At 40.5% G+C, this 60,948-nt stretch overlaps 3 protein-coding genes across 18 annotated transcripts in view; 1 reads left to right on the forward strand and 2 right to left on the reverse strand.

Moving 5' to 3' along the window:
- Vti1a (vesicle transport through interaction with t-SNAREs 1A) overlaps positions 1–1,577 on the reverse strand; it is a 461,587-nt gene extending 460,010 nt beyond the window's left edge. For all 9 annotated transcript variants that reach the window (XM_040272255.2, XM_040272253.2, XM_040272252.2 and 6 more), the window contains exon 1: positions 1,080–1,577. In XM_040272255.2, coding sequence (XP_040128189.2) covers positions 1,080–1,439 — 360 coding nt within the window. In that variant the 5' untranslated portion in view covers positions 1,440–1,577. The remainder of the gene's footprint in view (positions 1–1,079) is intronic.
- Positions 1,578–1,587: 10 nt separating this feature from the next.
- On the forward strand, positions 1,588–18,138 carry Zdhhc6 (zDHHC palmitoyltransferase 6). 4 transcript variants are annotated; one of them, XM_005320676.4, is made up of 11 exons: positions 1,588–1,813; positions 2,795–3,275; positions 4,889–4,980; positions 6,014–6,173; positions 7,691–7,852; positions 9,902–9,955; positions 14,182–14,349; positions 15,337–15,378; positions 16,064–16,209; positions 16,301–16,347; positions 17,527–18,138. In XM_005320676.4, the coding sequence occupies exons 2-11, from the start codon at positions 3,009–3,011 to the stop codon at positions 17,628–17,630; spliced, it is 1,242 nt and encodes a 413-aa protein (XP_005320733.1). In that variant the 5' UTR covers positions 1,588–1,813; positions 2,795–3,008; the 3' UTR covers positions 17,631–18,138. The 4 variants fall into 4 exon arrangements, with proteins under 4 accessions (XP_005320733.1, XP_021578974.1, XP_013212014.1 ...); XM_013356560.4 differs by having other exon boundaries at positions 1,589–1,751; XM_021723299.3 differs by lacking the exon at positions 7,691–7,852.
- A 1,369-nt stretch (positions 18,139–19,507) lies between these two features.
- Acsl5 (acyl-CoA synthetase long chain family member 5) lies at positions 19,508–60,608 on the reverse strand. 5 transcript variants are annotated; one of them, XM_040272550.2, is made up of 24 exons: positions 45,810–45,898; positions 45,284–45,379; positions 44,296–44,351; positions 43,939–44,123; positions 41,503–41,611; positions 37,471–37,535; positions 37,254–37,355; positions 35,288–35,387; positions 34,322–34,500; positions 33,483–33,515; positions 33,343–33,394; positions 32,508–32,581; positions 32,101–32,178; positions 30,845–30,979; positions 28,340–28,474; positions 27,774–27,869; positions 25,706–25,778; positions 25,346–25,434; positions 24,943–25,059; positions 22,660–22,803; positions 21,718–21,819; positions 21,013–21,084; positions 20,494–20,640; positions 19,508–19,783 (listed from the first exon to the last, which is right to left on the reverse strand). In XM_040272550.2, exons 4-23 carry the CDS (start codon positions 44,092–44,094, stop codon positions 20,500–20,502), a joined length of 2,052 nt encoding a protein of 683 aa, XP_040128484.1. In that variant the 5' UTR covers positions 44,095–44,123; positions 44,296–44,351; positions 45,284–45,379; positions 45,810–45,898; the 3' UTR covers positions 19,508–19,783; positions 20,494–20,499. The 5 variants fall into 5 exon arrangements, with proteins under 5 accessions (XP_040128484.1, XP_040128487.1, XP_013212037.1 ...); XM_040272553.2 differs by lacking the exons at positions 45,284–45,379; positions 45,810–45,898 and adding an exon at positions 60,445–60,595; XM_013356583.4 differs by lacking the exons at positions 45,284–45,379; positions 45,810–45,898 and adding an exon at positions 58,290–59,007.
- Between the last annotated feature and the right edge of the window lie 340 nt (positions 60,609–60,948).

Consider the following 60,948-nt stretch of genomic DNA (forward strand, 5'->3'; position numbering starts at 1 on the left):
GACAACTTAGGTCCAGGAGAAATTATCACTGTCATTAAGGATTTGACTGACAAGGTCTAAAAGTGAAGTTGCCCCCCACTCTTCAGATTAGTGAGTATCCTCTTTTCTATACTGTATATCACAGAAGGGGTCAAGTCCCGCAGCCCAGTGACAAAACTAAGCCAAAAAGTAAAAATCTTATCTGTAACTACTCAAATTAAATCTGTACTTAGAGAAAGAGATATCCTAAAACAGTATCTCACACCATAAGTCACAAAATATATTATAGTCATCTACTCATTCACATAAACATTTGCTAAGCCCTTAGTAAACCCATGCGAAGGAAATCAGACACAGCTCCCATCTTCACATAGTTGACAATCTAGCAACCAAACAAAGTCAAAAACAATTCCAGATGGGAGATGTAGAATTTTAAAAGTGAGAGAAATTATCCTCACTTTTACAAGAAATGAGGATAGAGGTATGAAAATGCTAACAATAATAGCAGCTAACACACCAAGAAGTGGCTTTACATGTATTATATCATTTAATCTCTGCAACAACCCTATGAAAGAGACAATTCTCGGCATTTTACCAAGAAGGAAAGTTGTGAGAAGTTAAGAAACTTGCCCAAGAGACAAGTGGCCGAGTTGGGATATGAACTCAGGCATACTGGCTCTGAACTCTACTCTGCCACATATTATAATAACGTTAGTATTCCTAATACCACAACGCTGCTGTATATTACAGAACTATGATCTTGGTACTTTCGGTAATTTTCTTTGAATACTCACATCTTCATATTACAAAAAAAAAAAAAAAAAAGACTCAGAGAAACATTTCCAAGGGTACACAAGTTACAAGGCGTTGGAGTAGGAATTTGAATTCAGATGGTTCAGATTCTTAAGGTTTTTTTCAGCCACCCTTCAACTCAGTTTGGAGTCTACCCTCAACCAAGTCAAGCCCCGTGCCCCGCTGGGGCCGCCAGCACTGCCCACTCCAGGCTCGTGCCTGCGGGACACTCGCCCAGGCGGCGTTCCACCGCCCCCAGCCTCCCAGCTCTCCAGGCCGCCCCCGCCCGACTGGGGCAGGGTTCTCACCAGGCGGGAGTCGGGGGACCCTCGAAATCTTGCTGGTGATCTCTGCAGTGAGCACCGCGAAGTCCTGCTCATAGCCTTCGAAATCGGATGACATGGCAGCTCCGGAGTGATGGACCCGGGCCGGAGCCTAGGACCAGTCGGGGGGCCGCGGCTTGGGGACCCCTGGAGGCACCCACGAAAGCAAAGCGGAGAACCGGGGACAGCTCCCAACCCAGCTGCTTCCTGGTTGTTCTTCGCAATCTCTGTCCTCCGGAAATTGGGCTGCGTGCGCGTTTTATAGTCCGGTCGGGCTTCCAGATTAAGAAATTCGCCAAGAACATACGTCCCAAATAATGTACCCACAAAAGCACACAAAAACATGCGTGTTCTAGAGAATCACTGAAAGCATTTCCCCTCCCTGTACGTTCTGGGAAACGGTTCGGGCTCCCAAGCTGCTGGTCAAGAGGCCTGCTTCCCGGGGGAAATTTGATGCGGCGAATCCCCCGGAAGTGGCTGTAGCGGAGACTGCGCAGGAGGCCTGCGCGGGAGAGTCGCTACGAGGGCGCTGGTGGAGAGACGCGCGGGTCAGAGAGGGTCCCGCTCCAGCCTCTGGCCATCAGGACTTGCTTTCTGCTTGTTCTGGACAGAGGTGCCCATGATGGAGTTATTCAAGGAGGAGAAAGTCTGTTCAGGGTGAGCCCAGGTCACCCCGGAAATGCGATGGCCGAGGAGCGGGCACCAAGGACTTGACGGAGGTGGGAGTCAAGGCAGGGAGCGCCACGATGGTTTGGGCGGTCTTCGCTCCACCCGAGTGAGGCCAGAGTCTCCAGAAGGTTGAGACCCACCTCGCTTACTAGGATGTTTCTCCCCAGAGTGAGGATTGCTAGACGCTGTGCTCCATGACATGGGCGGGAAACAGGCTCGGGGCAGCAGCATCCGCCGTGAAGGAATCTGTCGCCCCTATACCCCAGAATCTCTGCTACCCGTAAATCTCAGCTCCTTTCTCCCCGCTCACTCCAGTCAGTCATAAATACCGTCCTACGAACCTTTCCCGCCCCAGCAGGAAGTTCTTTTCGTCTCAACTCTTCCCATTTATATTCGTTCTCGTGTTACTATGTAGTGATTGTTCTCTCTCTCCTTTCCTCCCTCTCCCTGCGCACTCCCTTTGCTTTCACTCCTAATCCTTAACCTTTGGCCGCAATAGACTGTTAATGTTGGTGTTTGGGGACAGTTGCCAGCAAATGTGAGCCAAGTTTGGTTCACGCTTAATTCCGAACTCCGAAAGAGGCATCTTAGAAATCCCTAAAACGTTCGCTGACTTGGCTTCTATTCTGCGCTCAGTTGTTAAATACTTGTTACTTTGTTTAATCACTTTATCTCTCTAAGCCAATTTCTGTTCTGTGGGACAGAAGAAAGGAAACTGGATTAGAGCAGCTCTAAGGCCCAGCCTTCCCAGCTCTAAAATTATTTGCCCTGGCACGAAACAGTGGACAGTCACAGTGCCCTGACGAATTGAGAACAGATAATTAAAACTGTTTTGGAAACATATCCATTGTACCTGCCATTCAAACTTGAATTGTATTTTGGATAAGTCAAAAGTAATTATTTTTGACATTTGATAAAATACTCATTCTGCTGTAGAGAGAGATTGTTATTTGGGTGATTTATGGAGTTTACAAATATGGTATTATAATAAAATTTTTTTCTGAACTTTCCCATTTTGTTTTTTTTTTTAGGTTGCGTTTCAGACCGACATACTGGATTCTCCTAGTTAAAATAAAGAGCTCTGAGCGCTTAACACTGAAAATGGCATAATCTGCATTAACGTCTCATAACTTGATGGCATGACAGTTAAGGAACACACAGAGACTTGTGGCATATGGAAATGTGTGCACAGAAAAAGAAAATCTGTAACCCTTTAGAAGTAGGAAGGCATTCTTCTTCACCAAAATGGGTGCATTCTGCTCAGTTATCAAGTTTGAGAATCTCCAAGAATTAAAGAGACTCTGTCACTGGGGTCCCATAATAGCCCTTGGTGTTATAGCAATATGTTCTACAATGGCCATGATTGACTCTGTGTTGTGGTATTGGCCCTTACATACAACTGGAGGAAGTGTGAACTTCATCATGTTAATAAATTGGACTGTCATGATTCTTTATAATTACTTCAATGCCATGTTTGTTGGTCCTGGTTTTGTCCCTCTGGGGTGGAAACCGGTAAGAAAGATTTCATTTTACAATGATAATTTTGTTTTTATTTTTTGCCTAATCTGCCAACCAGTAATATCAAACATAGCCTGTTGTTTATCCTCGTACTACTCCAATTGCTCACTGATCATTTATTCTCAGAGAATTTATTTCATATCTGCTTGAAAGTAGTGATCTAAATTAGCTTTTCTCAAAGCAATTTTATTGAATACTCATCTACATTTGAAAAGAAAAAAACATTGGGGTGGTGGTTGAGTTCATGGTGATAAGGAAGCACAGCGTATCTTATAAGTTCACCATGCAATTTGGCTGTAGATTTTTTTTTCCCCTGTGTAATACATTAACATCCCTCAGAACTAAGAACAACACTTAGGAGTTACTAGTTTAAAATCATTGTAGTGAAATTATAAACATTGGAAAATATGGTAAGAATCAATTTATAGCTTCTTTAAAATTGTTAGATTGTGCTTATGAATATCCATGTTTCTTGCTGAGGGATGTTACTTAGTAGCTTCTAAGAAGTACAGAATCCTGTGCTCTATTGAAGACCTACTGAATCAGAATCCTCATTTTTAACAGAAGTCTCAAATGATTCTTAGGTATGTCTAAAGTTTAAGAAACAGTGTATTCTGTGTGCAGTGTGTTATTTGAGAAGGGTGAGACAGTTCATATTCTGAAAAAATTTATAACCTAGGAGGCAAACCAATGCATTGTGCAAATTACTAAACTATAAAGACAATGTGATGAGTGCTTTTGAAATTAGAAGAACTGAACACTTTCAGCTGGGGATCTATGAAAGAAGTGAGAGTTTGCAGAGCAGACAAAGAAGAGGGCATTTCAGGTTGGGGGAACAATGGGGGCACATATTCAGGAACAGTAGACAGCCTTGTAACTGGAAAAAAAGATTATGAAGGTTGCAGATAATGATGAAACCAAGGTAGCTCATGGGAGGTCTTGAATATATGAGATATTCTTAGACCATAGAAAGTTTCTAGAGATTTTTCAAGCAGCTCTGACACAGTTATGTATCTAGGAATATTATTTTGACTGTATTTTGAATTAGAAATTACAGTCAAGGAAACTACAAAATTATTAAAATGGAGGGAGATGACTCGTAATATCAAGAAGCGAGTAATTTCAGAAAAACTACCAACTCATGCTCAGATCTCCCTCTAAAATACCTGCTAAATTGTCAGCTACCTTTTTCTAAAGTCTTCCCATTTTGCTAAGATTTGGGATAAGTAGAACTCACTAATGACATTGGATTTAGGTAGAACATGGGGAAGAAAAATTAAAAATGACCTCTGGGTAATTGGGAGAGTGAAGCAGCTCTTACCACAGATTTGTTATTTAAAAAATATTTTAGCTCAGATAAAAAGACTACAAATATGTTGAAATTCTCTTTCTCCTTTATGCTGGGGATGTAGCTCAGAAGTAGGACTTGCCTGGTACGCAAGGCCCAGGTTCCATCTCTAGCACCACAAAGAAAAAAGATTCCATCCACTTCCTATATCCCATGAAAGAAATTAATACTCTAAGGAAAGCATTTATTCACAAAGCTTGACTTGTCATTACTTGAGATCAAGTATATAATATATTTTTGTTTACATTTTGCTTCCAAGGAAAATTCTCAAGATAGCATGTATCTCCAGTATTGTAAAGTCTGCCAAGCATACAAGGCACCACGTTCACATCACTGCAGAAAGTGTAACAGGTGAGTTTGTCATTGGGAGCTGATAAATTTGATTGTTGGTCTTTTTGTTGCTGTTGTAGTTTCTACCACAACTATAGAAACTAGTTTTATTCTCTGCAAGCTGACCACTATATCAAAAATTTCATAAAAATGCTTAAATATATATAATCTCCATTTAATATTTGTCAATCCAGATAATGTTTTATTCTTTTTTATTACAAGTAAAAAAACACTTTTCTAGAAAAATATATTTTCTTTCCCTCTTGCCCTGCAAATGTGGAATGAAGAGCTATACCTTTAGCTTATTTCCATACCAGGGTTGTGCTTGTTGACTGTCATCTTGACTGACTTTAGAACATTCTGAGTCTTAATTATAGCCTTCTCCTTTTTCCATTACTTATTGATAAAATTTTACTCTTTATATAGATCTTTTAATATCAAAAGCTTAATGGAAAGAAAACTAAATCACTTGTTATAGTAAACAGCTAAATCCACTGATCATTGAGAAATTTAGGGAGCTACTAGAGACAACTAAAGTTTGATTTGAAGCCAGGAAATTTTCCTTTAGCAAAATTATAGAACAGAAGCACATTAAGACTTTGCTTATCTGAAGTATACTGAGAGAACAGGAAGGAAGGAATTTATAAGTGTCTATCTGGGCTCATGAACCCTAGTGGAGCTTTATAAGTGATTTTGTTTAGTCACTATTGTACTCTGCGTCAATCACTGCATTTCCGTACTAGAGAAAAACCAGAAACCATGCTCATTTATAATGAGCCTCTTGGTGGGCCTCCTAGCTCCTTTAAAGAAAGACATTTGTAACAGACATCTTTTCCTCAGCAGCTGTTATAAATCTTGCCCTTTCTTGGGCTGTTAAGTATTTAACTGTCCATATTGTATAACACCTATAAATATTTCTCTTTTCCATGAAATATAATTCCCTTGTGACTTATGGACATACTAGATTCCTAGTTACTTGATTGTTTGAAGACCAAAGTAATTTAAAGTAGAAGGGATTTTCTGCTTCATGTTTCATGTAAATTTTTCTTGTTAGATGTGTGATGAAGATGGACCATCACTGTCCTTGGATCAACAACTGTTGTGGTTACCAAAATCATGCTTCCTTCACGCTATTTCTCCTTTTAGCACCACTGGGTTGTATCCATGCTGCTTTCATTTTTGTTATGACTATGTACACACAACTGTATAATCGGGTAAGTGACAATGTTTGTTATAATATCAGTCATGTCAGATTAAGTGGTAGTTATAAGATTGTTTAAGAAGTTCCTTTCAGAAATATACTGTCGGTGATTTGGGAAGGAAACCAACTTTGCTTTATCTCTCAATCAGTTACTGTTTAAAAAAAATTTTAAACTTAATCTTTAAGATGAAAGATTATTTTGTTTTGGAAACTTACCTTATATACTCTACTTGAAGTTGATAATTACTTTAGTACAATATACATTATTTATTAATTTTAAAAATTAGTACAATGTACATTATGTATTAGTTTTAAAATTAATAGTGATAGTAGGAAAAATGAAAGGAAGAAAAAAGAACAAGAAGAAAAAGACACACTAGTACTTTCTGTTTCCTGTTTGTGTGGCAGGTTGTAGTTCTTTTGTTATTTTTAAGGGGGAGGGTACTGGGGAATTGAACCAGGGATGCTTAACCCCTGAGCTACATCTCCAGCTCTTTATGTTTTTTATTTTGAGATAGGATCTCACTGAGTTGCGAAGGCCTACCTTGAACTTGTGATCCTCCTGTCTCAGCCTCCTGAGCTACTGGGATTAGTTTTGTCCATTTTTAATTCCATTGCCCTGAAAGGAGCAGGCACACACCCTAATATATGAATAGATTAAACCAGTAACAGTTTGAGTTGATTTATGGGAAAGTTGTCATGAAGTAAAGTTCATAGGTCACAAATATAAATCTCTAAAGAGATCTGGAAGAAAACAAGAGACACAGGTCTGAAGGGACTGTGGCAAATGGGAGGATACATGTCATTGACAGAGGGGACAACCTGTATTTGATTGTAGCCAGATTATGGTTTTTGAGAGTCCTAGCCCAGTAATGCTAGATCTTCTAATTTTTCAAGAAAAATCTAAGAGTTTGAATTTTTATGTGAAATCTCCTAATTTTAAATGTTGGCACCTAACTTCTGATAATTTAAAATATTGTACAGACCAGATGTACTCACACTCTGCAGGCCTGCATTTTACCAGCTCTTGACCACTGATTGTGAAACATGACAAAAGAAATAGATGAACGCTGGGCTATCTTTGCTGCTGTGGAAAACACTGGAAAGACAGAATAGTAAGCAGAAGGCAGGAGACAGTTATAGCTTACATGGGTGTCTAATGTTTTCTGTGTATATTCATGTTTATGGGGTTGACCTCTTTCTAAAGAAACAACAAAAATGGTAACATTGACGAATAAGGAAGGGGCTAGGGATGTAATTCATTATTACCTAGTATGCCCCAGGCCCTGGTTTCAATCTCCAATACTGCAAAAAAAAAAAAAAAAAAAAAAAGAATACTAAGAATGATATACACATTGGTATGAGCCCAAGTCACAGAACTCATTAGAAACAGTTATGTTTGTTGTATTTGCTTTGGTCACAGGGTCGATTATCATCTTTTTGATCATGTTGTTTTAAATGTTACAGCAGAGTATGAGCAGTTACCACAACCAAGCATTTCGAGTGTGTTGTCGTTGTTGTTATATATAGCTCTCCTTTGGGTGGAACACAGTAAAGATTGATATGAGTGCAGCCCGGAGAGATCCTCTTCCAATTGTTCCATTTGGATTAGCTGCATTTGCTGCCACCTTGTTTGCCTTGGGATTAGCTTTAGGAACAACCATTGCTGTTGGGATGTTGTTTTTTATTCAGGTAAGTTTCTTAGTTATCTCTGGCTAAAAGTTGTCATGTTATTGTAATGAGAAAGAAAAGTCTACATTTGAAAAGTATGCTGTATGAGGTGGACATTACTTTTGCTTATTCCATATGGGTAAATAATTTAATCATCTCTATACATGTGATGATAATAATAAAAATTTTGAAGTAATTTTTGCCAGAATTTCTAGATAATGGATTTAATTTGTGAAATGCTAACCTAGAGTGCCATAGCTCTTTGTAGTTGAGAAAGCTCTTCTCACTTTACAGTCTTACTTGATCTTCACATCACCCCTAAAAGAAGTTGATAGAAGAATATTACTGTCTTCTCTTTTACAGATTGAATCTCAAAAAGGTTAAATGACTTACTGAAGATTACCCATTCATGTATTCAGTAAACATAATTATTAGTATTATTTCATAGTAGTATATATCTAATAATAATAGTAGTCATCATGTAGCTAACACTTTTGTTGAGTGCTTACATGCAAAGTGCTTTGTGTGTGTCAGCTCCTTCATAACAACCCCATGAAATAGTTGCTCTTTAATGCCTACTCTGTGATGAATTACACTGCTAATTTCTGAGGCTGCAATAATAAAAATTAAGAGGTTCCTTAGGGAACCCTTAGTGAATTTATAATCAATAGTAAACAGCTAATACAGAGTCATATGTACATCATAGATTTATGCACAAAGTGCTTTGAGAAAACAGGAGGAGGACCTGGCTATGAAGAGACCAAAAAACAGTTATTATAAGTTTTATTTGCTTAATTTATTTATTCATTGAAAGCCTACTGTAGGCCAAGTGTTTTGGTAGACCTTTGGAATATGAGACGGACTCCTGTTTCAGAGTTGTTTTTTGATGTGCCTTTCAGACATTGTGAAGGCACAAGCAGACTTCAAGGAAATGCAAAATACAGATTAGAACTACTGGGCCTTAGAGCTTTGATGCATCATTCAACCTGTTTTTGAACTCCTGGTTTTAAAATAAGCTGATTTTGATTTTACTTCTTATTTTCTATTAGCCTGGAATCAAATTCTTTGAAAATTTTTTTCTTAATGCCTGTAATTTAAAATCATATTAGAAAGCTGAGCACAGTGTCATACACCTGTCATCCCACCTATTTGGGAGGCTGAGGCAGGAAGATCACAAGTTCAAGGTCAGCTGGGGCAACTTAATGAGACCCTGTCTCAAAACAAAATTTTAAAAAGGCTAGGGTTGTAGCTCAGTTATCATCTAGTATGTATTAGGCCCTGGTTTTGATCCTCAGTGCCAAAAACGAAACAAAACTATGACAAGAAATATACTAAGATTCTGAAGTATAAAAACAACCTGAGTGGAAGAAGTCATATGTAAGAAAATGAGATAATAGAATAAAGACTGTATACATTTAGGTAAGCAGAATATCTGGAATTATTTTTAATTGTTATAAATACATTAATCACAAATATAAAATTCAAATCATAGCAAAATTTAAGGACTGATTGAATTGATTATACTCATGTTTTTTAATACTGTGAAAAACTTGGTCTGAAAATAGTACTTAAGCATGAATTTTAATTAAAATACGAGATTCAGATTTGATGATGGATTGGTATGATCATTTTTGTGGCAAGGTATTGTTGTGCAGTGGTTAAGAACAAGTACTTTAGAAGACACACGCCTGTAATCCCAGCAGTTCCCGATGCTGAGACTGGAAGATCTCAAGTTCAAAGTCAGCCTCAACAAAAGTGACTCAGCAACTCAGGGAGACCCTGTCTCTAGATAAGATACAAAATAGAGCAAGGGATGTGGCTCAGTGGTTGAGTGCCCCTGAGTTTAATCCCTGGTTAGCCTCCCTGCCCCCCCCCACACACAAAAAAAAAAGAACAAAATTTTTAAAGTCAGATGGGCTATGTGCTGTTACTTAACCTCTGTCATCCTCAGTGCCTTTATATTTGGAATGGAGCAATAAAAGCTATCTCAGAGAATTGTTATGGAGATAATAATCTTAAATAAACCAAAGTCACATTAGTAAATTTTACTGTCTATCATTTAATTTCCAGATGAAAATAATTCTCAGAAACAAAACCTCTATTGAATCATGGATTGAAGAGAAGGTAAATTTTGATGATTTTTCCTCAATATAAATAAAGTACTGTTAACAGACCAGATTAAGTGCCTAAAAGTCAAAACTTGGCAGCCAAATGATTTCTTTAAATTATTTGCCTGCCTCATAAAAGATGAATATAGGAAACATTTCCATTTATTTCCATCTTAATATAACTCCCACAAAAGTATGTTTCACGTACACTTGAGTTGCTAAAGAGGTATATAAGCCACATATTAAACCACCTGGTCATTATCTCACACTAGAGGATAAGGCTCCCTATTTGGAAAGGTGCCAGAAGTGTTTTAGACTTTAGATGAGGCTTTGTCACAGACCTCAATACACTCTGTCCCTTGTGAGTCTAACAGAAGGCAAAACCCCAAATACCTGCAGGGGACATGTAGACAACCTAAAGAAGGAGGTCCACCTTGTGTATTAGAAAGCTACCTGACAGACAAAGCTGAGTGTTGCCATAAGGGAATATTTGTCAATATTGAAATATGTTCTAATTTTTTTCCCAAGAAGTTAGAGATCTTGATTTTGTGAGAAGTCCTCTAAGCTTTCAAATGCTAACAAGCAATTCCAATTTAAAAAACCCTTTGTGAGCCAAATAAAAACTCAAATTTATCTGTAGGATATATTTAGTCCCCAATAACCAGTTTGTGAACTTCAGTTTACAGCAGCAATTCTCAAACTTTTTGGTTTCAACACCTTTTTACATTTGTCATAATTGTTAAGGACACTGAAGAGCTTTTGTTTATGATGTGTATTAAATTTATTGATATTGCCATATTTTCTAAGAAAACTTTTAAATATTATTTCATTTAAAAATAATAAACCCATTATATTTTAATAAAAAATAATGTTTTGTATTTCCAAATGAAAAATGGGAAAGAGTGACCTTGTTTTATATTTTTACAAATCTCTTTAATATCTGACTTATCAGAAGGCAGTTGGATTCGCACATCTACTTCTGCATTCAGTCTATTGAGATATGTTACTTTGAAGTTTATGAAGAAAACCCACCCTCATACAGATGAATAGGTAGAAAAGGATAGAATATTTTAATAGACCTTTTAGATGATATTAGATATTATTTGACCCCACATTAAAAGAAAGTGACATTTCTTGTTAGTAAATTTTTTGTACTTTTACATTAAAATTCATTAGCCTTATCTTGCTCTGCAAATGGTCCTTTTACAAGTTTGTGGCTTTGTATAATATCATGCATTGATATTTGGAAAAACACTGGTTTACTGGACTATACAGGTCTTCCAAATGTTCACACCTTTCAAATATCACATTCATTCATATCACTATCAATTTCATGGGAAAAAAATTTTAAATTTTGGAAAGCTGTCAGATTCATAGTGATAGGTACGAGTTTTCTAAAATTCTAATTTTCACTTGAAAAACTTAAGTTTTTCAATAGTAATCAACTACTGTCAGCTATTTCCTGTGAAGTGACAGCCTGACTTTGTTCATTTTTGAGAAAGTATTTATAAAATACCAGAATCTGAGTAAGCTTAGTTTGTCTATTGATTACTGATTCTTTTAAGTAAAAGTAGTGTTATGTGAAAAAAGCTGGGTACATAGCTTTTTATAGCTCACAATTAAACAAGTGTTTCTCTATGGATAACTATACTACTTTGGTGGGCTTTATGTATGCTTCCCATTTTGGTATATAGAATATTAAAGGAGACATCTACTTGAGAATTCAGATTTAATAAAAATAATAATTTTTACTGCTTCCTCAAGAACATTCTTACATAATTTTTTTAACTGTAAATATGTTTAGTCATCCCTTGATATCTGCCAGGAATTGGTTTCAGGATTCTCTCCAAAACCAAAATGTGTGGGTGCTGCAGCACCTCACATAAATGACAAAGTGACATATAACCTATACATATCTTCTTGTATACTTTGAATCATCTCTTGTTTACTTAGAATACCTAGTACAATGTAAATGCTATGTAAATAGTTGTTACATTGTGTTGTTCTGTACATATTTTATGCAGATGCACTTTTTAAAAAAATATATTTTCATTTTGGTTTTATTATAGCAGTACCCTACTTCTTGGTTTCAATATCTATATTCATTATCTAGTGCTACATATTAAACAATTCTTTTTAATGTCTTAGAATTTAAAAAAATAAAAATATATTCTCAATTTATGGTAGAATCCACAAATGTAGAACCTGTGAATATGAATATATGGAAGGTTGACTCTTGGCAAAGAATATGTATGGCTACTGATAACACTTTATGCCACTATCTTGTTCCTACTAAGATGCCAACAATTTTACCCCCCATTGCAAATGCCAACACAATGAAAAGGCAAAAAACATCTTAGTGTTATTATAAAAATAGTTTGACTTTACTGAACACAAAGAAAAGGTTTGGGGGACACAAAGAAACCTAGAAAGTAGGCTTTGAGGACCATGGATATACAGGTTTAAGTCCAAGTTCCTTAGTTACACATAATAAGACTTTTCATGACTTCCCCTTATCTGCTTCTCTCCTATTTCCCGCCCTCTCTACTCCATCTCATGTTCATACTTTGTACATCTTATGCTTCTGTATCAATGCACATAGTGTTCCCTCTTCTAGACTCTTTTCTCTCTTTTATCTGATTTCTTGTCCCTCACATCTAGTTTAGGTATCATTTCCTTCAAGGATACTTCCTTGACACTCTCTAAACTTGTTCCCTTTTCCCATAGCAGCACCACATACTACTGTCATCTTTTACACATAATATATATAGAATCTCAACTTCATTGAGTGCTTCTTTTAGGCAAAGACATGTCTTAGTTGTGTTTGTAAACTACAGTTATCTTTACTAGTCTTCCTTTGTAAATAGCCAAGATCTCTGTTTTTGAAATTCAGTTCATTTTAAACTAAAGTTTTTGTTTATAAAAAGGGAAAATAAGTTATCTTTTGCTAACTGGATGAGAGCAGATTTATGCAATTCAGTAGATTCATATTACAGGAAAATTAACATTCATATTACTTTATTTAAAAATGGGAAGCTTATGCCTAAAATAATGTTTCTTAATAATCAGGTATTTCAAAGTATCATTTCTAGTAAGGATAACAAATATATAGACATCTATTATATTTTTTGCTAATGACCAAATCTCTCTAAAAAATACCATGCCAAATCTAGAGTTATTTGAAAACTGGCACTTACCAGTGAATAAAAAATTTGATTAAGTTAACATATTGAATTTATGGAAAATGTATAGAATTTACAAGAAACTAAAGTTTACACAAGTTTCAATATGGCTTACACTCATTGGAATGTAAAAACAATGTGTGTTTATACCACTAGGTGTCAGCAGAACTTAAGTCATTCAAAGCTAGTTTATTTCCCCTAAGTTAAAGCCAACCATTTAATGCCTAGAATTTACAAAGGAAAAAAAAACTAGAATAAAAGTTATACCACCTAAATGTGCATGATACATAAATGCAAATGAGTGTGTGTGTATACACATATATATGTCAATTGTATATATATAAAAAGAAAGATCTGCACATACCTGCTGGTCTTTAGAGAATGTTTTCATAAAACAATCCTGGCAACTTGGGAACTGAGACGGAAGTACTGAAAGTTCAAAGCCAACCTCAGCAACTTAGTAGAACCCTGTCTCAAAATAAAAAATAAAAAAACTGAGGATGTAGCTCAGTGGTAGAATGCTCCTGGATTAAATCACCAGTATCACAAAAAGCAAAAACTGATTACTCTCCCTTGTCACACCCTTCCTGGTCATTCCACAGGTTTCACTGAGATCTGGAATAAAGCTCTGCATTTTGGTGCAGCCTATGAGATAGTTAGATTCTGAGTCAAATAGTCCATCCTAAGTAAACCCTTACTTTCTCCTGAACCTGTATGTGAGCATCCCTTCTTTTTAACCTGTCTTCTTTGGTGCTGCTAAACAACTAGAAACACTTAGGCTTTTCTATATATGGGATAAAGTTAGTCAACTCTTTTATTAAGCCTTTTCAAATGCTTATTCCTAAAGGAAACTCTTGAGTAACATGGCATCTAGGTTGGTGTTCTAAGTCAAGTTCTTCCTCTGTTATGATAAAGCTGTCTTATGGGTGCACTACATTACAACAAAAAGAAAGTACTTGTAAGGATAATATAAATTTAGGGGAAAAGTATTCTCAATAATGTATTATTGGAGCCACTTAAGACAGAGGTGTCTGCCATTTTGTATCTTTATTATCCACAGGCTAAAGATCGAATTCAATATTACCAACTAGATGAAGTCTTTGTTTTTCCTTATGATATGGGAAGTAAATGGAAGAACTTTACACAGGTATTTACATGGTCGGGGGTCCCTGAAGGAGATGGATTGGAGTGGCCCGTAAGAGAAGACTGTCACCCGTACAGCTTAACGGTGAGTACATTTGTTCAAATAGCTCTTCCTTTTTTGCCTCACCATGTGCCCCTTATTCCCCTCAATACAGTGACATTTTATAGTAACATAATAATGCAAATGTGTTCAGTATGACAAAATGAATCTAATACTAATAAAATACTCCTTTATCATATCTCCTGAACTCCTGAACTCTTTAAACCTGTGTGATGAAGTCCTGATTCTTTAACTTAGTTTTACAAAACCTTACCTAAAACTGTCTTACAACCTACAATGTCATATGAACTCCTTATATATTCCTGCCCCCTAACATTGCCCACACTGTTTTGTCTCTCAAATGACCTCCTCTTTGTCTGCCATTAGGACCAGTTCCATATAGTCCATCCTGCCCACTCCATACTCATCTGCATTGGGCTTTAGTCATCTAAACTACCTGATAGCTTTTGAGGTCTCACATTTTATTTATTCTTGTGTCTTATGTCCTTGTAGCTTATGAGGTCTCACATTTTATTTATTCTCATGTCTTATGTCTTGTACTTAATTTGACAAGATTCTACAATGGAAACTATGTTACCTTTACTTCCTATCATGTCTAATATGGTACTATTTAATACTTGTTGATTAAGGGCAAAAAGTGAGTTATGATAATGACTTAGTTGAACCTCTTGGTAATAAGTTCTGCAGTTTGTTGTGTCTAAAGAATCAGTGAATTTCTGTCTTTGCTTTGGGCACTGGTCTGGAAGAGCAGAGGACATATCTCCTGGTTCCTGGGCAGTAGTGAGTACTGCAAGAATATAGATGGAGCTATATTCTATTCAGACTGAATTCTGAGGAGAAAGCCCCACTCTCAGCCTCTGGTTCCAGCCACAGGCTTTTGTTCCTGTGCCAGAAAGATGGGAAGCCTTTCAATTGTCAGCAATATGAATTAATGCTGGAAAGTTGAGAGTTTGTAGGCTGTTTTTCAACACTGAGACAAGAGCCTTAAGTTTTTCCTTTTCTATCTTTCAGATAGAACAATTGAAACAAAAAGCAGATAAAAGAGTCAGAAGTGTAAGTAATTCTTTATTCTATTTTCAGGCTTTATATTTCTTTAAAGTTTTCTTAATTGCCCTTGAGGAGACACCAATGGTTGGATTTCTTTAAATAATATATACTGTAATACGTTTGTTGAAATTTGATGTTGTTCAATTTTGTTTTCATTTAAACAGTATGCACTACAGGTTCAGAGGGAACTTGGCCAATTTATATTGCTAACAAGGAAAAATAGTTGTCCTCAGTATGGCTTGTTTAGGTGAAACCCATTCTTACAACCATGCTGTCATATTTGATGCCACTAGGCACATATGGCTATTTAAGTTAAATTAGTTAAAATAAAAATTTAGTTCCTTATTGTACTTGCTGTGCACATTATGAGTGCTTCGTAGCTATGTGTGTCTAGCAGCCACCCCTTGAATACCACAGATGTACAGCAGATAGAAGATTTCCATCATTGTTGGAAAGTTCTCTGGTTGGTGCTGTACTGGAATTTAATTCTTAGCAACTGTGTGCTTGAAAGGAAGGGTAAGACAAGCCAGAGAACTAAACATAGCACTTGCCTCCTATGGGGGAAGATGAGTGGGAAACTGGGAAGGAAGGCTTGTCTCTAGATATTTTGGGTCTACCTTTAAAAATTTAAATTCAAACTTGAACTCAGATGAATAAATACTCAAATTGTTCTTCTTACCACTGATAATAGGTTCGTTATAAAGTCACTGAAGATTATAGTGGTTCCTGTTGTCCTTTGAATAAAGGAATCAAAACCATCTTCACAATACCTTGCACTGAAGAACCTCGAATACAGCTACGAAAAGGGGAGTTCATTTTGGCCACAAGAGGGTTACGGTAAGCGATAGAGAAGTACCACATTTCTTCCTTAATGACAAAATTGACATCTAACCTAAAAAATATAAATTTAATCTTTTAAATATTTCAGATACTGGTTGTATGGAGACAAGATTCTTGATGATTCCTTTGCAGAAGGTAAGGAAGTGGAAGGGTACGTTTAAAGGACAAGAGTGCTAGCAATGATTACAAATTTTCAAGAATATCTTTTAAAAATAATCATATCAAGTGCATTTGGGGAATTGCATAGAGAGGCACATGATTAAGCAATAAAAAGAAGCCTCTTCTGTTTCTAGATAGCCCTTGTAATGATCAGGTCTCTATAATGACAGCTAACACTAGAGCTTTCAATGTATCAGGTGCTTGTATAAGTGCCTCAGCTGAACAGTATTAGAGTTCCCAACAGACCTCTTAGGTTATGTTATTATTTATATCTTATTCCATAGGGAACAGAAGCACAGAGAGGCCAAGCAATTTTCCTACAGCCACACACTAAAAACAGGTGGAACCAGGGCTCAAACCCAAGCTAACTCCATAGTCTGTAAGCCCTGTGCTTCATTTGAAGCTCCCACTTTGAATGAATATTCATCTTATTTTTATAAAAATAAATGAATTGAAATTTTGTTTTCTTCTTTTAGAATTGTTTTAATTCTTCTAGAATTGTTTCTTTTTCTTTTTTCTTTTTAAAGAGAGAGAGAATTTTTTTTTAATAATTATTTTTTAGTTTTCGGCGGACACAACATCTTTGTATGTGGTGCTGAGGATCGAACCTGGGCTGCACGCATGTCAGGCGAGCGCGCTACCGCTTGAGCCACATCCCCAGCCCTAGAATTGTTTATTTTTGAAGTAAAGATCAGCCGAGGATGCTTTTGAAAAACATTCAGGGTTAATTATAGATTAACTCCATATGAGAGGTTGATAAAAAATTTTATATGTTAGAAAAAGTCTAAGAAGAAAATTCAGAGGCCCTATGGAGCTAGTTCCCCAGGACGGATGCAGTGTGACTGTGTCAAAGTGCCTTTCATAGTCATATAACGTAAGCAACTGCCCATATGGAAAAAGCCATGACTCCAGTTAAGTGGTCTGGAGCCACATTGGCCCTTTTCCCAGATAATGGACTTTGGGGAATATCTTTTCAACTTGTCAGAAGCATTTAGGAGCCATTCTTTCTTTTCCCTTAAGTTGTGCTTATAAATGCCAGTGGATCGGGGCGAGGCTAACAAAGCCTTATTAACCTGAAGTAACAGGATTGTTGATTCCCGTAATGTCATTGCAGTACATCTGACTAGTTCATCTCAATTTCATTTTCTTCCTCAGGTGTTTCAAGAATAAGAGGATGGTTCCCTAGAAAGTGTGTGGAAAAGTGTCCCTGTGAGGCTGAAACAGATCCAGCGCCAGAGGGCGAGAAGAAAAACAGATAGCCACTGTTTAAATGAAATTATCTTTTAAGTGTGCTTCATTACTTGAAAATTATACACATTACTAAAACATTATGCAATGAGCCTACTCTGGTTAAGGTATTCTTTTCCTCAAAGGTGCCCTAGTGCCATGATTTAAATATTTTTATTACCATTTTGAAATGGAGAAGCCATTCTGCATATGCCTTTGAATTCCTGCCTCTTTTCCACCTCTTCTTCCTCTTGAAAGGAGCAGAATTTCACCCAAGTAAGTTAAATGCATTTTCTCTAGGGTTTTTTTTTTTAATGCGCTGCGCACTCTGAACCTCACCTGCAGATATAGTTCCCCCTTTGGCAGGAGATCTGCATGTGATCATTTTATTTCCCCCTCAGTTGATATTTCTTATATAATATCTTAGATACTATAGAACTTAATTTGTCAAATTCAATATAAGCTCAAATTTTGTTACCTGTCTTTTAATAATGCAGATTTTGTCAAATCAAATAAAGATTGGTGGATGTTCTGTATAAATCATAGTTTTTACTTAAAACTTTGTGTGTGTGTGTGCTGACTAAAAAGGTTTATCTTTGGTCCTCATGAAAAAACTGCCCTGCTGCCCTGTGAAAATGTGGCATCTCAAATTAGGAGTTTTAAGACATGACATACTCTCCTCAATGTGTGAATCCTGTTGATGGTTTATGGGATCATAGCAAGCTAGGAGACTTCAAACCCAGTGACATCAAGCTGCTTGTCAAACTTGACTATATCAAAAACTGAAGCTTGTAGAAGTGGTGGAATCCAGGCTGCCGGACTTGGATGCTTAATGGTGGGCTTATCTAAATTTCTGAGTAGGATTACAGAAGGAAGGAAAAGGCCTACTTCTTTTGATTTCCGTAAACTCGTCCGTTATTCATTAATTCTTTCCAAGGTTGGGAACTTGAGGCTTTGGGGTCAGGCTTATAAGAATAAGGGAGGTGCACTTGAGGATTCAGGGGTGAGTGAAACATGACTCTGCCTCATTGTCCTGGGGTGGGACAGACAAAATATGTCAAGAGTATTTTATTATGAAGAAGGGGACCATCATGAGTTGACAGTTAAAGCAGATGAGGAAGCAAGTCTTGTGGCTCAAGCAGTAGCGCGCTCGCCTGGCGTGCGTGCAGCCTGGGTTCGATCCTCAGCACCACATACAAACAAAGATGTTGTGTCCGCCGAAAACTAAAAAATGAATATTAAAAAAAAAAATTCTCTCTCTCCCTCTCTCTCTCTCTAAAAAAAAAAGAACACAAGGAAACTGGAATGTGCCTGACATGTTTGAGGAACAGAAGAGTAGCCAGCAAAGGTCAGCAGGGGAAGAAGGGGGAAGTCAAAGAGATGAGAGCCAGCTAGACCACAGAGGGCCCTACAAGTTAGTTCCAGCCTTCCTTTTGGTTTGGATATTCAAATATAGACATTTCTTCAGCTTTTCTAAGCCCAATGTCTAAAATTTAAGATCATCTAAGAATATTCTCCTTAACTACAGTTAGAAGCCAGAAAGGAACTCTAGTTAAGAAGAGTACAACAAAGGTGGCAAAGGAGAAAATATGAATTAGTGCTTCAGGTTTGGGCTCAGCTTGTGTTTTATTACAGCTATGGGATAAGGTGGACTGGTCTTCTCAATTTACTTATCAAACTTGCTTGCATACTAGGATATCTGGAGACCTCTTAACAATCCCCATGCCCCAGCGGTACCCCAGGCCACCGAACTCAGGGTCCCTGAGGCAGTGCCTGGGCAGTAGTATCTTTTCAAACTTCTAGTTAAATCTAGTGTGCACCAAAATTTCAGAACCATTAGTCTTAAATTTCTAAGTGGTCCTTGTTGAAGACTGATTCATCAGAGCCCATGAGGCAACAAACACCAAAATCTATGTATCTGCAATAGTTTATTTTAAAGAGTACATTTACAGGTAGGGGTAAGAAATGCTATCTTGGGGTAAGGTACAGCAGGAACTGGAGTCCAGGGGAAAGATCAGTTGATTCCTTCACAGAAGATAAGCCTGTCATATGGGCGTCACATTCACTCATAGAGCTTTGTTCCCAGTGCCAGGAGATTTTTATTCAGTGCTTGCTTCATTTCCTGGTAAAGCTTGCTGGACATAGTTTCAACTCCTTCCCCCACAGCTTCCAGCTCAGCAGCCAACTGTAAGGAAAAGATTTAGTCACCAGCTATCACTGTAGATTACACATTTTTTTGTAGACCAACATTCTTTTTGGACACATCATAGGCCTAATTTCTAACTATATCTAACTAGAGAATTTAGGAAATTCTCGGTATGATAAACTTTTCCCTTCTGAACACAGACTCTAGGGTATACAAAGAAGAAATTTGTCTCAATTATGGCTAATATGAGTGATAGGTTAAAACTTAGAACTTTAGGTTTTGCGGAGTAACTAGAAAATATGAACTGTAAACAGTTTATCAGAACACTAAAGATCTCTTGATTTGAACTTTGGAGGACTAAATAAGTGCTGGGCCTGCAGGCTGTCTAGGTTTTAAGATAATAGAAAAAAAAAACTTTGCAAGGGGTCGCTTTGACCTTTGAGCTACTGACCACCAATAAAAGTGGCATTAAGGTTAGAAATGATGAGGAAGGGACAAAGACCATGGACTGGGTCCTTGAAGAAAGGCATGTTGCCTGCAGCCTTGGTGCCAGCAATGGTTTAGATGGCAGAACAGTACTTAGTTCAGCATTATAATTCTCCTAGTATTAAATAACAAGTTATGTTTAAGAGTTCCATAGGTAAAACAAGAGGGACAACAAAATGAATAGAATAATTTTTAATCCACCTTCTCACCAGGCAACAAGGATTGAGCAGGCAGATAGCTCCAGGCCCCTTTAGCATAAATACCTTCATCTACTCCTTGATACTCTCATAGAGGCTGTCAATTTGGGTCCGAAAGTATTTGGAGAGCTCTACTCGTTTTGCTTTCAGCGTTGGTGTCAGGAGGCCATTTTCAATGGAAAACGGTTCTGGATGAACAAAGATGTTTTTGACCTAGAAGATGAGATGAGTACACACATACACATTTATATTAGTGATCGGGACTTTTCTGTGCAGCCCTGAGTGGTCTATGAAGAACTTCAAAGACAATTTCACAGTAACCCAGGCCCATTCTCATGCACTTATAATTTGGGAAAGAAACGAGTAAGGAGACTGAACAATGTGCAACAAAAAGGAACAGCACAAGTACCTAAAAAGATGGGGGTTTGAACCTGGGGCCTTGTGCATGCTAGGCAAAGGCTCTACCACTGATTACACCCCTAGTCCAGGAAATTATGTATTCAAATCCCACCCAAAATAGAAACTTAAATAAAACTTTCTAGCTTGACTTGTGAGACCAGGATAGCATCAGCAGTAGGTACAGACCTGTTCAAAGGATTTAAGTCCACCTTCTTTCCCATTTTTATGCAAATCTTCTAAAATGGCTTCCTTTAAAATCTAGGAACAGGAAACATCAATTAAAGCATGACCAGTTGAAAAAGACTTAAATAAGCCAACTCAAAATGCCTATAAAAATTGATCCAGATAAAAGCATGATATAAAAGTATGTATAAGCACATTGTGTGCCTTATATTTATAAAAGAAAAAAATGAAAAGAATGCAAATCTAAATGTTAATGGGCACCTTTTTCTTATTTTCCCATTCTCCCACCTCCCACCCCCCAACACACACATACAAGGAATATAATGCTATTTTGAGTTTTGGTTTTTAAACTCCCTTTTTATCCCACAATCAAATAAAACTATTCAGTCTATTTGGGCTTCAGCTCCCTGTCACAGAAGCATGAAGAGCCTGTTCCTACATTCAGAATGTAGCTTCATTTCTTTAGTTTTAAAAGTTAGGATCTTCTCATCCTAAACCCACTCATACAAATTTCTTGTAGCTACATCTGGGCATGGTGGTGCACACCTGTCATCCCAGTGACTTGGGAGGCTGAGGCAGGAGGATTGCAAGTTCGAGGCTAGCCTTGGCTAGACTGAGGTGATATTTGGGGTACCCAGCTGGCAGAGCCTCTTCTCCCTCACCAGTGAGCCCATGGATATGCATGAGTTCTTTCTAAACAACACTTACTTGGTTTTGGCACAGTTCTTCAAGAGTTCCCTTAACCCCAAGCTTGGCTGCAAATGAGGGAAGCGCGTCTGGATCAGGAACTACCACTCCTACTAAGAACGACTAGAAAAGAACCATGAGGTGCAAGTGCATGAGAGAACAAGTGTAAGGGTGTCCCCCGTGGGTAGAGAAAGCAGAACCTACCATTACAATAGATCCTGCTCTCAAATTCCGTACCAGTGTCCTCCCTCTTTTCCTTACCAATACCTCAAACTCCCATGGACATCTCATCCCATTGCCCCACTCAGCATATCTCATTACAAAGACATTCTATCTGAATTTGATTCTTCAAAAAGAGGTGGTATGGTCTTTAAGCTTAAAGAATCTCCAGGTCAATACCCACCCCTAACTCCAAAGCCAAGTTTAAAGAGTTTTTTTGTGACAGAACAAACCAGGGGAGTGGAAATGAAGTGCACTCATTTCATCATGGGATAAAAGCTACCCATGAATATAGCTGTTTTAACAAACTGACTGACTTCTTATTTTTACAAAGTCGATCATAGTTTCAATTTTTTTTTCATATGTATTGTCTCACTTGACATTCAGAAAGTAGCTTTATTTCTTTAGTTTTAAAAGTTAGGATCTTCTCATCCTAAATCCACTCCTACAAATTTCCTGTAGCCACAGCTGGGCATGGTGGTGCACACCTGTCATCCCAGTGACTCAGGAGGCTGAGGTAGGAGGATTGCAAGTTTGAGGCCAGCCTTGGCAACTTAGCAAGGCCCTCAGCAACTAAATGAGACCCTGTCTCAAATTAAAAACAGAAAGGACTAGGGGTATGGCTTAGTGCTTAAGCACTCCTGAATTCAATCCTCAGTACTAAAAAGAAAAAAATAAATACTGTAACTACAGGAACCAGCATAGTCTGAGCTTGAAAAGCCTATTTTTAAAACGGTCTGTTACCCGTAAACTGTCCCCATGTACAAAAATTTGTAACACTGGTCTACTCCTGATGTAGATGTTTTCTATCTTCTCTGGAGCAATGTATTCTCCTTGTGCCAGCTTGAAAATGTTCTTTTTCCGATCAATGATCTTCAGAGTTCCATTCTGGAAGAGGCAGATAAAAGCATGATTATTGTGTTGAGCCATTGGGGGTGATGTCAGTGGGAAGGTTGAGGAAGTCACAGGTACCATTCTTTTTTAAAGCTGATTTCTCTAAAGACTTCTGAGAGTCTCTCATTTCTCTTTCTTGGCTTTGGAGGAAGGAGAAGCATCTTCTAGCAAGAGCCCCTCTACACTGGAGAGTCAAGGGGCAGCCTCAAAAAGAGTCACTGGCCTGTTGGGATTATGCAAATGGTGCCTCAACAAATGAAGACATTTTGAAGCTGTCAATCTTCTATAGTTTAATTTCCAATTATTCCAGCTCCAGGACTCTCAGGAGTAGGGCAGGAATTATCTTTACCAAGACTTTTGAATTCATTTGCTCTCCCCTTCCATAATGCTCTACTCTGTTTCCCTCCTGTTCTGTCCAGGAGCAGGCTGTACTAGTCAAGCAAGTCACTAATTGGGCTTGTTGGGCAGAAGCTGGGCTGAGGAAGGCCCTTTGACCAGCCACCACAAGAGGTGATTTTCAGCTTCATTTCTCTAAGGAGCTTATGTTCTTAAGGATTTGATATTGTAAAACTGGGGCAAGTGGCAAGTACAGTCCACATGATCACACTGGAAGTAGGACAATAGGCTGAACCCTGCAACGATCAATGAGGCTGACTCATCAGTTCAGCCTAACATTATCTGAAAGTGATTAATAAAGAGAAACCTTTTATAACCCCAGTGAGGGGTACATATCTATTGCCCACATCCTATTGCCTATTACCTACATTCCTATTTAATAAGTGTTCCCAGCTCTAATAATAAGTTACTTATTAGAGTTGGGAACACTTATTAAATAGGAACATATGTTAGCATTATACTATGATATCCTAAACTATGAACTACATCATTAGGACCACGTTCTTGGAGGTCTCATTGTTGAGCACTCTTTGAATCTTACTTAAATTTTGGTTTATTGACATAAAAAAAATCCCAAACAATCCAATCAATAAATGAGCTAAAGAGCTGAACAGACACTTCTCAGAAGATATACAATCAATCAACAAATATATGAAAAAAATGTTCAACATCTCTAGTAGTTAGAGAAATGCAAATCAAAACTACTCTAAGATTTCATCTCACATGAGTCAGAATGGCAGTTATCAAGACAAGAAACAACAATAAGTGTTGGCAAGGATGTGGGGTAAAATCCATTGCTGGTGGGACTGAAAATTGGTACAACCAATCTGGAAAACAGTATGGAGATTCCTTGGAAAATTTTCAATGAAACCACCATTTGACCCAGCTATCCCACTCCTCAGTCTATACCTGAAGGACTTACAAACAGCAAACCACAGTGACACAGCCACTTAAATGTTTATAGCTGCCCAATTCATAATAGCTAAGCTGTGGAACCAACCTAGATGCCCTTCAATAGATGAATGGATAAAGAAAGTGTGGCATATATACACAATGGAATATTACTCAGCATTAATAGAGAATAAAATGATGGCATTTGCAGGTAAATGGATGGAGTTGGAGAATATCATGCTAAACGAAGTAAGCCAATCCCAAAAAACCAAAGGCCAAATGTTCTCTCTGATAAGTGGATGTCTCCAATGACAAGGGATCTGTGCCAACTCTATAGTCTAGGATCATCTAACCTATAAAAGAATCCCACTTTTCAATTTTAGTCTGGAAACAGTGTCTGTACCATTAACTACTGCTAGCATTGTATTTAATAAGGAATCAGGAAAGAAGAAAATCTCAACTCATACGGGTCTTGGTGTCTTCTATAACATTGTGGTCAAAATAGCAAAAGTAATCTGGCCTAGAGAAAGAAAATCTCTCTAGCTTTGGCAGGTCTGAATTACATGTTAGCCTACTTCCTCAGGATTTTATATTGTTGGTCCCTGGAAAAGCTATAACTAGAACACAGATCTCCCAATTCCTTGGCCAAGCTCTTTGAAGGTTTTTTCTCTTTATAGTAAGAGGAATCCACAAGCCAGAGAGGATAGAAGCCCCTCCAACTGCCTCAGATAATTAACCTTCTTGTATTTCTGACTCTCTTACAATAGGCAGATTGCCACCAGCCTCTCTCTAGATTGCTCTCCCTGGTGCAGTAGCAGACTCTCAGAGTTAAGAAGAAATACTTACTGGAAGCCAGCGACCAATGTCTCCAGTGTGAAGCCAGCCTTCCTTGTCCAGGGTTTCCTGTGTCTTCTCAGGGTCCTTTAGGTATCCTTGGAACACATTAGTGCCCTTGATGCAGATCTGCACACCAGACAGAAAGAGATTGTAAGATAGCAAAGTTTGCCACTCTCAGCAGGGCGCTTTATGAAAACCTGCTCCCACCTTAGTCCTCTGATTGTTTTCACTACAGTGGAAAGAACACCATGTTTTAGTCCCCACTGTAGGGAATCAAAAAGTACAGCTCAGATATTTAATCCCTGATAAAGATCTTAACGGAGCCGAACCCAAAGCTGCCCACAATTCTGTGTTCTTTCTGATCTGAACCTCTCTACCCTGATTCTCTGGCTATAGGGCATGACCTACCCACCTCTCCTTCATTGTTTGCTGAGAAGTAGTTCATGTCTGGAACATCTTCCAGCTTCACATAATTGCAAGCCACAGGGACACCAACGTGACCTAGAACACACCTCTCTGAATTAGCTCGGAAACCGTTAAAGTGATAATCCCAGGCATAGTTCTGAGATATTGATGGATCAACTCTAAAAAAAAAAAATAGGACTAAAAATCATCCGGTACCAATGCTGAAGTGTCAAAATAGGCAAGCTGGGACCCAAACCTTAAGTTTGCATTTGCCACATTGTTTTAGAGCATCAAGATTATCTGAACTCCCAAGTCTTCATTCAGTTGGAACTCTTCTCACTTTCTGCCCAGCAGATGGAGGGCCTACCTGATGTCCAGTCCCCAGGTGATGTGATTGTACAGCCAGCTGTGCATTCTGTTTGACCATAAGCTTCAAACACCTGGGAAACCCAACAAGAGCTTTGAGACTTACTCAAGGTAAAGGATGAGCTAGCCAAGGCTTATGGCCAAGACCTGAGGAAAGCAAAGTTTCTAAGTGTCAGAGGCATTTAGTTTCTTAAAAACTAGATAGGAAGGTATGCCCCAGCTATTAAGTCTTTACAACTGAGGGCTCGTTCAAAAACCAAAAAGGTTCGGAAACAAACCAAAGTATGGAAACTGAGTAAGAAATGTGGCATTTCAAGTAGGTGGGAAAATGCAAATTATTCGTTAAGTGATATGCTACCCAGTGGCACCTGGATTTGAACCTGGACAATGGAACACCATTGAAGGAACTGAAGAAATGGAGCGGCATTATTAAAGGAAAATAGCTCTGGCTTTGATAAAAGATGGGGGTTGGCAAACGTTTTTCTGCACAAGTAAAGATATTTTCAGCTTTGGGAGCCATCTGGTCTCTGTCTCAACAACTTAACTCAGCCAGTATAGCACAAAAGCGGTCATAGGCCTTACATAAATGAACAGGTATGGCTGTATTCCAATACAATGTCATTTATAAAGACAGGTGGTGGCCAGATTTGGCCTGTGCTTCAGTTTGGCCACCCTTGGTACAGAAGATCATCTTGACTGGAGAGAGGCTAGTGGCAGGAAGTAAGCTGATAGGCTATTGCAATGGTGGGTGTGGCTAAGATAGGCAGCATTGGTAGAGATAAGCAGAAAGGCTTAGAGAAGACGTGTCTATAAGCGGGGGTGGAAGCAGATTTTCTGGTCTATTTGTCTCAGAGGTTAAGGGAAAGGAAAATATTAAGAATAGCCAAAAGGGTATCCATTTTGATTGTGGTTTTATGGGCAGGGACATTATCTATGAGGACAAGTCTGTGCCTGTGTTCTCTTTTGTTCATACTGTGCATAATTGGTTGAATGAGCAAACTAGTTATCCATTAGTGGGGAAGCAACTAGACAGTATCCATGCCCAGTCCCTTTACACAGCCCAGGTGGGACAGAAATGAAAAGAGAAAAACTGGAAAACCATAAGGTTGCCAGAAAATATGGGTAGGAAGAGTCTTATGAAATAATGGGGATTTAGAAAGTTCTGTCTAAGCAATTCAAAAGTCACACATTGTAAACAACCAATCTTATCACTTCAACATTTGAAATAGTAATACATAAGGCAAAAAGAAAAAAGACGAGACCAGGAAAATATTTCTCTTATGAACAAGATTAAACTTATTATCATATGAAGAATTCTTAGCATCATGAGAGAGAATCAAATCACCCTTTGCCCATTTTTCTGAAAAAATTTAATAAAGGGATTCATGGAAGAAATTCAAATGTCAATAAGCAATAGAAAAGATGTTCAATGTTAATAAAAGAAACATTGCAATACGGTTTTTTCATTTTGAGATCACTAATTGGCTAAGGTTTAAATGACAAAACCTGTCTCTAGTGAGATGAGATGCAGGAAAATGAGGCATCAGGCATTATTTCTGAGAATGTATATGAAGGACAAAATCTTTTTGGAGGTGAGTTTGATTATATACATTAACATGTAAATATAGGTCTATATAGATGTAGATGCCTGCACTTTGATCCAGTAATTCCTACCTGCATGGATTTAAGTTGACAATTACATAAATACTTAAGAATTCACATGCCCTTAGCACTTTATTGACTATAACAGTGAAAAAATGGTGAGCAACTCAAATGCTATCAATAGTAGACTCATTTGAGTCATTCAAAGAACTATTGTAAAACCATTAAGATGATGTGGCTTTTTATTTGACAAGGAGCAATTCTGATAGGATAGTGTTAAAACAATATTCTAGAACCCAGATTCCATGTAGGCAAATATTTCTATACCCAGATGCATAAAGAATTGACTAGTCAGATGTTTTCTTTTGATTTTGAGATTTTTGGATGACTTTCTCTCTGGTACATTTCATTGTGTTTTCATTTTTATTTTAGTAGTGAGTTCTATTTGTGTAAAAGCAAAATCTTACCGGACATCCCATTGCCGCCCGGAGGAATGTCAAGACCGAAGAGGAGATGGGGGCAGCTCCAGTAATCAGGACACGAACCCTCCCACCCAGGTTGTCCTGTTCAATAGAAACAAAAGATATGCTGAAACCTTTCTATTTGGCTTCAGTTTCTTCCAGTGTAAAATAAGCATAACAGCCTACCCAATGTTGTTATAGAATTAAACACTTAGATTATGTGCATTGTGGAAAAGCACCAAAAAGGTTAGCTATTATCGTTATCACCATTCAGGCCAGAACCAGAGCTTTATATATATATATATATTTTAAGTACCTCAAATAATTTGTATTTTGGGGTCCCCTGAATTATTCATAATCTCAACAGACCGTGCAGGAGAATAATAGAGAATTCTAGTACCTACATAAAATCTGTTTAATTCTTTTTGACCAAATCTCTTTGGTGGCAAAGTTGTACGAAAGGAATATAAAAGGTGAAGAGTCTTGGTTACAGTAATGCTCAAACTTGAGAGGAAGGACAAAGTGTGCTGAACTCTATTTTCTTGGCTCTGTCTAGGACCTACCCAACTTACCTGGATCTTTGAAAAGATTAATTTGTCCCATATACTGTCACGCCGGATGATACCATTTTTCACTTCATTGAATTTACTGGAAACAGCTAGGTTCAGCAGGAACTTCTTCAGGGGGGTCTTGGCTTCATTTTGAACCTGCAGGGTGACAGCTCCTTTGAGTAGGACGTCTACCAGAGATACTTACAAAGGTCATTATTAAACCATGGATAATGCCTTCTAGTTTCATATGATGCCCATGTTCATGAACTGGGTTGCTAATTAACAATGAGCCCAGAGAATTACAGCGACACTCAGGAAGCAATGAACTTAGTATCTACATTCAGAGCTCCGGCCTTCCCAGATTTCTGGTCCTTGGTAAACAACTTTCACAACTTAGATAAGCCAAAGGTGATCAAGAAAGACTACCTACAAAGTCACTAGGTTAAAAAAAGAGATTAAGAAGTAACTCAGTGGGTACCCCCTAAAGCTTTTGATGTAGCAGAAGGGCTAAGGATTCTGACTTTTAAAAATAATACCTCCTCTTTCCCTTCCCCTGCCCCTATGATAGGTTTACATACCCTAATCTTGGAAAATTCCCATATTTCTCTATTAACAAAAATGCCCTAAGCCACAGAATATGAATATAATTCTCTATGCTACTTAAATGGTTTCTCCTCATTGACCTTGACCATATGACACAATTTTCCCAGCTCACGTTATTTCCCTGGTCTTCATGGTGATAATATAGTCCATCAACCAGACTCCTACCCTAAGAAGAGTTTTCCCAAGTAGCTCAAAGAAACTCCTATATTTATGCAAATAACTCCTGACCTCCATATGCCAGTCTTCAAGATTTCACTGTACAAGAATTCAGATTCAAGAAAAATTCAGTTCTTTTTAGTTGAAAATTTGAACAAGATCTCTCTAGCCATCTTCTATGTTTATGTTTCTATTTTTGGTCTCCAACAATCAAGGTTGTTCATTCTCTCCTTCTAATGCAACTTGTGCTCTAGGCTCTATTCATGCTTATAACATTATCATTTTGCCATAGGATTTCACTTTCTCCAAGACTTACAATAAGTGCTGCCTGCACTGTCTCTGAACCATCAGAGATTTCTTAAATAGTCATACAGCTCAACTCTCTTGCTAACAAGATGCTAACAAAGACTTAGAATTACAGATTTATTAATAAAACCCTCCATTTAAAAAATAAGTTCTAGAAGCAAATTGTATGTTAGGTATTACAATATTATAACATACTATCTTTCTAAAAAAATAAGTCCAACAACAACAGAAAAACTATAGCAACACAATCTAATAATAACATAGCATGATGAAGAACAGTTAGAATTGTTAACAATTCTGTTATAGATTTGGGCTTTCAATGTCCATGCATGCTGCTCTAGAACCATGCCTGCTCTGTACCTGGCACTCCAGTTTGGCCTCTGGTAAGAGTCCAAGAGTGATTGGGTAAGTTGGGATCTCAGAGGTAGAGTCCAAAGCATGTGGAAATGGTCACGTATTATTTCCACAAGACTATGGAATTACAAGAAGCTTTTATACCACCTGTCTTCAAATCCCAGCTTCCATGGCAACTTGGAGAAAGTAGTCAATCCAAGACTTAGGTGAGAAATCCATAAGACGACCTTAGGACATCAGAAAGCAAGGAACCTAACAAAGACTCCTGGGATCATGTCAGAAGGACACATGAGCAACTTGACAGTGGTTCCCAACTTCTAAGATGGGACAATTTGAATATCAAAAAGAATGTCTAAAATAGATTAAACAAATATGAAAATCACGAATTCATAATAATACCCACACACACAAAAAAACTTTCAGTGATCACTTTTGAAGATTGCTGGGACAGCAATTCATTATTCTGAAGACAGATTAATTAAAGGAAAGAATTAAATATTTGCTAAGTCTTTGTGATGAGATCTCAGCTAATGACCGCAGGAGAAATGATAAAATTAGAATTGGAAGAAAAGATCACCTTTTGCAAACCCCAATGAGCAGTGATCCATGTCAGCTAAAACAACTATGTGACAGTATGATTCTGCCCTTTTTCCTCCTTAGATGTGCCTGCCTCTGGGCAAGTTCTTTAACTTCCAAGGCTCAGTTTCCTCATTATCAGAAATAGGAAGAAATGTGCTTTTCTGTTTTGGTGAGGATTAAATGAGAGAATGCATTTGAAATGTATATTACAGGGCCTGGTGCCTTGGCAAGAATCTCAATTAAAAGCACATATAAACCAGAGTAACAACTTCCCAGTAAGTTGGCTGAACATGAAGGGGCTCCCCAAGTCTGAATTGAGTACCTCCTCAGTAATCTTATCCAGAGAAAAGGGGATTTCATTTATTGTGGTTTCTCATAGCAGAAGTTGCAAGTGTGGCATTACACCGATACTTGAAGACTGGGGGGTGGAGGTGGAGCTAATTTCTTGATATTACTCAGTCCTTCAGAGCCCTAGCATGGGCCTAGATTACAGATGGTCTCTCCACCTCCGAGCAAGCAGGTCAGTACCTTATCATAGATCCTGTTAAGGAGTCGAGGCACTGTGGGAAACACTGTAGGCCTCAGTGTCTTCATGTCATCAGGCAGCAACCGGATATCTCCTTGGAAGAACCCAACTCTGGCTCCACAGGAGTAAAGGACAGCCTGAAAGCAGAACCAAAGAGGAGGCTCAGAACACAGGACCACTTTCAGTCTTGACTGGGAATGAAGAAGCGAGAATGAGCTGCTGGGCACATTTCTTGGTACATCACCCCTGTCCAGGTCAAGGAACCCAGGACTCCAAGAGCTTCCCCAAGAAAGAATGGAAACTCACTTCTATTGAGGTGGCAGGAAAGATAAGACAGACTGTGAACCCCAGGTTCTGCCCCAACTCCACCACAATTCTGTGAAACAGCCCAAAATATCTTCCTTCATAAGACAGGGTTCATTAAGTGTCCCCAAGAAAAACTGTCAAAATTTGGGACGTGCCTTCAATTTTAAGACCACCCCTGTTTCAGAAGTGTCAAAATATTTTAAAGGTTCACTAGAATCAATTTTTTTTAAATCAGTTACATGTAAATGCTTTAGTCCAACCAATTAAATCTCATCTTTTGACATTTTATACATCGACCAACAATAAGGTAGATGAAGAAATATGAAAGAGGGGAGCAGAGAGGAGGTTTTCCCACCAGACCTATAACTATGCTTTTGAAAGGTCAATCAACCAAACCAAATCAGCCTCAGAATAGCTGAAAATACCCAGAGTCCATTCCCAGAAGGCAGAAGCACAATGTTCCTGGTGTGCTGGTGACACCATCTTACACACTCAGATGTGGTGTGAAAAATCCCTAGGGACATCTCTCATCTCATCTGGATCAAAGACTCCTTCCCTGCCCCTCTATGGAGAGCCTCTTCTTCTCTAACCCAAGATCTTTTTTTTTTTAAGTCTAATTAGTATAAAGTAAAAAGGGAAACACAGTATCTCATGTGTCAGCTCAGAATTCAGGGCAGACATGCAAGTCCCAGGTGGGGATCACTGGACTCATACCTTGTGAAGGCAGAAGCAAGGAAGAGCCTCCTTGGGCACATGCAGGCTCAACAGAGGAAGAGTCTGCAGGGGGTCAGAGGTCCTGCCAGGATTTGGACTCAAGTGAGCCAACTCCCTCTCTGAGGCTGACACAGTTCAGAGAAGGCTGTAAGTGCTGCATGGCTAGCTTGGAATATACGTGGGACTAGCAAGTCAGGCCCTCCTTTTCACACACATACCAGGAACATAGGACACTCACCTGTACAACCCTCTCAAACATATGAGCCAAAGGCAGATAGGATATGGTCACATCCTCTGGTGTGGGCTGGAAAATATGCTGTAGATCAGGGGACAAGGAGGAGCAGCAGTGGATTAATGCCAACTTTCTCGTCCAATGGAGATTTAAAAGCTACCCCTTCTTGGGACTGCCAGAGCTGCACACTGTGTAACTCTAAGAGCTGCTTTGAACTGCGTAGAGAGTAAGATGTGCAGTGATCCTAAAAGACGAAGGCTTGAAAACATAACTGCCTTGCAGACAAAGGCTATTCTCAGGCCTTTAACCTGATCCCCCCTCCCCCTTTTCTCTGTCTCTTCTAACTTTAAGAACAAAAATCTTATAACTGGTTCACATTTTAATGAGAGCTTCTTTTTCAAATGACCACTGACCTCCAGACATCTGAGAAAAGCAGCAGCATTTGAAGCAATGTTTTCATGGGTTATCATCGCTCCTTTGGGGTCACCTGTAGGAAATAAGAGGTGCAAAGAAAGCCCTTTTATGTAGCTAATAGGTAGCCTTTGGCCTTGAAAGCAGCTACATTCAATTGGTTCTGTTCAGAGAGCCAGGAACTTTTCCCTGTAGCTGTCTTTTTGTGGATGTATATACCTCTGTTTAGGAATGATGGATGCCCAGAGAGTCTACTACTCAATGCACTGTTGACCTTCTACTGCCACGAGGGCAGAGCCACCATCTCAGAGAGCGACATGGTTGAAAAGAAAAAATCAAGTAAATCCCTCCAGTGCTGTTCATATGTCTGAGACTTCAGATCTAACAATATCACCTAATAGTATTGCTATGACCCTTACAAACCAGGTATCCTGGAATGGATGGAACTGTAGAGCATCATGGGCTACATTTAAAACGATTAAGCACTCTACTAGCTGGGGAGATGTCAGGGAGGAGTACAGCCCATTGTGAAGAACTGCCGCTGAGCTACCTCGATGGAATGAATGAAACCATCCCAGTGGTGTCTAATAAAGAGAGTGTTAGAGGTTGAGGGGAAAAATAGACTTTATGAAATCATCTTTAAGGCCCCTGACATCCATAGAATGTAAACACCTCCATGTGTACTCAGTGAAATCTACTCACTTTTGTTTGATTTTTTTTTTCTACTTGGGACTCTACATTCAAAACGCTTGGATGTAAGAACTAAGGATGGGGGTCCTGGTAGCCCACCATGCTTCTGGCTGACCAGGGACCCTGGCAGGACCTTGTGGCACTGACCTGTGGTTCCACTGGTAAAGCAGATGATGCTTAGGTCTTCTGGGTTGGGAGGCTAGAGGGAGAAGCACAGGGGCTTAGTCTACCATGAGCTTTGAGAGTGGACCATGGCAAGACTCAAATTCAGGCAGGAGAAGACTTACCACTGGTTTTCTGAAGTTTTCTTTGCCTAGATTCTACACGAACAGGAAATAAAGAGAGAGAGAGAGAGAGAGAGAGAGAGAGAGAGAGAGAGAGAGAGAGAGAGAGAGATATTGATTCATTGGAACAGACTTGTGACAAATGCAGCCCTCTCTTTCCCTTTCCCACGAGAACACTCTTTAGGAATATAACCAAAATTCCAACCTGCATGGAACCCAGAAGCCAATATTCAGGTACAACGGAAGCCCCAGGAAGGAACATGAAGTTTCTTCAGAATATTGACCTAAAGAGGGCAGATCCTGAATGTCCCCACTTCCCACTATACTCTAAAGATGAAGACATCTAGGACCATAACTAAATCTTTGAATAATAGGAATAATTACCCATGTCAGGGCATAAAAAGGGCTGGTCACTTCCCTGAGTAATTTACATGGGCTCATTTGACTTTTTAGCACCCCCTGTGAGGTAGGGCCTGTCTTTATCTCCATTTAATGGGTGGGGAAAGGGAGGTGTGGAGTCATTGCCTCATGTCACCTAACAGATGTGGAGCTGGAACATGAGCCCAGCAACCTAGCTCCAGGAGCCACACCCTTAGCCATTGCTGACCTCTCTATCCACACATTCTGCTTAGAAGTCTATGCAACTGGCCAGAGAACTTTCTCCTCCTCTGGTGTAGGTTTCTGATTGGTTTTGAAGCAATTATTCTTAAAGCTTCTGAGTCTAACTGACTCCTCATATACCACCCTATGGAGAAGGGCAGCCCTGGCTTTGTGTAGATGTTCCTTAAGTTGCTCACGAGGTTAGAGCCGCCTACCAGCTGCAAGCTGCCTCAGCATCCTACCTCAGCATCAAACAGGGAGAGGAGCTCGACTCCACACTGCTCTCCTCTCTTCTTCAGCTCGTCCTCAAAGGGGTCCATGAGGATGATCATCTTCAGGCCTGGGATGAGGCCCTTCTCCACATTCCCTACTAGGACTGAGGCTTTTTCCGGTGTGTCACAGATGACTGTGGGGATATTAGCTGAAAGCAGAATTAGAGGCAGGGGTCACCCTCCTGCTCTGCTAAGTATCTGATTGTCTTATGAGAGGAAACAGATTTTCAAAAAAAAATTTCAAAACTCCTAGATTCCCCAGGGAAGATTACATCAGCAAGTCAGATTTAGAGAGCAATCGCTGAAACGTTCCCTTGATAATGAATGAGCTGCTCTGAAACAGAAGCACCTAGTTTTCCTGCTTGCTGCCAATACATGGACAGCTTCTGAGGAGCCATGAAATTCCTTCTACTTTGGAAATCAGTCAGACAACATGTATGGATAGCTGAGGTAGGGTCCTGTCCACGGGTTTTATTTTGAGGAGGGTGTAGGAGAGACAAGAGGGGGAAACTTTCACTAGACCAGCATTGCTTGATTCTTAAATGTTGGCATTTTTTTTTGATACTTGTTTGCAAAAATAGAAAGCTTCTTTGATGTCTGTTGTTCAATCTTCTAGTTTTGTGATAAAAAGTAACATCTTGGGTATATAAAAGGGCTGCTACTTTCCCATTGAACATGGACTTGTTTAACCATGGCATTTTTCTTTTTTCCTTTTCTTTTTTTTGTGGTGAAATTGAACACTGGGGCATGTTACCACTGAGCTATATCCCTAAGTCTTCCTTCAGATTTAATTTTAAGACAGGGCATCACTCAGTTGTTGAGAGTCTCACTAAGGCATTTCAAGTCTGCTAAAATAAAACAAAGCAAAAAGTAGAAACTGAAGAATCATTCAGCATTGGGAAAGAATGAATATGTAACGTAATAGCAAATTTTTACCCTTGTTGACAATGTATATGATGGCTTCTGCTCCTAAGGTATCATACAGGGGGACTGCAACCATGGAGTATGTGTAACAAGCCAATTCGGAGATGACCCACTGTGGGAAGAGAAGTTCAAGTAAGCCCTGGACATTGACTTTGAGAAGTATTTAATTCAGACACTCAGTCAACAAATGCTTATTTGGTACATTTATGTAAAAAAGAAGAAGAAAAGAACAACTCTGTGGAGCTAGCCTTAGAGACTGTCACTGATACCGCTATGAATTATTTAGTTAAATCAGCAAGATAAGATGGGTACAGAGGGGCTGGGGATGTGGCTCAAGCGGTAGCGTGTTCGCCTGGCATGCGCAGGGCGCTGGATTCGATCCTCAGCACCACATAAAGATGTTGTGTCCACGGAAAACTAAAAAGTAAATATTAAAAAATTCTCTCTCTCTCTCTCTCTCTCTCTCTCTCTCAAAAAAAAAAAAAAAAAAGATGGGTGTAGAGAACCACAATATGAAGGTAGACCACTATTCAAAGGCAGAGTGTGGTGCATTGCACCCATAAGAGGCAGGTAAAGCAGAGATCACTTCAAGGTCATGGCTATCTGGGGACTGCTTTAGGGAAAAAGATGGAAATTGGACAGAATGTTAGAGAGCTGGAAGGGTCTGGTTATGGAGATGGAGGAAGAGAATGCATTCAAAGAAGGGGATGAAGAAAGACAAGAGGACATGGCATAGTGTGTCTACATACTAGCAAACATGAAGGGTGACAAGGAATAAAATTGGAAAGATAGGTCAAAATCTGCTAGTGGTGGCCCTTAAATGCTGGTCTAGTATGAAGGCTGATTCCCCCCCCCACCCCATATACTTCCCCCAGATTCATGTTGGAGCCCTAACTCTCCCAATATGACTATTTGAGATGGATTATTACCTATAGGAAATAATTATGCTTAACTGAGATCCTAATAATGCAGTCCTAATCCAATAGGATTGATGTCCTTGACAAAAAGAAGAAACAGCAGGGATGCACATGCACATGCACAAAGTCCATGTGACAACACAACGAGAAAGTGGCCACCTGCAAGTCAAGAAGAGAGGCCTCCGGAGAAACCAAACCTTCCTACTCCTGATCTTGTGTGCTTTATCGCAGCACCCTACCAGATGAACACACTCTGCTTGGTTTTAAGTTCCTAAACTACAGCCAAGAACCCTCTTACTGAGGCTGAATGTAACATGCCTGGAGAAGGTATATTCACCATCAAGTACAGCCAGTGCTTGAACCTGAAACTCTTGCTAAAGCAACTGGCTCCAGCAAGCATATCAACCACACAAAAATTTTCCCTGAGGACACTGGGCATAATGACTTCAATGAAACTTGGAGATAAGATTAGTTCAAATCATCTTGATGTGTAACATCTGCTTCCAACACACCGCAAAGACGGCAATGGGCAGACTCGATAGTGATAGGTGGGTTGGTTAACCAGTTTGAGTACTGCTCAAATGTGCAAATTGCGGTTCTAATACTAACACATCCCTTTCTACAACACCTTTGAGATTGGATTTGGCAGTCCCTCATAATGTCCTTATTTTCCTCATATAAGAATCAGACTGATTTAAAATGATCCATGCTGAACTAGGAAATAAAAGTCCAAACACCCAGACTAGGGCACTGGGCATTCAACCAGGAATTAAGGAGGCTCTGAGTCATAGCTCTTTCAGACAGAAGAATAAGCAGTATAAAATTTTAAAATAGTTTTGGTGATCCATCAGCAAGTGACCAAGCTGCATTGGGGGAAAATAATTTTCTTTATTTTAAGTGACCATAAGAGAATTAAACTTCTGAACTCAGCTACTCAGTTTTATCTAAATTTAAAATAAATCTGGGAACATCTATCTACTTCCTAGAGTAGTTATCTCCACTCATCCAGCTCAGTCAGGGGAGCAGTGGCATTAGGCTATGTTCAGTTTCAACATAGTTACCTCTGGCCTATTCTGAGCAAAGATGCCAACAAACTGGTCTGGTGCTGGCTTATATCCTTTGTGCAGGAGACAGGAGCCCAGGTACTCTGCTCGATCAGATACCTACAAAAGAGAAGAGAGGGCAGACAGAGAAAGAGAAGAGGTCAAGATTAAAAGACTAAATTAGCTCAGGATATAAGAGCAAAACAATCTTTCTAAAACCATGGGCCTGACTCACCTGTTTGTAGGATAGCCACTTATAGGGCTGGTTTGGTTTTCTGTATCCCAAGCAGGGTCCATTGTCTAAAAATAACATTAAAAAAAATCAACTCTATTTGCAGATGACTTAGACCAGAGAAGATAAAGGGGGAATCCAGAAGAGAGAAGGCATGAAGGATAACTCCAGCAAGAATCTGAGCTTCTCTATATGTCCAGGAAATTCAAAGGCAGTGAGTACTTGTTTATCAAAAGCAGAGAGTCCTATGCTTAAAACAATTAGGAAATATTACAAAACATTTGTAATACTATATGGCCTAGTCCACATAATGTGGCCAAATAAAAGTCTACAAGTGAACATCAACATCCAGTATTGAATAATCTTGGATTGAGTTTCCCTATAATAAAAGAAATATATGCTTGTAGCCAGACACAGTGGCACATGCCTGTAATCCCCGTGGCTTTGGAGTCTGAGGCAGTAGGATCAATTGTGAGTTCAAAGCCAGTCTCAGCAAAAGCAAGACGCTAAGCGACTCAGTGAGACTCTTTCTCTAAATAAAATACAAAACAGATCTGGGAGGTGGCACAGTGGTCGAGTGGCCCTGAGTTCAATCCCCAGTACCACCCCCCCATATATATATATATGTTTGTAAAAATACAGAAACAATTCAAATGTGAATCTTCATTATGATCACACAAATACCATAAGTTTCTTTCACAGTTCCTTTGCATAGTCTTATAGTTATGCTCACTTGCATATTTGGAATGAATAATTTGGTATCCTTTCTTTCCCGGTTTGATATAAATGTTCACACATTACTTCTCTGTAGAGATTTCAATGTCAGTTGGATGAAGTGCTCTGCTGATTTTATCTCATTGTGGGTATTTAGAGGTCATTTCCAAGTTTGATAATACAACAAATATTTTCAAATTGATAAATTCAAATTTAGAATGTTTCCTTAAAACAGTCCCCCCAGAATAAAATAAGTGGGTTGGGAAGAGGAGAGGGGCTTTTGTCACCTGGCATCACACTTCTTGGTGGAGTAGTTAGGATCATTTACTTTTCTCCCACCAATGACATATCAAGTTTTATCACCCACTCACAGACAGTAAATAACATATTTTGAAAATGTTTTTCTGGTTTGACCAGTTTGAGAAGTTAAAGTCTAAGCATCATTTAACAAGTTAGTGAACTGACGATAGAGAATTAAACTTCTGAACTCAGCTACTCAGTTTTATCTAAATTTAAAATAAATCTGGGAACATCTATCTACTTCCTAGAGTAGTTATCTCCACTCGCCCAGCTCAGCAGTGGCAGTGCAGTGGCACTGGGCTATGGAAACACTGTAGGTGGCTGAGAAGCCGCCACATCTAAATTGGCGTGGGGCCAAGTTCTTAATGGAAAAATAGAAGGGAAGGAAATTTTAAAAAGAGGAGTTAGCCAAATTGCTGAGAGGAATTCAGGTCTTGCCAAACGGAAGCTTTCAGAGGAGGGTTACTAGGAACTCAGAAGCAAATAAATGAATCTCTCCACCAAGTGACGGAGGGAAAAAGGAAGGAAAGCAGGAAAGCGATAGCCACTCTGATAAAAGAGATATAAAAAGTGAATAAAGAGACTGTCCACAGGAAACATTGGTACTTTTTTTTTTTTTTCCTGTTAAACAGCTGCCTGAAGGCCCCGGAAGTTAAGTCTCAGGCTGTTCTGTTCCCTGAGCTGGCAAGTCATGACCAGCCAGCCCTTTAGAGCCACCGCCCCCTGGGGGTGCACTTCTGGAGGTCCATCAATGAGCTTGTCTGTCCTGACCTTGGTCACGACTGAGAGCTGCTGTTTATTGAATGTTTACTGCATGCCAAGCACGGTCCCTCTTTGGGTCTTCCCAGTGACTGTCATCCCCAATGGGTACTAAGAATTATGAAGGACTGGGGCAGCTTCCTCAGGCTTGCCCAGTAAGCAGTGGAGCTGATGCATATGGAAGAAGTAGACTACATCTCCTATCGCTTCCTGATAAATGCAAATGCTAGGAGAGGCCCCTGCCCAAGGGGCAAGTCAAATGATTGGTTCCAAAGGGCAACAACTCAGGTCCTCATTAAACTCTGCCCTAGTCAGCTTTAGCCCATTAGCCCAACTCCTGACCAGGCAGCATAAACCTTTGATTAACGTCACCCACTCACAACTTGTGGACAAAGTAGCCACCCTAAGCTAAGTAGGATTTAAACTCTGATATACAGAATTCCCCTGAAGCTTTGTATTTTCAACACACTCTGGGGAGTGTCAGGTCTCACCATGTGGAATTCTGAACCAGTGGAACCAAGGTGAAATCAGAAGATATATTAATTTAACAATATTCCCAGGTGATTCTCAACATAAATAAATTAGGAGTTAAAAGAATATATTCTGTCTGGTTGTATTCAGCCCTAGATGAAACCAGAAGTGTCATTTTTTCTTTTTTTTTTTTCTCAGAAATATGATTTTTCTATGGAAGCAGCCAAACCCCTTCTCATGCTTGCTTATATAAGATACTTTACAGACATAGTTTGGAAAGAAAAAAGAAGGAAAGAAAGAAAAAGAAAAAAGAAATCATTGATTAATTGATTGATTGATTTTGAGATTGGGTCTCCTCACATAGCCCAGGCTGGCCTCAAACTTGGGATCTTCCTGCCAGCCTCCTGAGTAGCTGGGATTACAGGCATGTAACCCCAAACCTGGCTTAAGAACCATTTTACTATTACTGCTTTAATTTTAATTTAGCATTGAAAAAATAAAAAAACCTAAATGAGGTATCTCATGTGCTACATATCACATGCTAAATGACTTGTTTTGGGTTAAAATGACAACACATGCTCAATGAATAAAACCAGAGAGTCCCAAAGGAAATCCTGCTATTTCAGCCATCTTCTATCTGCAGTTGCCAGAGAAGGAAAGAAAGTTCAGTTTGGTTTGTGTTTTGTTATTTGCTAACAAAGAAATGAATACAAAGGGTAGCCCCCTGTGGAGCCTTCAATAGAAGTTTTCTTTACAATTAAACTTTCACCGTCTGGAGGAGTAACTTTTTAATCAAATACTTGAGAGCTGACCTCAAGTAGAACAATTTAGTCATACAGACTTAGGTTTCAGTATCAGCTCCAACATTTTTTTAGTTATATGATCTGAGGAATGCCCTAGAAACTCTGGAGTCTTCATTTCCTCATCTGTAAAAATGGGGGTGACAGTAGCTGACCCTGAGAGTTGAGGGAAGGTTGAATAAATAATACATGCGTAGTACCTATTGCTATTGCATAGTTAGCACTTGATGGGAGTTGGCTATTAACATTGTCACAATCATAGTTAAGAGGCAAATGGGAAAGGAGGGATAAGAGGCCCCCTAGGCCAACCTATACCTGGCACAATGTCACCTAGAAGAAAAAACGTATAGCGAGAGCTGTAAGCCAGGAAACATGGGTGCCTGGCATTGTGTGCAGTGATAGAGACATAAAGGCTTGATCTGCTCCAAACAAACTTATCAAAGTCCATTTGGTATTGTTTCCAAGAAAGCCCAGAAAAAAAATGCTTTCTGTGATACTCAGAGTGGCAGTGTGGGCCTGGAGCGTTGTATTGGATCAATGACGGGTGAGAAATCAGGAGTCCTAAGAGCTAGTCCTGACTCAAACATTCCAGGTGCAAATGCAAGCAAATATGTTCATGAAAAGCATATTCCTAAACAAATGTAAGGTGCTGGCAAGTTCAGCAGAACAGTGACACATCATTGTTCCAATTCCTTAATGACAGTGTGGCAGAAAGATTTCTTCCTGTGTTATATGAGGAACAGATTCAGAGAAGCAAAGTGCCAGGTTATACAGGTGGAAATGAAAGAATGGGTTTCAACCCACATCTGCCCTATACTGTTTCCAGCATACATCCCGATCCTTTGCTAATGTCGCCTGTACTTCATACGTTGCGATTCTACTTGGACTGTGGCATCCAAATAGCTGGGGTTTTAGAAGTGAGACAGGGAAGGAGAAGGTAGGTAGAGTCCACCTCAGACCCCACCAAGTGAAGCCAGACTTCCAGGCTTACCAGACACAGCGAGTCCTCTTTGGAAAATTTCATACACCGTCTTGGCATCTGGGAAGTAATAGCGCATCAGCTCATTGTCGTTCTGGTAACTACATTTGTGTGCTCCTCCCTAAGACACAAGACAGAATTGAGGCCAAGTCCAGGTCTCTCATTCCAAAACCTTCACGGATTGAACTGAAGAGAACATAAATGCTGATTTTTGAGGTCATGGGAATGTTCCCTTTACCATTCAATCAATGTTTTGATAATCTAAATAAAGACTGTCACAATTATGTTTTGGTAACCCCTAGCATGTATGTGAATGCAGAGGCAAGATGATAGGCATCGTTTTGCATCTTTAAGAAAAAGTCACACCAAGTTCAAACATGCACTAAATGCATACTATGTGTTCCAGGCACCACACAAACACTGGAGACGGGAGTTAGGACAAAAGGGTTCCCCCTCGATTACCACAAACCAGGGTTTGGGGGATGTAATTGGGTAAGAAGGGAAAAACAAATTGGAATGTACGTGTTGTAATGAAAACACACACACAATTTGGGAAACAAACAAACAATTCTGTATGAAGCAGAAAGGTAACAGAAAAGAAAGGATATTTTAATAGAGACTTTGAGGATAACTAGACATTGACCAGTCACATGCAGTCTTTCTCTCCACATAAGGTAGAGGAGAGAAAGAGGAAAGATGAATCAGGGTGAAATTACACCTGAACTAAGACATCAGGGCCAAAAAGTCACATGCAGAGTCTGATGGGCAGCTAGAGAACATGGTGATGGAGAAAAAGGGAGCAGAGAGGGACCCATCTAGAGCTACCAGATGGAACTTGAGGATCAAGGCCGTGTGCGGGTACGCATGCGGGAAGAGATGTGCAATAGAGTCGTGCAGAGCTTGAGTGACCAGAGCAGCAATGGAATTGGAATTAGAAAGTCAGAGGCAGGTGTCACAGTCTTTTGGAACATTTTCAAGTCATTGCGGAGATGTTTTCTCAGCTATAAGGACTTAGAGAAAGGATTGGCGGATTTCAATCTGTGGGCTGAATCTGGCCTGCCATTTGCTTTTATAAATAAAGCTTTATTGGAACACAGCCAAGCTCACTTATTTACATGTCGTCTGATACTTTCACTCGGGAAAGTGTGAAGTACTTAAATGCAGCATTAAGTAGTTACCAAATGGCCTGGCCCTTACAGAACGTTTGCCAACCTCTGCTTTAGAGGAGTCAAGGCATGCTGAGAAGGAGACCCTAGGAAGAGGAAGGGAAAGAGCCTCAGTAGCAGAGGAAGTCTTCCTTGGAGTCTGGAAAACACCTCATGAAGAGTATTATAGAAGGTGAGGAGGAGGAGTTGCAAGAAAGAAGCGTCAAGTCAATTGAGAGGAAGGATGAAAGAGGAGCCATTGACTTTGGAGGGTAGGTTAGGAAGACCCAGAGCTCTTCGGAGGAGATGAGAGTGATAAAAGGTCAGTCTGGGGACAGGGTGAAGTTCAGAAGAGGAAATCGGCAGACTGCTCCTAAAGTGCTCTGGTGGGAAAGGGAAGGGTTGAGGGGAGAGGGCAGCCTGAAGCAGCAGGGTAGGGAGATGGCAATGAGACCCCGAACGTGGAAATGTACCAGAAGATGGGGGTGGGGAGCCTTGAAGTAAGATTCCCGAGTGGATGAAAGAAGACTGTCAAAAGAACAGAAGGAGTTAGTCTGCAAAGGAACGGGAATGATTTTTTTTTTTCTTCTCCGAAGAGGGTGTATGATAAAAATGGACGATGCTATTCATAGAGGCAGAAGGCAGAAAAGATGAAGGCAATATCCTTGAAGCTTTCAATGTGCTCAGAGATAGAGCAGAAAGCCAGGTATCCTACTGAAAGCCCTGGGGAAGGAGCCCAGTTCAACTTCTGCCAGTGTTAAGAAGAATGAATATTAAACTCAAAGCTGGAATCAACTCCAGGAAATGACTTCTTTGCCACTCTTAAGACATTTCTATGAATATGTCCTTCCGCTCCGTCATCTACACCAATGACCAGCGAACTTCTCCTATATGGCTAGCTAATGAAAAGGTGGCCTTAGTGGAATATATATCATCTGTCCTTTTTGCTTGTTTTTTTACTTATCCTTTTAAGCATGTGAAAATTATTCTTGGATTGCCAGTTTCACAAAAAAGGTCTATTTCGCCCAAGGGCTATATTTTGCCAGCCTTTGATCTAGTTTGCCAGCTTTTGATCTAGATTACTGGCCTCCCACAATCAAGCTGTGGTTTCATTTTGTTTCAAGAGGAAATGTGCTAGTATTAGAAATTTAAATTTGTAGATTGTCTGTTGATCAGTAAACTCTTCACTTTCCCAAGCTACATCGAATCTCTGTCCCCTTTCTGAGTGAGTTATCCCTAGGTTTTGAATTGTCGTTTGTGCTTGATTAAGGTTGACAAACTATAAGGATGACTGGAAAATTACCTCGATTCCCACAGACTGATTATCCAAGTCAATGACAGGTAAGACTGGCTGGGGTCTGTTGATCAGCCACAGGAAGATAGCAGCTCCGAACGTCAGGAGGCAGATCAGTGCAGGGGTTGGCAGTGGAGAAAATAAAAAATTAAAGATAAAAAGCATCTTTGTGAATAGCAGCAGGAAATTCAGACCTTAAAAAAAAAACATAGCGAGAAAGAAAAAGTTAGAGGAAGTGGCAGTATTTTTTTTTTTTTACTCAATACTTCTGTTTACAGAAGTTTCACACACATACACACGCACACACACACTCAAATTCTCCAAATAGAGCTAGATCTCTCGAGTGGCTTTGCTTCCAATATTTACCTTAGTAATGTTGGAAAGAATAGAGTGTGTTCTCCACCCCGGGCCACTTGACTGTCCTGGCACAAGGCAGAAGGGATCAAAGGAAACCAGTTAATCATTTCCCAGGCAATTTTGAGAAATGACTGCCCTTTTGCTTTTGGCCCACAGAGCCCAGGGAAGGCCTGCTGGACCCAACATAAGCTGGTAGAGGAGGGTGCACCAGGCAGCCTTCCCAGCCCAGCCCGATAGAGGGTCAGGAGGACTCTTCCCATTGGATTTCCCCGGTATAAAGCAAACAGAAGAGCAGAGCTCCAGAGAGGTGACGTCACAGGTTTTAGAAATAAATCATTTTACACTACAGACGTTTCCTGTTTGCCAGATATGCCTTGCATATTGCTTTCTCTTTTTGAGCATCAAGAGGTTCTCTGAGATCAACAGCATTACACTTTTCTGTGTTCAATATCCTCTGCCCTGGGGAGCCCCAAGGAATCGGCTTTCCACGAGGCAAACATTAGCCAGTACTCAGAAAGGGTGCTGGCAAATGGACTCAACAATCTTCAATGGCAAGCCCTGAAGATTTAGAACAGGAAAAGGTCTCAAGGAACTAAATCCACAGAAGCTTCCCCAACCCAACTTGTAGTTCCCAGCCACGTTCAGCTTCCAACCCTTCCAATAGGAGGAACTAACTTTGGGGCAGGTCCTAGGAATATACCCCTGCTGTTGCCTCATTACTTTCAGTCTTGGTTAGGATAAGCATAGCAGCAAATGAGCACTGACTGTGCCCAGGGACTGGGCTGGGGCTTTTGCATGGTTCAGTTCATTTAATTCAGTCAATGCTGTGAAGTTTTATTTCACAGAAGAGAAAAATGGAAGCTCCCAAAGGATAAAGTGACTTGTCCAAATCCACACACTATTTCCCATTGTGGCTTCTCTAGTAAAATCTGTAACATTACAACTAATTGTTCGGATAGATTCTAATCCCAGTGTTCAAGGAGTCTGAATTTGGCACCTTACAGATGACAGCAAATGAAGTTCACAACTTGCATTCTTCAAGTTCACGACAACGCTTGGTGGAACAATATTTCAGAGAAGAGGCCAAACATTCCTACTCAAAAATCAGAAGAGCAAAACAAGCCCAATATAAAAAGTTTTATCAGATCAAGATCATAACTGCCCTTAGAGCTTTGGGAAAGCTGCCACTACCTGGCATCTGGAAACTTCTCTGTAAAGGGAAACACTTCACTCTAAACTAAGAAAAGCCTTATTAGGTCTACAAATTTTATGGGGCAGGAATTTTTCTGCCCCTTATTGGTTATTTCCTGACTTTGGGTAGTCCCTTTCCATTTTGTAAAGGACACCTAAACTTCCAGAGTCTGGGATGATAATCCCCACCTCCTTGTTTCCTTCCACATTGCATTTGGGGGAAGAAAAAGAAGGCAAAACAAAAGCAAGGACTCCCGGGTGCTGGGTTACATAACAAGGGCACTATTGTGATCACTGGGCAGGAATGGGACAGCTGGGAGTTTTTGTGGTACCTGGACTTGTAGGGTGGAGTGGCACTCTAGGAGGCAAAGCACTCAGGAGACAGCGTACAGGACACCATTTTTAGGCCGGCCACTCCAACCTGGGAAGGGGGACAGCCCCAGTGTAAATTGTGACAGAGTGAGAGGGAGTGCCAAAGGAGAGGAGAAGTCTGCTTTGTACCCGGCCCCCGTCCCTCCCCACAGGCTGGGACACTGCCACCAGCCTGGCCAGATCTTATCATCCGGGCTTTTCCCCTCAGCCTCTGTCCCACCTGCCAATTAAGGGATCCTTACCTGTACCCCTCTTCTCCGCTATGGGAACAAGTTGTGGCACCATGGACTTCTGCCCTTTCCTCCAGATGGCAAAGTTAACATTTTAACGGGGGGGACTTCATAAGGTCTTCAGAGTAGCTTCTAAAGGTGAAGCTTCTCTTCATTAGTGGTGAAGGGGTGGGGGGGTAAGAGGGGAGGAGGAAGGGCTAATAACCTGGCAGGTAACCCAGTGGGATAAAAAGGACAGAGAATCCTTGACTGGTCTCAAGGGGGCACCTGCTGTCAATCTCAGCTGATTGTTACCACATAGTCATGTGGGCCAGGGTCACCACATTGTCAGTTTTTTTTTTTTTTCCCCTAGATAACCCAGAGGACTGAATATTGTAAAACCTCAATTTTAACTAGTGGCAAGTTTTAAAAGTTGGGAGATAAATAAGAACATATCTCCCTGTTTAATTTGGACCACGTTCTGTCAATTCTTGACTCTTCCTTTTACACAGACTTTGGTCCTATTGTCCACAGAGAGAGCGAGACGGACCACTGCATTATGAAGGAAGGAGAGATTTACAAGTTTCAAGACCCCAGTTTCATGAGAATGAAAGGACTTGCCTATATCGGCAAGGGATTTTATTTGTAGAAGATCTTGCAGGCTGTATTTATTTCACGACTGTGATAGCTTACTCAGTTTCCTATTGCTGAACAGTTATCTGATTTGAGGAGGAGATGAACATTTTTAAAAAAGTGAAACAAAAATCCATGGACTAGAATTATACTAGAATTAACCAGTGTAAAGTATTGAATTTGGAAGTATTTTACTACCCTTGTAATGTATCTGTTCTTTGAAGAAATGTCTATTTGAATTCTTTGGCTTCTTTAAAAGAGGATTGTCTTTTTGTTGTGATTTGTGAGATTCCTTTCTATACTCCAGATACTAGAACCTTATCAGAATATTGCAATGTTTTTTTTTTCCCATTCTTTGGTTGTCTTTTCCCTATTTTGAATGTCCCACATTTTTAACCTTATGACACTAGCACTAGAAAGGATTTTCTTTCTTTTTTTAATTATTATTATTATTTTTTTTTTAGTTTTTGGACTTTTATTTTGTTGGACCTTTATTTTATTTATTTTATTTTATATGCAGTGCTAAGAATCGAACCCAGTGCCTCACACATGCTAGGCAAGTGCTCTACCATTGAGCCCCAACTCCAGCCCCTAGAGAGGATTTTCAACCACTTCACGTGATTCTGTCACTGTTTAAATGGGAGAAAGTAAAGGCATGAGGGCAGGTGGGACCCACAGGTCACAACATTGCTGGATGGGGACACCCTGATACCATTCTAACCTTTAGAATCTTAGAACACTTCCAGATTTGCTTAAATAAATGAGGCAGGAAAGCCATGCCCCTCTTGTCATGTGTCCTGTGTGACTCAGATTACAATTCTGGTTCTTGGGCTCCACGGAACCTCTATCAGAAGTTGGTATGATGGCATTTCCTCTTCCCTTTATTGTTACGCTTCATTGGGGGGAAAAATGGGGAAGAGAGAAATGTGATGGTGGGAAAGAGAAGAGGAAAGAGTTCTGTTGTGCTGTGTCTAGGAGCTCCCATCCCGGTCTCCGTACATGGCTGAGTGAACTTGATGCACATTAGGAGGACCCCAAATGCAAAGCTTTTTGATGTGTTGGTAGCAACATGCCTTTGCCCACGCGCAGCTCAGGGCCTTCTCCGGAGCATGGATGGCCATCGCCAGAGTGACTCATTTCCTGGCTCCTAGCATGTTTTATTTCCAAGCCAGCCAGAGGACACCTTCCGCCTCCACACCTCCCCACAGGCTTCTGAGATCAGTCTTGCCACCTAGATTTTGACCATCCCCTATTCAGCTTTGGATTTTGCTCCTTTGTGAGTTTGGGGAAGCATTCTCTTCATTAAATTTCATTTTCTTTGAACAAAGTCCCGAAATGGTCCTTTCCATTCTTCCATGCAAGTTTTTGGCCAACTCTGTTTATTGCTATGAATTATTCAGACTATCCCTCTAGGCTAAAAATGAATTTCTTTTGGTAACTCAGTCCTTTTAAAAGATGGTACGTTCCTTGGGTATTTATCCACAAGAACGAAAGTCAGCACACTATCATGATCTATGCATACCAGCGTTTGTAGCAGTGCCATTCACAAAAGCTAAGTCATGGAACCAGCCCAGGGGCCTGTCAACAGATGAATAGATAAAGAATATGTGGTATATAAACATAATAGACTTGACTCAGCCGTAAAGAAGAATGAAATGATGGCATTTGCTGGCAAATAGATGGAACTAGAGACCATCGTGCTAATTGATGGGGAGGAGGAGAGAGGGAAAAGGGAGAAACTGTGGAATGAAATTCACCAAATTTTGCCATGTACATATACGAATACACCGCGGTGAATTCCTTCCTTCTGTATAACTATAGAACATCAATTTTTAAAAAGGGTAAATAGAAGGAACACAAGTAAGATAGAGGAAGGGTGTCAGGGGAACGGGGGGGGGGGGAGGGCACCAGGAAGAGGAAGAGGGAAAGAGGAAGTCCTGGGGACTGAAATGGAGCACATTATATTCCATGCATGTATGATTATGCAAAACTGAACCCCACTATTATATATAACTATAATGCACTCATTAAAAAAAATAGATGGTATTTTTGCTATAGATATCCTACTCAGAGACTCACCTCAGAGTCTGTGTATTTTCCCATCTCTTTGCCTGGAACACTGTTCCCCAGATCTGATATGGTCGTGCATTCTTATAGGGCGAGGTCTCACCTGAAACCTCACTTCCTCAGAGGTTTGCTCTCTGCTCACCCTATCAATGCTGCCCTTTCCTCTTCTACGCCTATCACAGACTGGCTTTCTCTCCTCCATGACATCATTCACTGAAATAGTCCTGTTCTCCTTATCATCCATCATCCCTACTGAACTGATGTTCTAATTGTTTGTTTTGTTTACATGCCTATGCCATGCCTGCCATGTAATAAACTTTTAATAAGTGATTGTATAATAAATATTCTAGATTGGACTCACCCCCCAAAAAAACTTTTATGTGGTATTGTGGTTTAAACCCCCAGGGGCACTTTTACCATAGAGCCACAAACCCAGCCCCATGTTTTTAAGTCCCACCCCCAATCCCAAAACAGGGTCTCTATGTTTCCCAGGCTAAAATCTCAAACTTAGAATCTTCCTGCCTCAGCCTCCCCAGTTGCTGGGATCACAGGTGCATGCCTCTGCACCTGTGTAGACTTGTCCATTCTAAAATACTTGAATTTAACACATTTTACCTCACCTGCAAACTCCAAAATCTTAAACCATCAAAAGTCACTCTGGGGCTCAGTGGTAGAGCACATGCACTCTGGGTTTGATTCCATGCACCCAAAAAAAAAAAATAGTTACTCTGGCCAATCCTGAGATGGGTCCTCCTAAATCAATATTTGGCAAGGTATTTATTGATTTATGATTAGTAGATGCTGAAAAGAATGTGTTTCTAATACACATCAAAGACCACTCAGGATGAAACTTCCTCTTCAGACTTGGAAGAACCAGAATGAAGTTATCTGCATCATTAAATGGGCAGAAAGTTCTAGCCAAGAAATAAACCATTCCTGAGTTTCTGGAATTCTAAAGACAACAAGGCAAATTATCTTTGTTTTAGGTCTGGAGAGCTAATTATTTTCTGTGCAATAATGATAAATTATAATTATAAGCATTAAAAAACTGCTTTCTAGAAAGTGGCACAAGCTCATTGGATTTAATTGGTTTCTTTACTTTCTTGTATGTGTGAGCTCATCCTTTGGTGACAGAAACCTCATTAAAAGGGAGACCAGAGTCCCTAAATTTTCATACCTAGTGATTCACGCATTCTTCCACACTAGGTGTTAGGAGGCTGCTTATGAAAGTTTGGTTCTCTTGGCTGGGCCTTCCATATCTAACCCAACCTCCATTGTTATTTTTCTTAAAATCCTGCCACCATCAACTTAGTCTTGCATCTCAATCATCAGCCACATAGTCCATATTTCTGGACAAAGGGATGGCAAAATGTCAACAGGAAGTTGCAGGCCAATAGCATCCCGAGCATACCTGGAAGGACCTGATAACCTTGTCCTTCATGGGCAATGAAGGTGAGCCAGGCATGTGTTCTGTTGCAAGATCCTTCACCCAGTTTCCTCAGAGCCTGGGGGCCAAGAGCTTTTTTAAAAAACCATTTCTTAACATGAGCTTACTTTCCTATATCACAAGTAGTTATCTTCTACCAGGGAAATAAAAGATAACATGATTTCAGACAGTAATCCTTTTTCACAAAATGAAGTCAGAGAAAGCCTGCTCAGAATTTCTTTCTTATTCCCAAAGAAAGAGAATCAGAGATACCCAGGCTATTTAAAAGCATTCAAAAATCGAAAACAGCTCAACGAGCCATTCAGTCAGAGCTGAGATGAAAATCTGTGGGCACATATTCTACTTCAAATGTAAAATCAAATAACAACAAAGCAACCGATAAAACCCCAGAAGGAAATAAGGCGCAATTAATGTTGTTTGTATAATGACTGAGATAATTCAATAAGGTGGCCAGGTGCTGAAACTAGCACTCAGGGTGTCAATAGCTTTTCTCTATTTCATACAAATAACTCATTGGAAAATCATGGAAAAGATGCTGTTCGTATTAGTGTATATAAGAACAAATGTATAAAACCTATATTAAAAAAAAAAAACTTGAGGTCTGAAACAACTATGACAATGCTTGAAAAAATGGAAGGGCATACCTGAAATAGTCACATCCCATCTCCCATACACTTGATGTAACTCTTATTTATACCAATAGGATTTTCTTGGGAACAAAAAAAAAATAAGTCTGATATTCACCAAGAAAAATGAAACAAAGAGAGTCAAAATAAATAATAGAAATTGGAAGGTAGCAAATGAGCAAACATCACCTGATTTGCATATTTATTATAGAGATATAAAAACTTCTATTGGTCATGAATAGACAAATCTATTTAGCAAGATAATCCTGAAGTACACCTAGTAGATACTATTACCATATACCAAATTACATTTTGAATTAAAAAATAAATGTATTGAGACAACTGGCCAATAATTCAGAGAGAAAATAAATTAAAAATTTTTTGGTCTTAACTTCTGCAACAAACATAAGCGGGAGATGGATCAAAGACTTAAATATAAAACAACAAAAACTGTAAAAATATTTGGGGTCAAAAAAACAGAGAAAAGGGTTTTTTTCCATAATGTTGGTATGGGAAGATTCAAGACAGACATAAAAGCTAAACTCTAGAAGTGGAAATGTTGGCGAGTTTAATTACCAAAGAGTTTTAAAAAATATTTGCCTTGCAGAAAAGATACCAGATATAAGGTCAAAAGATGAACTGGGAAAAATATCAAATGTTCCAGAAAGGCAAAAAAGCTAATTTCCTTAATAAGGAATGCTTAGATGTCAATTTAAACAAAATATAATCCAATAAAACAGAGGCAGAAGGTATCAACAGAAAGTTAAACAAACAAACAAAAAAAACCAGCTACTTAAAATTAGGGAAAGACATTCAAGTTTGCTTACAGTTTTTAAAAATGCAAATTTCAATGAAATGCCTTTACCCTATCCATTAGATTAGCAGAGATGAAACAGTGCAATGTTAACTGGGGAATAATAAATGTGGTGCAGCCACTTAGAGATGTACCCATTGGCATCTACCACAATTAAGAATGCATGCCCTACAACATAATGATTCTACCATCAATTCATCCTGAAGAAAGACATCAGCTCTGTAAAATGCATCATGTGCCATATATAAAATATTGTTAAGGATGTAGGCTCTTGAGTCTGAGTAGTTGGGCTCAAACCCTTCTTGACCATCTTACTGGTAACCAGTGGTAAATATCCTAACCTCTGTAGTTTCTCATCTGCAAACTGGCCATAATAAAATCTTCCTCATAAAGCCACCACTATGACTTAAGGAATGCGTGTATGTGTGAAGTGCTTAGAACTACACATAGCAGCTGGTCTCAGGTCTTAGCTATGACATTTGTCATCATTAAAACTCTAGGATTATTGGGAATTGCAAGGGCCTAGGAAAGCCTGCCTGTAGGTGGGAAACCAAATAAATTATAACCCTTCTACATAATGGAAGTCTTGGCAGGCAAATTGATTTATATGTACTGACAGAAGAAGAGCTCCAGGATCTATTGCCAAGTAGGAAGGAAAAATATGTGGACAACTGTATACAGTTATGCTCTCAATTGTGATGAATCATGAATGCATTTGTGTTTCTGAAGGGATAATCCTCATAGGAAAAGAAAAAAGGAAGAAGAGAAATCAGGAATGTATTTTTCAGAATGTTTGGGGTATTCAATCAAAAGATATAAAAGAGCTTGACTGTGTATCAGGCATCATTCCTGGAGCCTAAAATACAGCAGTGAAAAGCCAGCCCGCATGGGATTATCTTCTACGGAGAAGATTGACAACAAGCTTGAACCCCAGTTCTATTATTTGAGAATTATGGGACAGCAGCAATAAGGTAGAGTAAGGACTGGAGACACGGCAGGTAGGTGAGCTTTCATTAGGGAGTTACGAGAAGGTCTTATTAACAAAAGTAACTCTTGATAGTATCAAAGTAACTCTTGATATTAATTCTTGTTTAATCTGAAATATGTTTTGTTTACCAACCCATAATAAATTCAACTCCATATTATCTTACCTCTGACTCAGACAGATCACTTAGAAAGTTCCACCACCTTGGTTGGTGCATTTGATGTGAACCATGACCCACACCACAGTCCACATACAACCTTTCAAAGTGCTCAAGCTATTGTGTAAAATACATCCCAGCTGCAGCAATCCAGCCTAAACAGCAGCTCTGGGGGTGGAAAGCTTTTTCATTCATTTCTCTAGCAGATAAGGAACCAGAGCAAAGGTGAAGCTTGAGTCATAAGGTCAAAGGGGACCTGAACATGCATCTTTCGACATTAACTCCAAGTAGCTGAGAACAGAAGCTGGTGTAACATCCTGACCTTTGAACCTATAGATTGTACCTTCCCAACCACTCACCAGTGCCTGGGCTCTTAGGCCACCACCACATGTTAATCAGGTGATGAGGCAAAGGTTTGCTCTCTTCACCCAGGGCCCTGGTTCCCAGCCTTCTCTGAAGCACACACATCCTGTGGGACAAGCATGTCCCCAGGCAGATGGGATAATGGCCTCCTTGTCATTTCTACAAAGACTCCACTTGCAGGCAGAGCAGGAAGACAGCAATACCAAAGGGAGCCCTGTTAAAACCCTAGCGGGTAGCTGAGCAGTCATTTCCATACCATGGAGAAATGCACTCTGATTGTTTAAATAATTAAAAGGAAAATTGAAAAGCTAAGTGATTAACCTCCCACATCTCTCTCTTGTAGCCCAATTGCTAGGCTGAGCCCAACAGCTCCAATTCGTAAGACAGTGGCAGAGAAGGGGTGAGATTTAAGTTTGGGATGGTTCCCTGGCTGCAAGCGGACACTCCATAATGAATCACTCAGGAACTCCAGCACAGCCATGGGTGATCTCTCTACTGCTGAGTGGCACAGGAAAAGCGACAGGAACCAGAGCACAGGAGGGTTGTGAAAGATGAAGCCGGATGAGATCTTCCTCGGGTTTGGATCTCATCGAGGCGTCCTGTGATTCTGTGGACACCTCTGTGACAACAGGCCTCCCTGTGCTGTGAACCCTTGAGCAGCTGAGGGTGTCCTAGCTTCTGGATTCCAAGTCACCTAGCCTAAAGCCCCAGGTACAGTGGGAACCCATGGCCACTGCGTCGCCTCCTCCCTTTGCTTACCACTGGCAAAAGTTCAGAGAAAGGCAACTAGGGAGGGAGCGCATTAGAGGAAACTGGTCGCAGAACTCAATCCCACAAGGAACACAATGTGCTCCTACACTCAGAGGGGGACACAGCCGGATCTCCCTCAGGAATGCCACAGACAGGGGCTTCACACCAGTAGGGTCTGCACTAAGCTGCTCCACCTAAGTGAGGTCACTCAACAATGCATGCACTTGGGCACGAGAGCACCTACTACGTGCCAGGCAGCATGCGCAGCTTAGAGAAAGCACACTTGGAGTCCCTAGTCTCACAGGAGATAATGTCAATGAGTGGTCTGTGGGATGTACCTCAGTTTGTGCAGCTCTCGGTAGACTTGAAAAATATGTGTGTGACGAGGCGTATGTACCTTCTGCCCTTTCAATGTACTTATGCAACCAGGCAAACAAAAATCTCGGACTTATCTGTTCAGCACTGTGCCACGTGTTGAGGGACAGACAGAATATACAGCTCCCGACTCTGGGGGCTTCTGGATCTATCTTAACAGGAAATATACTTCCAGGATGGATCAGTGTGTGGGATGAGCTTATGAGTTTGAAGAAGGGAGAGGTCAATGTAGGCGGGAGTAGATTAAGATAGCTGTATGGGATGCTAGAACCTCAAGGATGTGTGGTGCTCAACCTCCTGGCTTTATAGCCAACGGGCTCTTTTCCAGGCGCAATCCAAGATGATGATCACACCCATGTCAACCAGCATCACTATCACCCAATCATCTTTCCCAACTGTAGTCTGTGTCTTATCCACCTTTGTGGAGAGACCAGTCATCCCATTGAGTTGGTTGAACCGAGGTGGACAGGAAGGGAAGCACTCAGATGTGGCTAGAGGCATGAAGGGAGGAAACGTGGGAAATTTGGTGAAGAGTTATTTCTAATGGAGGTGGAGGGTCTGTCTTTAGTTGAAAGGGATAAAGAAAAAAAGAAGAAGCCCCCAAGAAGGATGAATGAATGAGACAGTATCTGGGGCCTGGTGAGGTCATTGTACCCTGGAGTGAGTTTGAATTGCAAACACCAAGACACTTGAGGGAGCCAAGTGTTGGCCAATTGAGCTGAGTGATATTTACTAATTCATCCCTGGTTAAGTCAAATACCCAGGGTCTCTCCACTCAGGCCATTAGCATAGGGGTGGAGCCACCCATGGGGTGATGATAGGAAGTGACAAGTCCCTCTGGCTTTCAGTTTGACACAACCAACCTTGATCCACCACTGTACTTCAAACCAACCACAGTCCAACAGCCCCACCCCGAGGAAAACCTTGTCCAGTTGAACACCCCCAAAGGGCGTCTCAGACCTCTTGCTGACCAAGCAGATTGTGAGAGATCCAAGGCAAGGAGATCCAGTATCACAGGTCCCCTGAATTTGATAAGATGGTCTGTAAAAAGATAGGCTGGACAAAGTGCTAGGTCCCCGTCAGCTCTGCCAGGGTAAAGACTGAATGAGGCAAGAGGTTATAAAAGAGGCCTTTCCCCCTCGATTCTCTGCAGAATCCGTCGAAATGCTAGTTGGGCCAGACCAATGGTCAAGAATCACTACTCAAAGTATAAGCAGTGAGTTTAGTGCAAATATTCTCTTTTCCAGAGGCAAACTGTCAAGGTCATCACCTCTCCAGATACCAGAGCCATAGCTCTATCACATACCAGGTGCATGAACTTGGGGATAGTTACTCGATGTCACTGAGCACCAGTGTCCCTCAATGGTACACAGAGGGGATACAGTGTGTATAGTGTCTGGTATATTATCAAGCACGTGGTTAGTCCTCAGTAAAGAGTAGCTTTCTTTTCCCTCTTCCATTTACCTTAACTGTCAAGTCCTTGTCAATATCAGATATTCTGTTATGAAGATGTTCCGGAAGTTAAGAGAGGAGCATGGTCGTCACTCCACTTATGTGCAAAGGTCTAAACAACTCCTCATTTCTATTTAAACAGAACACTTCTATTTGGAGGAGCCATGGCCTATCTCTGAGCCACGCCTTCCTCCCTTTCCTGCATCCTCCCACAAGCCACTCAAACCCCATGGCTCTTAGAATAGATCAACCCAAAGAAGAACAAGAGATCTACGGTCAGCTCAGAGGGTTGACACCGTGGTCTGTAACTGCTGTATGTGGGTTGTCTGTCCTTCCAAACTCCAAAAACTCATTGATTCAACCATCAGGAATCAAGAACCCAGGAAGTGCCAGGCCTGTGAAAATGAGAGAGTCCATTTCTGATGACAGGGTGTGAGGTTACGGAAAGAAGAAACAGACCTGGACGCTTTTGCAGTGGACTATCCGGAGAACCCTAATGGCTGCCTGGGCAGCTGGAGCCAGCCTTGCTGATCAGGGTACGACCAGGCCAAGAGTCATCTCTGGCTGCACCCAACTTCTGCTGGCCAGGCCTATGAGACAGACAGGGCAGGCATTGCATGCTAGGTTTCTAAAAAATCGCCAAGTCCTTGTTTGGGAACTCACCTGCCCAAAAGGGGGCCTGTTTTCTTCCTCCTTCCCTCTATTTTTTCCTTCCTTCATTTCTTTCTTTCTAATTTACATAACAACAACAACAACAAAATCAACCATTTTAAGGTGAACAGTTCAGTGGATTTAGTACATTCACAATCTGGGGCAACCACCACATCCTCTAGTTCCACAGTAGCTTCATCACCCCCAAAGGAAACCCTGTACCAATAAGCGGTCACTCTCCATTCTCCATTCCTCCCTCCCTGCCCAGTCTACTTTCTGTCTCTATAGACTTAAGATGAGAGGATTTCAAAAGATTTATTTCTTCCAGATTCTTATTCTTCAGCCTGTCACGAAACTAGGCTCATTAGTAATCAAGGTGCAGATCACCTTTGGAACAAAATGAGCCAGAGTTCAAATTCCACCTCCAACTGAGCCAAAGTGTGAGTCTGTTTCTAAGCCCCATTTTTCTCACCTAGGACATAAAGTATCTACTTTCACAGGACAGTTTTGAAGATCAAAAGGTAAAGACCCCATAGAACACTAAGTATGGTGCTGCCCATAGAAAATGTTGGATGAACGGTTGTTGTAATATTTATGGTTCTAGAAAAAAAAGTCAGCTTGAAACACTTAACAAATATGTGAGTAAATGTGTCCAGGTCACCACACATGAAAATTTTTAAAAAATTTTTTAAAGATTGCTAGGAAATATGAAGGAAGGATAACCTTGTATGTGAGCAGATAAAGAGCAATGTTTTAGCATCAGTTTGCCTGTTACAGTTTGATAACTTGCTTGCTATGTGACCTTAGGGAAGTTGCTTCATCTCTCTGAACCATTTTACTTTTTTAACCATAAATATGGTTAAACAATCCATCTCAAAACATTGCCTGTATGTGTACCTACTGGGTACCTGTGACTCCATTGCATTAGGTAGAAAATGCTTTGCTGATATTGGAGGTGTCTTTGCCCTGGAAAATTATGATGTGATCTTGGAGAAGACTCTTTTGGTCAGGACCTAGCCAAATGCTTGGCTAAAACATTTTATTTGATCTGGATAATGTTCCTTTTCCTTTTAAAAATTGATCTGCATGTTTATCTGGGGCCTGCCTCCTTGGAATTTTGCTAGCAACCCTACCATCAGCACCTGACCACATACCAACCACTATCTAGGTACTATTCCTTTCACTATGCCAAGCCCAGAAGTGATACTCAAATACCTGTCACTGAGAGGGGACCCACCCCAGAGTGACTCCATGCTAGAATATAGAGGGAGGGATCAAGCAAAATCAATTATTTCACTTTTATTTTTTAATACTAAATTAGCCTTTTATTATTTTATTTTTCATTATATATTATAATTTATTTTCTTTACTTTTTAACACTGTGCTTCTGTTTATAGAATACCAACCAGCTACATGTTGGAGTTTTCAGGTTGATATCCCACAGAGGGTAACTAAGGTCTAACTGCAAAGCCCCTTCCTAATACTCACTCCCTGAAGATTCTTCCAGTTCATCTTAGGTCTAACCTGTGGTTCCTACCCCTGAAAAGAAATCCAACTTCGTTCAGAAACTGCCATCAGTCTCTTCCCTCTCAGTAGTCCCATTCATCGGCTCCGACCATGAGAGGGAGTCAAAGGCTGATGAAAAATGAGGGTGACCCCAGCCCGCCACAGGGGAGACATGCCCGATGCTCAGGCCCACCAAAAGAGGGGCAGGAGGAAGTCTCGGCCATGCCCCCCACTCCCCTTCCCCTCGCCCCTCCTGAAAACAGGCGGCTTAAAGAGAGCGCGATAAGCACGTGGGACAGAGCAAGCCCAGAGCCCAAGCTGCCTCGCTGGAGTTGGGGGCCAGGATGCCCCTGCCACATGCTCGCAGGACCCCTTGCTGATCACACCCCTAGATGTCCCCCTTACCCTGTGAAGGGCTCAGCGTCTTAGTGCTTCCAGCGAACGGGGCCTCCTGGGTCCAATTTCCTCCTGTCCTGTGCCCTCAGCCCTGGTTCCTCCAGGGACAGGGAGGCTCCAGAGCGTCCATGCAGGCAGGCAGCCTGGCTCAGAGCACCCCCAGGTCTGCCCTGTCCCGAGCCGTTCTGCGTGGGGCCATGGCCGGCTTTCTAACGTGCTCGGGACTTCACTTCCTGGTTTTTGCTTTCACAACTGAAAGTGGAAGCGTTCTGAGCAGGAGGAGAGGAGCCGCCAAAGTTACCCTGGCTCGTCTTCAAAGCCTTTAACCCCAGCCCCTCAGGGCTGAAACAAAGCCAGCTTGCATCAACGGCAATCCACCCTGTCCCCCGTGAGACTGTCTCTCAACTAAGGCAGAAAAGCCAAATTAAAACGATTGGAGGTGCCCCCAGACGACAACGAGTGTCAGAGAGGCGGAGGTGACGTTGTCCCTGCTAAATTTGCAAGACAGAAAAGTCCAGCTTCAGGGATCTCCGCCTGCAGATCCATCCCCAGACGGTATCACCCCTTGCTCCAAGTTACCCCTCTCTCCAGACCCCAGAGTTGCTGGCCTCTGTCCCCAAAGCTGTTCCCACAAAACCTGCAAAATAAACAAGCAAAGCAAGAATGACGGGGGCAAGGAGCCACTCAGTTGACATGGTTCCTTTTCCTCTGACACATAGGCTCAGCCTCTTGCACCTTCAAATTTAAGTGAAAAGTGCACTTGGCCACCTCTCTGACTCCCCAGTATTACCAGGCTGTGTAGCAGTCTCCTTTGATTTGCTTAAGGCTGTGGTAGCAGAGCTGCCATCCCCAGATGTGGGAGCAGAAATAAGCTCCCCTATCCCTTCCCACCTGCTCACCCCACGGGACCTTACAGACACTGCAGAATTAAGCAGCATTTTTCACAGCCTTGATCCTTCCAGGAAGGCTCACAGGAAGTTCAGTGGGAGCCTGCTCTACACTAAAGCTAGATTAGATTTTTTTTTTTTTACTCTCAACAGAGAGGAGGTTCTTAAAGCCCCAGATGAAAAATCCAGGGTGCTCCGTGCTACAATCTCAGAGAATATAAGGTCTGGCCCCTTGGCCTCGCGGGAACCCCTTTTGGACAGGAGAGAAAGATAAAGGACAGTCTGGCGGCATTTTGTCTTGGAGGAATATTTGCCCTTAAGTTTCAGGAGCTCAGATTCCTCCAGAGGAGCGCAGTGGACAGCAGAGTGAATGTCAATCCTCAGTCACTGATACCACTGAGCTCCTCTCCAGGCCTGTCTTCCTTTACCATCCAGAGGCAGGACTCAGGGTCAGCAGAAGAAAAAGCCCTTATTAAAAAAACAAAAAAAATCAAAATTGATTTCCTCCAAAATGGAGTGCTCAAGTTCAGAAAGGTCCATGTTTCTCCACAGTCTCGTCAGCACTGTGTTCCTAGCCAATCCTCTGTACACAGGAGTGATACTCTGGAGATTCCAGAGAAGAAAGTTTTGACAACACCCAAGAGCTCTGCATCGTGGAGCAGGCTACAGAGACAGACTGATGAGGACTCAAGTCCAAGCTACACCACCTCCTGGCTGTGTGGCCCAGGCTGTGTGCCACCTCACTACCCAGAAATGTTTAATCTGCCTATGAAATGGGGATGGCACCATCGACCTTACAGACGACCTATTTTATCATCCTTAGGATGGTCCCCTGTACTTAATAGCATGTCTGCACAGAGTCCCTTCTCTTTCTCCCCTCCAAATGATAATCTCTAACATCAGCAGTTGGGCGAATAGCCCTTCTACTCAGGCAGGGACAGAAATTTCTGAATGGAAGATGAAGAAACCCACATCCTGGTTTTGTCTTTAACCTCGAAAGGCTTTAATTCTCTTTTAGTGCACTTACTGGAATTAACGTTCCCTCCCAATTCTTTCTGCTGCTCGCATGATGTCTCTGCCCCTTTCTAATTGATTTTTTATTTCTTTGCTTTCCACACAAGTCAGCAGAGATGACTACTCAACTGAATGTAATTTCACACGATAAAAGAGTCTTACAACTGAGAATGGACACATGTCCCATCTTCTTCCCCCACGTCCCCTGCAGCCTCACTATCTCAGAGACATAAAACAGAGCAGGTAGGATTGTTCCAGCTTACCTTGTAGGAATACTCTGCCTTCCCGGGTCCAGGAAATGCTCCCAATCACAGCTGGCTGTCTTGGTTCAGCACCACATTCAGCCGCCCCTTCCCTTTCCACGGCTCCAGGGACTGGGTCACATCTGAAGCCAGAGTATCCTGTCCTGAGAGTGTCCAACAAGCTCCCTGGAACCTTTGAACCTGTTGCAACAGAGGTCCAAAGGTAGAAGTTACCTGTTCAAACACTCGTAGTAACTTCTGGCAGAAGTGCAGAATTTGGCAAACGGTTAAAACAAGGAATTGTTATGCAATGGACTTAAGAGGAAAAAAAAAAAAGAAGAAGAAGAAGATGACAGCCTTCAGCTCAGAAAGCTAAAGTTGAACAAGACATACCTTTTGCAAAGCCCATACTCTGGGGGAAGAGGAGGATGTGAACAAGGCTTTGCATTTGCTTTTCTGGTACAATCTTTGGGAATGAGATGATAGGAAGAGGAAGGTCTAGATCACAAGAGGAAAAAAGTACTC

The sequence above is a fragment of the Ictidomys tridecemlineatus genome, chromosome 1 (genome assembly GCF_052094955.1).
Source record: "Ictidomys tridecemlineatus isolate mIctTri1 chromosome 1, mIctTri1.hap1, whole genome shotgun sequence".
NCBI classification, from domain to species: Eukaryota; Metazoa; Chordata; class Mammalia; order Rodentia; family Sciuridae; genus Ictidomys; species Ictidomys tridecemlineatus.

Excerpts from the sequence above, each read along its gene's own strand:
- Zdhhc6 (XM_005320676.4), top strand. The coding sequence starts at position 3,009 with ATGGGTGCATTCTGCTCAGTTATCAAGTTTGAGAATCTCCAAGAATTA. Across the intron at positions 3,276-4,888 it reads TCCCTCTGGGGTGGAAACCG|GAAAATTCTCAAGATAGCAT; the intron begins GTAAGAAAGATT and ends TTTGCTTCCAAG. Across the intron at positions 9,956-14,181 it reads AATCATGGATTGAAGAGAAG|GCTAAAGATCGAATTCAATA; the intron begins GTAAATTTTGAT and ends TATTATCCACAG.
- Acsl5 (XM_040272551.2), bottom strand. The coding sequence starts at position 44,094 with ATGCTTTTTATCTTTAATTTTTTATTTTCTCCACTGCCAACCCCTGCA. Across the intron at positions 33,516-34,321 it reads TCTCCCTGTTTGATGCTGAG|AATCTAGGCAAAGAAAACTT; the intron begins GTAGGATGCTGA and ends CTGTTCGTGTAG. Across the intron at positions 21,820-22,659 it reads TACATGGGGACAGTTTACGG|TCGTTCTTAGTAGGAGTGGT; the intron begins GTAACAGACCGT and ends GTTCTTTTCTAG.